The sequence below is a fragment of the Camelus bactrianus genome, chromosome 2, assembly GCF_048773025.1.
Source record: "Camelus bactrianus isolate YW-2024 breed Bactrian camel chromosome 2, ASM4877302v1, whole genome shotgun sequence".
NCBI lineage: Eukaryota > Metazoa > Chordata > Mammalia > Artiodactyla > Camelidae > Camelus > Camelus bactrianus.
The window spans coordinates 97487878-97559966 of NC_133540.1; the positions used below are offsets into that span (position 1 = coordinate 97487878).

The 72089-nt window shown below is 43.0% G+C and overlaps 1 protein-coding gene and 1 long non-coding RNA gene across 7 annotated transcripts; one reads left to right on the forward strand and one right to left on the reverse strand.

Moving 5' to 3' along the window:
- Positions 1-23105: 23105 nt before the first annotated feature.
- On the reverse strand, positions 23106-41170 carry LOC141574055 (uncharacterized). 2 transcript variants are annotated; one of them, XR_012500649.1, is made up of 4 exons: positions 41033-41170; positions 28482-28584; positions 25513-25629; positions 23106-24055 (listed from the first exon to the last, which is right to left on the reverse strand). It is a non-coding gene; the product is annotated as an uncharacterized LOC141574055 (long non-coding RNA). The 2 variants fall into 2 exon arrangements; XR_012500648.1 differs by having other exon boundaries at positions 23106-25213.
- On the forward strand, positions 31707-58810 carry LOC123619999 (homeodomain-only protein). Of its 5 annotated transcripts, none has more exons than XM_074347327.1 (4): positions 31707-32278; positions 42122-42189; positions 51798-51951; positions 54197-57110. In XM_074347327.1, the coding sequence occupies exons 3-4, from the start codon at positions 51808-51810 to the stop codon at positions 54347-54349; spliced, it is 297 nt and encodes a 98-aa protein (XP_074203428.1). In that variant the 5' UTR covers positions 31707-32278; positions 42122-42189; positions 51798-51807; the 3' UTR covers positions 54350-57110. The 5 variants fall into 5 exon arrangements, with proteins under 5 accessions (XP_074203428.1, XP_074203424.1, XP_074203417.1 ...); XM_074347316.1 differs by having other exon boundaries at positions 31729-32278; positions 51795-51951; XM_074347329.1 differs by lacking the exon at positions 54197-57110 and adding an exon at positions 58007-58810 and having other exon boundaries at positions 31891-32278; positions 51795-51951.
- Positions 58811-72089: the final 13279 nt, after the last annotated feature.

Sequence of the window (72089 nt, forward strand, 5' to 3'; positions counted from 1 at the left end):
ACTCACGTAGAATAGGGGAGCACTAACTGTTCTCAGACGCAGTCTGTGGGGCTTTATCTGTCAGCTTAAGGTAAGAAAAGGTTTGGAGTTGCAAGAACCTATTGGAAAACTCCACAAAAAAAAAAAAAAAAAAGTTTCAGGGGGTTTGCAGAGCCCTTGGGAGAGGCAATGGTATCGGAACATCTTTGCCTTGCTCCTTTGTGGCTCCATCTTGGATTTTACTCCAAGTCATTTCCGATTCCCATTTGTTACCTTAATGGCTTATGTTAGAGCAGAGTTTTGCTGAGAGGGTTGTCTAGGGCTTAATTCCTTTGTGTAAATGGCAGCGGCTTGCTGTAATTCTGTTGCTTCTCTTTTCTGATGAGATGATGTGATTGTGGCTTTAATTTTTACATAAAATTATGCCCTCATTTCAGCCCCTGTGGCCAACTCTGGTTGACACATGTAAGTTGAATAATTATTAGGTTCTAACTTTGCTGAGGCATGCCTCCAAGGTAATTTAGGTCCCATAAGTATCTGATTGGGCCTAGATATTTCTGGGCTTTAGTGAGTACATTTGTATATTTAGACCCAACCAAATCAGTGATGGTCAAATAGGGGTTTCAGAGTTTCTTTGATTAAAAAACACACAGACTGTGCTTTTACTCAGTGCCAGTCCCGGTCACCATTGCTAATCCCTACAACACTCTGGCAAGGTGGTAGTCACAATCTCCCCTTTACAGCTGAAAAAGCAGGGAACTCAGAGAACCACAGTGACATCATAGGCTCAAAGTCATACAACAAGTGCATTGGCATAGCCGAGGTTTAAATATAGATCCAGCTGATGCCAGATTTCTAGCTCCTCCCTCTGTATGTCACACTGGTAAATATCTACATAGGAGAGTGTAGGGAATGAGAAAGGGAAGGAGAATTCTGCAAATGAATCAGAGAGTCTCCTATTTGGAAGGAAACTTAGAGGCCATCTCATCTACACCCATGGACAGGACACATAAGTCTCTCTTGCAGAGGTGAGACCAGGTCAAAGATCAGGGGAAGGGGCCTGGCCAGGGTTTGGGGCCGGGCCTATGTCCTGGGCAGGTGGTGGTGAGGTGGGGGAGTAATTGTGCAATAAAAGAACACACTGTGTCTCCTTTCCTTGCTTTTTTCACAGCCTTGAGTCGTGTGTGTATATGTGTGTGTGTGTGTGTGTCTATAAAATTCACATAGCATAAAACTCACCATTTCAACCATTTTAAAGTTTACAATTCAGTGGCATTTGGTACATTCACAATGTTGTACAACCATCACTACAATCTAGTCCCAGAACATTTCCATCATCCCTAAAGGAAACCTTATACCCATTAAAAATCTATTGTGCAGCCTCCCTTCCCCCAACCCTAGCAACCACTGCTTTCTCTCTATGGACATTTCATAGAAGTGGACTCATACCATATGTAACCTTTCTTGCCTGGCTCTTTTCACTTGGACTAATATTTTCAAGATTCACCAATATAGTATGTATCAGTAGTTCATTTCTTTTTATGTCCACAGCCTTGTCTTTATATTGGTTTCTTGAACACACTTTCATTATAGCCTTAGAATATTAACTACTCGCCATTTGAAAGACCTCTCTTTCTGAGAATGTAATCAAAGGGCACAATTACTTTCCTGAGACCATGTAGCCACCCTTCTCCTAGATATAGGGTCATCTAGTCCAGGCTCCCTGACAGAAGGAAGATTTCTGTTTCATTACAAAAGTATATACAAAGAAAACTATAAAACTTTATTGAGAGTTGTGAAGGACTTAGAAATGATAAAACAAAAAAAATTTTCCTAGATCAAAATATTAAATAAAGATGTTAATTCTTCTTAAATAAATTTGTAAGTTTAAAGCACTTCCAATCAACATCAAAATAAGAAGTTTTTTGTGCAGGGAGGGGTAATATAGGGGTAGGGGATTTTAAATGAGGGTTATTTTATTATGGGATTATATGAAATCATGGTGTGGAACTTTTGAAAATTGTAAAACACTAAAGAATTTAAAGAATCTTTTGTTCAATAAAAAGAAGATTTAAAAAAAGAATTTTTGACACCCCAATGTTCATAGCAGCACTATTTACAATAGCCAAGACATGGGAACAGCCTAAATGTCCAGATGACTGGATAAAGAAGATGTGGTATATTTATACAATGGAATACTATTCAGCCATAAAAACCGACAACATAACACCATTTGCAGCAACTTGGATGTTCCTGGAGGATGTCATTCTAAGTGAAGTAAGCCAGAAAGAGAAAGAAAAATACCATATGAGAGTGCTTATATGTGGAATCTAAAAAACAAAATAAAATAAAACATAAATACAAAACAGAAACAGACCCATAGACATAGAATACAAATTTGTGGTTGCCAAAGGGGTGGGGGGTGGGAAGGGACAGACTGGGATTTCAAAATGTAGAATAGATAAACAAGATTATACTGTATAGCACAGGGAAATATACACAAGATCTTGTGGTAGCTCACAGCGAAAAAAAAGTGACAATACATACATGTATGTTCATGTATAATTGAAAAATTGTGCTCTACACTGGAATTTGACACAACATTGTAAAATGACTATAACTCAATAAAAAATGTTAAAAAAAAAAAAGAAGAATTTTTGTAACTTGACATTATTTTAAAATTAACTGGAAGAGTAAACATTTTAGAATGTCAAAGAGGATGACATGATACTATATATAGAAACCCCTAAAGAAGCAACCAGAAAACTATGAGAGTTCATCAATGAATCTGGTAAAGTTGCAGGATACAAAACTAATATAGAAAAATCAGTTGCATATCTATACACTAACAACAAAATAGCAGAAAAAGAAATTAAGAAAACAAATACATTTACCATCACATCAAAAAGAATAAAATACCAAGGAATAAATCTACCCAAGGAGGCAAAACACCTGTACTCCAAAACCTGTAAGACACTGATGAAATAAATTGAAGATGACATAAACAAATGGAAAGATATACCATGTTCTTGGATTGGAAGAATCAATATTGTTAAAATGGCCACACTACCCAAGGCAATATATAGATTCAATGTAATTGCTATCAAATTACAGATGACATTTTTCACAGAGCTGAAACAAAAAATGTTAAAATTTGTATGAAAACACAAAAAACCCCAAATAGCAAAAACAGTCTTGAAAAAGGAGAACAGAGCTAGAGGAATCATGCTCCCTGACTTCAGACTATACTACAAAACTACAGTAATCAAGACAGTATGGTACTGACACAAGAACAGACACATAGACCAATGGAACAGGATAGAAAGTCCAGAAATAAACCTACATACTTATGGCCAATTAATCTATGACAAAGGAGGCGAGAATATACAATGGAGAAAAGACAGTCTCTTCAATTAGTGGTGCTGGGAAAACTGGACAGTTTCCTGTAAAAGACTGAAATTAAAACATTCTATAACACCATGTATAAAAATAAACTCAAAATAGATTAAAGACCTAAATGTAAGACCAGATACTATAAAACTCCTAGAGGAAAACATAGGCAGAACACTCTGACATAAATCACAGGAATGTTTTTTTTTTTCGAACCAGCTCCTAAAGTAATGGAAATAAAGGCAAAAATAGAATTTCAAAGAAAGTTCTGGAAAAAGAATCCTGAAGAGGCTAGGCATTTTAAAGGGTTAAACTATTTTATCATTACAGTGATGAAAACAGTACATTAATAATTCTGGAATAAACAGGTAGTTCAGTGGAACCATCTAGAGAAGAAACTGTCAAACTCAATGTCCATTTTCTCAGCACAATCTCCTCTCCTTCCATCTGTCTCCTTTAGTTTTCCTTGTGGACCTGTTTCTTCAACCTTACCAAAACCTTGAATCCCTGAACCCTCTGCTTCTTCCTGTCTTTCCCCATTTATTCATCTCTTGTCTCTTTGCTTCCTTCCCTCTTCTCTGATAGAGACTCCATGTTTCATCATCTCAACAATTCTTTGCTCATACTTTCAACTTCCTTTCTCCATTTCCCTTCCATTATACCCTGTGGCAAAACCCCAAAACAAACAAACAAACAAACTTGCATCTAGTGACTGGAAAGAGACACAAACTGGGTAAACTAGGTTGAATAGTGTACTCCTCAAATTTATGCTCACCCAGCACCTCAAAATTTCCCTTGTTTGAAAATAGGGTCTTTGAATATGTAATTAGTTAAAATAATTTCATACTGGATGAGGGTGGGTCCTAAATCCAACAAGTGGTGTCATTACAAGAAGGCTATGTGAAGACAGAGAGACACAGAAATGCAGGCAAACACAGAGGGAAGAAGACCGTGAGAAATGGAGGCAGAAATTGGGGTTTTGCAGCTACAAGCCAAAGAGCCGCAGGGATTGCTGCTAGGAAAAGGCAAGGTGCCCCTTAGAGCAGACACCTTGATTTCAGTTCTAGCCTCCAAACTGCAAGAGGGTAGGTTTCTATTGTTTTAAGCCACTCGGCTGCTTGTTTTAGCAGTTCTAGGAAACTAATATAGGGAGTTCTAGGGTGCTGGGTATGCAAGTGCCTTCTCTGTGAGTTCATTAAGCTATATATGATGTATTCAATCAGTAGTTTAAAAACAATTACAAAGAAAACAAAATAAAGCATTACTTTTCCTTACCTGAGCCCACACCTGCGCCGTTCAGGGCTGCTGGAGAAAACCTCCCAACCTCAGGGAGTGGTGCCCGTCTCTGCTCTAGTGGTGCCCATCCATCTCCCCATATGTCCCTGGAGAGGGCTTTCCCTTGCTCTCCATGGGGCCACTGCAGAGTTCTCTTCTCAAAGTTCATTCCACTTGAGCATTTCCTCTTTCACGCTCATCAAATGACTTTGCTTCCAACTTGTCAGTGAAAAAGACACCACTTGAAGGCAACTCGAGTGTCCTGCTATTCCTCCTCCACACCGCCCACTTTTCCTCTCCCCTTCCTTCCTCCTGCCAAGAATCATTCTGTTCTCTGAATCCTATCTCTTCTAGCCTCTGAAAAGATCCCACTCTTTTGCAATGTTCTCATATTTATAAATAAATCCACACTCCCTTTGGCTAAATAGAAAGATTTCACTAATCCCTTCTCACCCCACTCCCTGGAGATTGTGAAACATTTTCCCTAGCAAGGTGTGCTCTGGTGCCCTTTGAGAGTCCCTCCATCTTCTCTGTCCTCATCAGGCAAGAAGAGCCTGTGGAGCATCACTCTGGATCGTTCACATCGTGTAAATGTTAGGTACACGTTGTATATTATTTTCTGAATGTGCCGGGGTCATATATTGTCCCAGCATTTCCTGTTTAGCCTTTCCCTGCCCCACATTTAGGCAGCTGGGCATTTTGTTTTGTCGTCTCGGGGAAGGGGTGACACAGCAGAATGTGGATAACAAAAGAGGCTCATTTTTGGCTTTGGAGTGGCAAAGTCCCAGGCCTCAGGGCAAACACAGTGAGTTAGGGAAAATATAAAAAAGCCAGGCTATCCCCACAGATTAGATAATGCTGAGTGAAGAGTTCGAGCAACCAAAGGCAAAAAGAAAGCTCAAAGGCCAGTTGGCCATGGTTGGGGATGCTGTGGAAGCTGCCCACATCCCACTTTGGGACTGAAACTCACCCCCCTGCCCAGCTTCTGGGAGGGCTGACTGCTGACGGCTCTCACTTGGGGCCCTCCCCGGGAATTACAGAAGGCTGCCTCCCGCAAGCTGATGCCCCCTCTCTAGGGACAACCAGTAATAACAATTCTTCCATGCGGAAGAACAGAGGTCCAGGCCCCTTATTTCAACTCAGAATAACTCAGAGAGGCCATCCCGTGTCAGAGCTTCCTGAGGAATTGGCGGGGGCTCCTGCTATCCCTGCACCCCAGTTCCATCTCTCCCTCTTCCTGAACACAGCTGCTGTTCTTGAAAGTCTCCCCACTCCCACCCCTACTCGCTTCCTGCATGTGAATATTTATCTACCAAAAATAGTTGCTCCGATGGGTCCTGCCACGTCTAGGAAGACACAGCTGAAAATTGAGGAATGGAAGTCACTTGGAGAGGCCCCCAGAGCTCCAGAAGCTCAGCCTAGTGCAGGAGAGGAGAAGGGACGTGACCTGTGTCTTATGTGTGTTAAGAAGGCCCCAGTCAGTCTCGGCATTTCCCACAGACCCGAGCTTCTGCAAGACCAGTGTAGGATCACTGACCCAGTTAAGAGGGTCCCAGATGTGGCACTGGCAGACGACAGACCTGAAAAGGCCTCAGGGTTGGGACCTGCATGGACCCACAACTCATGACCAGATGGGAATTAGGGCACCTCAGAAGGTGCCGCCATGATGAGCAGTGATACTGAATACCACATCCTGGTCCTACTCCTCAAAGTCTTGATGCTATCCACACCCCTGAACTTCCACAAGAAAAGGAACTCAGGCCAGAAATAGGCAAAAATCTATTTTACATAGGCTATGAAATCATGTTTATCCAACCTCCATGTGACCTCCAAGCCAAAAGTCAAAACAAAAAGTCAACAATAGATTGGGGAAAATATTCAGCAAATATGAAGACAAAAGCTTACCATTTTAAATATGAGGAGTCCTTACAGATGGACAGGAAAAACACAAAGAACCCAAGTGGGGAGAGGGAGAGGAGAAACAGGTATCAGACTGTTGTAGCTGAATACTTTGGATTGTGCAGGTGAAATATTGGGAGATTTTCACATTTCTGTAGTGTTCAAGTTATTACAAACTGTAAAAATCCAGTAATAATAAGAGCCAGTATTTTATTGTTTGCCGCCAGACATTATACTCAGTTATTTGCATGCATTTCCTCATTCAGCCATCTCAATCATCTTTTTAAGCAAGTTCTGACATTTTCCCTGCCTGAGGAAATGAGGCACAGGAGAAGATGAGCATCACCCAGTGGTGGAGTTAGGATTCAAACCCAGAGCCTGACTCTGTAGCCACAGTCCTGATCAGCAGGTTGTGTGTGTTTGTGTGTGTGTGTGTGTGTGTGTGTGTGTATTTGCAGTTGAAATATTTATGAAGACAATTACAAGCATTAAAAATGCCAATGAGACAATGTTACCTGAAAGGTGACCTCTACAAAATAGGTGTACACTGTGATTTATGATTTTCCATGTACATTAACATGTATCTCTGAAGAGGCTGCAGTCATGGTATGCATGATAGAGATCTTTTTACTTGTCAAAGTGCAAAAAAGTAAGTATCAAATACAAGCTGAAAGTTGAACTTATTCTTACACAGCTCAGGTGTGTAGGCTGGACCAACTCTTTCTCCTTCCTACTCCATCATGCTGACTCATCGATCATTGTCAGCATCATTGTTTGCCTCCCCAAACACCACTAAGAATTCAGGAGGGAACTGGGGATCAGAGAGGTGAAGTGTTTTTGCCAAGGCTGTATAGCTGGGAAGAAGCCAAGTATGGACTTGAACCCAAGGTTCTCCACATTTGACTTTAGTTTTTTCTGACTTCTATCATAGTTGCTATTTCAATTTCATCCTTCTACTTCCTTCTCTATTTAGGAATTGAAGACTATTTTTAAAATATACTTTTTATTTTGGAATAAATTTAGACCTAAGGAAAAATTGCAAAGATAGTACAGAGTTGTGTATGCTCTTCACCAGTTTGCCCTAATGTTAACTTCTTTCATAACTGTGGTACACTTGTTAAAATTAAGAAATTGGTATTACGGGTATTATTAACCAAACTCCAGACTTTATTCAGATTTTACCAGTTTTCTTACCAATCTCCTTTTTCTGTTCCAGGATCCAAGACACTACATTTAGTTGAAATTCATTTTTCTTTCATACACTAAAAACATCAAAACCTACTCTTTAATTCCAGTGGAAAAAACTGCACGGTTCTGGCTGTGGTTTTCCAAGTCTGCACAAACAACTTCTTTGTTTTTTCAATGACCATCTTCAGGACTATACAGGCCAGTCAGCTTTTTTGAATGCAAGGAACAGAGAGCTCCCCAAACTAACTTAAGTAAGGCCAAGGAGCGAGTCTGTGGGAACTCTCGGACAGGAAGCAAGGAATCAAGGACAGGAACGGGAAGAGCTGTCAGGAATGGATGTTCTTCTCTCCAGCTTATCTGAGTTCCTCTCCTGCCTTTGCTCACCTTGCACTTCTCTTTTCTCTCCTCTGATCTGGTTTCCCTGTTTACTTGTCCCACACATGCCCACATTGGCCACTAATATTAGCCCACAATCCACATAGTTTAGTGTGTGCCACCAACTACAAGTTCATTCTGCTTAAAACCCACCTCATGTATTTAGCGAACCCCTAAATCATACAGGTGTTAGTCAATGGATGGTGGTAAAAATTGTGTCTATTATGGTTACTGGGGGTAAAGGGGGTGGGAAGGTATCAATTTGGGAGTTCAAGATTTGCAAATATTAACTACTATGTATAAAAATAAATTAAAGAACAAATTTATTCTGTATAGCACAGAGAACTATATTCAATATCTTGTAATAACCTTTAATGAAAAAGAATATGAAAATGAAAATATGTATGTATATGCATGACTGGGACATTATGCTGTACACCAGGGACTGACACATTGTAACTGACTATAGTTCAATTAAAAAAAAATTGGGTCTATTTTCCCAATCCAACTTGAAATACATATTTATATATATATAATTTATTATCTAGACAATCTTTTGTTATTGTGGCAGAAAAATCAATTTATCTATGATGCAAGTTATCAAAGACTTTATGACAATAGCATTATTAGAATCCACTCATAAGAAATTGGAGGAAAGAGATCACTAAAACTGAATTTTTAGTTGAGGGGGAAGTAGAAGTGAATAAAATCTCTAGGGATTATTAAACACAGGACTGCAGGGACTGTGTATCAAAGATTTTCAGACAAATAGTATGGGCTTCAAACAGAATTTTGAATTTCCCAGAATTTCAGCTAATGCCCTAGGAAAGTACACAGCTAATCCAAATCTGCTAATTAATCTAATAGAACACGTTGGCTCTTTTTGGCTTTCTCCTTTGGGAGAGGAAAAAAATAACCCTGCTTATAAACTGATGGTTCTTAAAACAGACATTAAAACTTATTGCAGTTCTTCAGGGATTTTAGGCTTCAATAAACCAATGGGAAATGTTGGGCCAACTGACGTCCTTCAGAGTCCGATGACCCCCATTTCTGGGCTCTCAGATGTCTGGCTGTGATCTCTCAACAGATGAAGTACATTGTTTACTGGGCGTGTTTCCCCTAACAATCTAATAGCCCTAGGCCATGCCTAATCTCCCAATAGCTCAGGCTGGCTTGTTTCAGCCCACCTTACCAGAGTCATAAATCCCACCACCCTTCACAGACCCTAAACCTCTTACCTCACCTACAACCAATCAGAGACTTGTGCCGATCAGGCACCTTGTGACCTGAGCTTATAAAACACCCCAACAACCGGCCTCAGTGCTCATGCAGGCACCCCTCGCCTGTGCAGCCTGCTATTGTCTGACAGCATACCCTAATAAACTCGTCTGTTCTTATACTCAATCTCTGGTAAATTCTTCTACCAACCCACGTTGTCATTGGCTCACTGAATGGCCACCTCATTGTGCCCACAACAGGAAAGTACTTTCTTGAATGCATACACACACCTTGTTCCCCCATTAACATTTTCTACCCTTCCCCTCTCTCTCCCTCCTCCCCCTCCCTCCCTTCCCTCATTCCTACTACAAATACCTATGGAACACCTACCGCGTGCCGCATACAGTTAGGCCGCAGTGAAACAGCAGTGAACAATAGGGAAGGGGTTTAGAGCACGCCACCCCAAAATATGCCACTTTGGCATGCTGCTTCTTTCCAGCTAAAGGCACTTGAAAAACAGGTGTGAAAGGCACTCTGACCTCCCTTTTTCTTCCTGAAAACAGAGGATGAATCTCCCAAGTGAAAGACGCCCTCCTTATACCAGGAGGAAAAGAGACGGAGAGTCCCGGCTGAGAGACACCAATACAGACAGACCTTGTTAAACTAACTCTTATCTTTCTTACATTTTAGTTACTTTTCCATATATTTTAGTTGCCTTTCCACAACTGTCACTCTTTGTTAAACTCAGTCTATAAGCACTTAGGCCTACACATTTCTTTGGGGCTTCATTTTCCTGTGAGGACTCCCATATAAAATGTCAAATTTTATTACAATAAAAGTTTTATGTTTTTCTCCTGTTAATCTCTTAAGACAGTCCCAGGTGGAAACCCTAAGAGGGTAGAGGAGAAATTTTACCTCCCTTACAATAGTAAAAAAAATAAAATAGAATGTTAGGTGTGTAATATGCTTTAGGGGAAATAGAAAGCAAAGGAGGGGTCAGAGGGAGCTGGTGAGGGGCGCCACGATTTTAAATAAAGTCTCAGGGAAGCCTTATTATGAAGCTAATATTTGAGCAAAGGCCAAAGCAGGTGCAGGAGGGAGCTTTGCAGATATGTGGGACAAAAGCAAATGGAAAAGTGCTGCTGATGGAGAGAGCTGGAAGTTTGAGAGCAATAAGGATCAGGGCTGGGGACTGGGGGGAGGCGAGGTGTGCAAATGCAGGGGTGGATCCTGTCTTTCTTCCAAATATTTATATTTTGTGTATCATGGATTTTTTTTTTTGCATTACTTTTGATATTACATTAAAAACATTATTTCTCTTGATTACTGAGGGTTTTGGCATCTCAAGGCTAGTGCCTCACAAACTTCACTCCAGTCCAGGCCCTGGAGTTGATGGAGGGGGTGAAGGGGTGACAGAGAGGAGGAGGAAATGATGCCAGAGAGAAGGGGCGGTGGGGAGTCTGTGGAGTTTGGCTTTTACTCGGAAGTCACCGAGGCCTGTATTTGTTTTCTATTGCTGTGGTAACAAATTACCGCAAACCGAGTGGCTTAAGCAACACAAATTTGTACCTTACAGTTCTATCGATCAGAACTCCGACACAGGTCTTGCCAGGCTGAAATCTAGCTGATGGCTGGGCAGCATTTTTCACTGGAAGCTCTAGGGGAGAATCCTTTTTCTTGCTCGTTTGGTTTGTTGGCAGAATTCAGTTCCATGCAGATGTAGGACTGAGGACTTTCCCCCCCGTTCTTTCTTTTTTTTCTACTGTGGGCTGCGGCCCCTTCCTCCACTTTCAAAGCCAGCAGTAGAGGGCCAAGTCCATCTCACTGCAGATCTCTCTGATTTCACTCTTCTGCCTCCCTCTTCCACTTTTAAGAACTCCTGTGATTAGACAGGGCCCACCTGGTAATCCAGAGTCCTCTCTCTAACCCAAGGTCCATGCCCTAAGCACATCCTCATTGCCTTGTGAGATAACATATTCACAGGTTCTGGGGATTAGGACATGACATCTTTGGGAAACCTTGATTCCACCCACAATGAGGGCTTTGAGCCATGGGGTAATGATCACTCTAGCTGCTCTGTTGAGAACAGTTGTGGGGAGGGGCAGGGAAGACAAGAGAAGAAACAGGGAAACAGGTGAGGAGGCTAAAGCAGTAATTCAGGGTAGAAGTGATGGTGGTCTGAATCAAGGGAGGGGCTGCGGAGGAGAGAGCTGAGGTTGAATAAGTGATGGTAGGTTTTATGGGTCAGCTTGGCTAGGCTACAGTCCCCAGTTATTCAATCAAATGCTCATTTGGGGGTTGCTGTGAAGATACTTTGCAGATGTCAATAAAGTCTCTAATCAGTTGACTTTAAGTAAGGGAAATTATCCTAGGTTCAGGGGGGCCTGATTCAACCAGCTGAAAGGCCTTATGAGCAGAGCTGAGGTTCCTTGATGAAGAAGAAGACGTACCTGTGGACAGCAGCTTCAGCTCGTGCCTGCAAGTTCCCTCCTGTCTTTCCTGATGGCCACCCTGTAGACTGCAGACTCACCTAACCAGCCTCCGCAATTATGAAAGCTGATTCCTTGAAATACATCTCCTTCTGGTTCTGTTTCTGTTGTTGAACCATATGTAGGGACAGATACTGAATACATGTTGTGATGTAGATGGTTATAGACGTAGAGACTGACTGATACATTTTGATACTGAATGCATTTTGAATGCGGAGCCAACACCATATGCTGGTGGCTAGAAGTGGGATTGAGGAAGAAAGGAGTCAAGGATGATTCCAAATTTCTCACCCTGAGCAGCTGGAAAAGTGGCTCACTTGTCTCCTTCTAAGGTAGGAATCACTCTACCATGAAAGCCACCCGAAAGAGCCCATTCAAGTGACATGAAGGAAGATGCCCCATTTCCCCCCACGGAAGCCCCTCTCAGAGGGAAGTCACCACAGGCAGGGATGGGCAGATGAGCCCGGCCAGCCCTGAGGTGGGCAGGCTCCAATCCAAGGGGGAAAATTGGGAATAAAGTTACCCCTGTGTTCCCTGCCTCTCATCCAGAAAGTGTGGTTTTTCACTGTATTCTGGAAGAGCAGATATTTTCACAGTTCTCTAGCGTGAACCCCACCTCCCCTGCTGGTCTGCACTCTGTGGGAACCCGCTAGCTGCACCCTGAGCCAAAAACGAGCAAGGAGCGCTGAATAGAGACTTTATGAGTAAATGGTGCTCTGCGGGCTTCTTTTTAACTTGTGAAGGAACAGGGTGTGCTCGAAAGTAGCAAGTGACCTGGGTTTTTGCTTTTGTTGTTTTAAAAAATCTTCCTGGAAGGCAAAGAAGAAAAAGCAAAAAAAAAAAGAAAGCCCAGCATTTGTTTGTCACTCGTATCACTCTGGTTAACACAGTGTTTGGGCCGCTGACCCCTCTCTAGGCCTCCCAACCTGGCACTGAATAAAACAGAAGAAATCAAAGGGACCTTTCCAGGAGTCTGGCAGCTCAGACAGATGCTGAGGTGGCAGAGCTGCGAGGTACCGGCCCACACATGGAGGCCTCCGTTTCCAGAATGCACCAAGCACAGCTCCACAGACCTGCAGGCCCATCCAGGCAAACCTCAAGTGCACATCAGCCCTTCCCAGAGAACTGCAGGGCCGGGGCGGGCTACTCAGTCCCTAGCCTCGTCGCTGCCAGTAGAAGCATTTGAAGGGCTTTCTGGTAAATAAATCAATAGAGCATTTTTAATCTGCAGGGGCCAGATACTGTGCGTCTTCATTCTCACACAAACGGCCAAAGATTTCATACCAGGAAGCTCTTCGTTAAACCAGCTAGTTTCCAGAGCCTTCTCCCCACCCTGCCCCATTCTGCATCGGGTCTCCAGGGAGAGCTCAGATCCTTCGACCCAGAGAAGTATCAGGTTTTTCCTTCAAAAACCAAGTCCTGAGATTTCAGGTGATTTCTGCAGGGTCTTTGCTTTCTCTCCACCTGCAAGACTCATGGCTGAGGTAAAATTGGACGAGATCCTAATCACCTCAGGTCTCTGTTGCAAAGAAAGTGAAATATTTTTGTCCCCCCTCCCTCTGCCCTTGGTCTCTACAGGAAATGGGAAAAGCCCTGAGGGGTCTGGTGCAGAATAAGAACACGCACCCTACAAGATTTTTGTGAGGATTAAACAACTTGGGCCAAAGTATTTTGGAAGCTGCCAGGGGCTGTCCAGATGAGATATATAGAAATGTTGGCTGAAGGCTGACCTAGATTGACAAGCATGATGCAGACGTAAGAAGCTGAAACGGCCTCTGCAGTTCTAGGGGGCGGCAGCCAGACAAGGATGGGAAAAGGAGTCTCCCACGAGAAGACACGAATTCTTGGCTCCACAGAAAAAAGCTGAAGAGGGGGAGAAATGGCAGGTAGCAAAGTGAAAAACGCTAGTGATGTAAGAGAGCTTGTGGGGTTTTCCCGCTTCTAGTCCCTAGGGCCATAGACGTATGAGGGACGCACTCAGTGCCAAGGGCCCACCCCAGGGGCCTGTGGGAAACCAACCCTGGGAGTCCTTGCCACCCCTGTCTCAGTGCAGGGGTGAAGGACAACCAGAGCGTGGGATCTGGGGAGCGTAGGGAATTTTGGCTTCTATATGGTGTTTCCAGACAACATATTTGCTACTTTCTGTTAGTGAAGCTTCTTTGCTGATAATCTGGCGGTATGCATGCTAGCAAGAGGGCTGAGCTGGCCACGTCTGTCCCACATTTCAGCTGTTCCCAGAAGGGCTTGGCAAAGGAAAACGTGGGTGGGAAGTGTGACATCAAAATGCCTCGGAAACGTGCAGAAGGGCACACTGATGGGAGATGAAAACAGGCTCGTGTAAACTAGTTGATGACTTGCTATGGGCCAGGCGCTCTTTTAAGTTCTGTGCATGGATTTGCTCATTCGATCCTCAGTGCAATCCTATGAGGCAGGATGATTTTTTTTTCTAGGTTAGATTAGCTTTATTCTTTTTTATTTTCCTATTTTTAAATTGAAGTATGGTCAGTTTACAATGTTGTGTTAATTTCTGGTATACAGGATAGTGATTCAGTTATACATATATATATATTCCTTTTCATATTCTTTTTCATTATAGGCTATTAAAAGGTATTGAATGCAGTTCCCTGTGCTACATAGCAGTAGGACCTTGCTATTTATCTATTTTATATACAATAGTGTGTATCTGCAAATCCCAAACTCCCAATTTATCCCTCACTCCCCCCACCTTCCCCTGACCCCAGTAATAACAATTTAGTTTTCTTTGTCTGTGAGTCTGTTTCTGCTTTGTAAATAAGTTCATTTATATCATTTAAAAAATATTCCACTTATAAGTGATATCATATGGTATTTTTCTTTCTCTTTCTGGCTTACTTCAATTAGTATGACGATCTTCAGGTCCATTCATGTTGCTGCAAATGATATTATTATATTCTTTTTATGGCTGAGTATAAATTCCATTGTATAAATATACCACAACTTCTTTATCCAGTCATCTATTGATGGACATTTAGGTGAGGCAGGATTATTATTGTCCCCATTTAATGGATAAGGAAACTGAGGCATAGAGAAGTCAAACAGGCGAAGCCAGATTTTGAACACAGCTTACTAACTGCATAATATTTCATTAAGTGGATATAGCATGTTTCTCTAAGCTGTCTCCAATCAGAAAATAGGGAAATAATATGTCAGCAAGGGCAAGACATAGGGTGGACTATAAAGATACAGCATTACAGCTTACAATGTTAAAATATTTTTGGACACTGCATCACTAAGGATGATTTTGGCTACAAGTAGCAGAATGTCTAACTGAAAGTAATTATACAATAGAGATATTTATTCTTTCACATAGTAGTAAATCTGGATTCAGTCCAACTTTAAAAGATTAAATCAATGATGTCTTCAAAGATCCATATATTTTCCATCTCCTGGCTCTGCCTTTCGTGGTATCTCAACCATGTCTTCTCCTACTAACGAGATGGCTACAGCAGTTCCAGGCACCCCATGTTAACAAGATCGTACCCAGTGAAGAAGGAGTTTCCCATAAGACCCTCAGTAGACTTCACAGGTCACCTGGAGTAAACTGGGTCTCATGTCTGCAGCCTCGCTGTAAGGGAATCTGAGGATGTGTGTAGCTAGAGTTCACAGCTCTACTGAAAGGACAAGGTCCTCCAGCAGGTAAGAAGGGGGTGGGATGAGAGGTGTCGTGCCCCTGATTTGACCACCCACTTAGTGTTTTTAGGTTTAACTTTTATCTTAAGGTGTAGATACACAAAGGACAGATCAAGGTCATGACTTAATGCAAATTGCTAAACCATAACCCATAGCCAGCTCTAGACATGTTTCTGACCTGAAGCTGGGCTCAAAATCTGCACAGCTTGAAACACCCACTTCTGATGCTGCTACATGGTTCTCTGAAGAGACTGTGCCAACCATGAAACTCTACCTGCCCCAGTGTCCCAGGGTGTCATGGGCAGGGGCAGCCTAGAGCCCCCAAGTTTAGTCCTGTTCTGCCTCCTCCCACCTATTTAGAAAGAATCTATATCTGTTTCTCTCTCTCTTTAGTCTTCAATCTCATATCTTCCTGCTCACTTGAAAGAGAGGGCTGAACAATGTGGGAGAGATTTAAACTGGGTCATTCTCTTTTAACAGAATTTCTGCAAAATACTAGAAATGAAGTTCCTAATGGCCACCAGACAGAAGTGCCGCCACATCCGGCACCAGAGTGACAGGAATCGTGCCTGTTAGAATCAAGTTCAGCTGCAACAGGGACATTAAACATGGCTTAAATATGACTGGGGTGATGCACTTATGGTTGATTAATCTACGACAAAGCAGGCAAGAATATACAATGGAGAAAAGACAGTCTTTTCAATAAGTGGTGCTAGGAAAACTGGACAGCTACATGTAACAGAATGAAACTAGAACATTCTCTAATACCATACACAAAAATAAACTCTAAAAACCTAAATGTAAGACCAGATACTCTAAAACTCCTAGAAGAAAACAGGCAGAACACTCTTCGGCATAAGTCACAGCAATATTTTTTTCAACCAGCTCCTAGAGTGATGGAAATAAAAGCAGAAATAAATGAATGTGACCTAACTAAACTTAAAAGCTTTTGCACAGCAAAGGAAATCATAAACAAAATAAAAAGAACAACCTACAGAATGGGAGAAAATATTTGCAATGATGAGTCCAACAAGGGACTAATTTCCAAAATATACAAACAGCTCATACAGCTTAATATCCAAAAAAAAAAAAAAAAAAAAAAAAAAGCAACTCAACCAAAAAATGGGCAAAAAACCAAAATAGACATTTCTTCAAAGAAGACATCCAGACGGCCATTAAGCACATGAAAAGATGCTCAATTTCACTAATTATTAGGAATTGCAAATCAAAACTACAATAAGGTATCATCTCACACCAGTCAGAATGGCCATCATTAAAAAGTCCACAAATAATAAATGCTGGATAGAGTGTTGAGAAAAAGGAACCCTCCTACACTGTTGGTGGGAATGTAAACTGATGCAGCCGCTATGGAGGACAGTATGGAGGTTCCTTAAAAAGCTAAAAATAGACTTACCTTATGATCCAGCAATCCCAATCCTGGGCACATAGCTGGAGAAAACTATAATTTGAAAAAACACATGCACCCCAATGTTCATAGCAGCACTATTTACAATAGCCAAGACATGGAAACAACCTAAATGTCTGTTGACAGATGACTGGATAAAGAAAATGTGGTATATATTATATAATAGAATATTACTCAGCCATAAAAAAGAATGAAATAATGCCATTTGCAGCAACATAGATGGACCAAGAGATCATTGTATTAAGTGAAATAAGTCAGAAAAAAACAAATATCACATGATGTCACTTACATGCAGAATCTAAAATTTTAAAAAATACAAACTGTATTTACAAACCAGAAAAAGACTCACAGACATAGAAAACAAACTGTGGTTACCAGGGGGGAAAGTGGGGAGGGACAGATTAGGACTTTGGGATTAACAGATATACATTACCATATACAAAATAGATAAACAACAAAGACCTACTGTATAGCACAGGGAACTATATTCAATTTCTTGTAATCAGCCATAATGGAAAAGGAACTGAAAAATATATATGTATGTATGTATGTATGTATATGTAAAACTGAATTGCTTTGCTGTACACCTGAAATTAACATTGTAATTCTACTACACTTCAGTAAAAAATAAGAATTAGAAAATATGATGGGGTAAGCCAGAAAGAGATAGAAAAATGCCATATGATATCGCTTATATGTGGAATCTAAAAACAAGAACACAAATGAACTTATCTATAAAACAGAAATAGACTCACAGACATAGAGAACAAACGTATGGTTACTATAGGGTAAAGGGGGTGGGAAGGGATAAATTAGGAATTTGAAAATTGCGCCTCTTGGGGAGTGATGGAAATGTTCACTATCTTGATTGTGGTAGTGGTTTCATTGGTGTTACATCTATCAAAATTCATTAAATTGTACATTTGAAATATACGTAGTTCACTGTACAGGAATCATACCACAATAAAGATGTTAAAAAATATGATGGGGATGTATGTCTGTCTTATGTAAAAGTCCTGATTTAGTAGCTCAGGGCTGGTCAGAGGGCTCCACAGCCAGGGCATGATCCTCTTACCTCACAGAATTGTCATTCAGATTAAATAAGGTCATTTATACAGTGTCTAGTGCATCACAAACCCTCTCTTGTTTGATCATGAAAGTAATAATAACTCATGTTAATTGAACTTTACCTATGAGTCAAGCCCTGGGTAAGGGCTCTCTATATATTAATTCCTTTAATCCTCGCAGTAGCCCTATGAAGAAGGGACGGTCATTATCCTCCTTTTACATATGGGGACACTGAGAGATTAGGAGTCTTAATAAGATTGCCTCGTTAGTTAGTTAGTGCAGAGCTGTGATTCAAACCCAGCTTATCTGATTTCTGAGCCCAAGAGCCCAACCATCAGCCTGCACCACTCCCTCCCCATGTCAGAGCCCTCCCACCATCCCCCTCCTTCCTCCTCTGGCTGTAAGACAGTCACAGTGTAACTGGGGAAATGGAGCAGATGGGAATGAAAAGCTACTCTGTAATATAAGGCAGTGGGGGCTAAGTGTTGAAGGAGCAGTCTGATTTCGATAAGGCAGAGGCTCCGTTCCCTGCAGTGAGCAGGGAAGGTGTCACAGCGGGAAGGGGCTGAGTTGGGCTGTGATGGATGTACAGGATTTAGAAGATGGCGGAGGGTGTGCCAGGCATGGGGAATGATGTGGGTCAAGATTTGGAGGTAGGGAAGGAAATAGCATGGTTAAGGAATAACAAGGAAACAATCCTAGCTAAATCATAGGATTCTTATAGAGGAGTCCTGAGGGAACAGTTTGGAAATGAAGACTGGCATCAGGTTAAGAAACTTGAATGTCATTCTAGAGAGCTGAACTGTATTCCGTAGACACTGGAGGGTGTTGAAATCACATGATGGAAGCGGTATCTTTAGGAATAATGCGATGGCTGTGGGAGAGGTGACTTAGAGACAAGGAGGCTGGGAGACTAGCTAAGAGGCTCTTGAAATGATCTAGACATGAGGTAATGAGAACTTGAAATGGAGTGTTAGCAAAAGGCATGAATGGAATGGAAGTGATGTGAGAGGCATCACTTGTGCAGAATGGAGGGGACTGGTGACAGTTGCTGGGAGCGAGGGAACAGGAGGGGTCGGGGATGACTGCCAGGTGTTAAGCCTGGGAGATGGGCGAATCCTGTTGTAAACAGAAGCTCTGACTCTCCTAGACAGAGAGCAACTCTGTTTGCCTCTATCTTCTGTGAGGTCTCTGTATCCACTGAGCATTTTCACATACTAAGCATTCACCAAAGGTACCTGCACCAGTTGGTTGTCTTCTCTTTCTTCTTTGCTGCAAAGGACCACATCCTCCAGAAAAGAATCTAGGGCGCAGGGGAAAACATGGACTTTGGGTCAAACAGATAGGAATTTAAATCGTCTCTGTCTGTCACCAGCACAGTAACGTTGGGCATACTCAGAGACGAAGAAACGAGGCCTAGAGAAGCCACAGAACTCACTAAGGTCCCAGGGACAACGTGAGGCTGAACCAGGGCTTGAACCCTGAGCAGTCCAGCTTCAGAGTCTGTATTCTTCATCACTACCTTGTCCTTATGTTAATAAGCAAAGCTATCATTTGCACTAAAAGGAGGAAAGAATAGCAAAAAAAAGATTCCCTTTAAGGGGGATATTAAAATACATAACCAGAATGGCTAGGCCACCTGTCTGAGAGGACGGTTACTGGTCATAGCTCAGAGCTGGTCGTTTAGGGCCTCTTTGGTTGCTGGGTCCTAGAGAAGGTGCAAGAGGGAGTGGTCCCTGGGGAGGGGCAGATTTAAGTGGCTGTGGCAGGTCCTTGAGAGGCTCCGGGCAGTGACTTAGCACAATTCACACAGAGCAATGTCAACACCTTCACCTTCCAGTATGGAGGGATAGGTGTGTTCCAGCAAAATATCAAAACTGGTTATCCCTTACCAGTGTTCACTCCTCAACCTGTGGACAAGACAAATAATGACTTTTCAAGGACATTTTCAGGGTTGAACATCATACTGGTTTTTGAAGTGTATTTTATTTATTATTAATACCATACTTAAATTATTAAGAAAAAAGATTTGAAATACCTTGTAGTAAAAACAACTCTTTGAAAATAAAATCATTAAGGTTGGATAATAAACAAACACTGTGGAAATAATGATTTTTATACCTGAAAACCTAAACTAAGAATATGTAATGAAACTGAGCACTAAATTTGGCTCTGAGACTCCCAGCAGCCAATGTGAAATGGAAGTAGGATGAATTTCCTAGTATTGATTGATTATGAAAATAGACCTAAAAACTTAGATCCCTGTGTTTAGAGCTTAGGGGTGCAGGACCATCAAAGATGGCACTTCGATATGAAAATGAGAAACCTCAATTTATATTCTTGTTCATAAAGAAGTCCACGTCATGTGCTACTACTCCACATGAGAATCATATAATCAAAGTGAAACTTACCTTGGTAGCTTCTGCCCAGAATAAGTCAGTCACAGCTTCAAAGTAAACGACTAAAGATAAACGCAGGGAAAAGTTAAGTTTGGTACCTCAGGAGAGGAGAATGTGATTTGGACTGGCCTTTCCTTCAATGATCTGTCTAAGGGGAAAATGCTGGTCTGGGAGGCATCTTGACTTATCTTAAACAAGATAATTTTCATGCTGTTGATTTCCCTCCACTCAAGTACAGGACGTGCCAATTACATGCAATCTTTCCTCACCAGAGAAATAACTGAGAACTTTGCAAAGACTAGAGGGCATTAAGGTGCCTACTCCTTTTTTTCCTGGGGAGGCAGCCACATAAGACATTTGGGATTCTTTCCTGCAGCACTGATCCTTGAATTAAGGAGAAAGGTTTCTGTTATTGTTTATTGGCTTAAGACTAGACCAAAGTATTTTAGGGGACTTGTTTCTAATAGAGCCTATGATCAAGAAAAATTAGTTTCCTAGGACTAAAAGGAATACTTTTCGTATCTTTTCCTTTATTATCACATGACCTGAATTTCCCAGATCTTACCACCCAGTAAGTACAAAAGAGATTGCAATGGGATGCCCACCTGCTGACTCAAGGCTTTATATTCCAAAGCTTCCCCTTAAGACTTCTGTGACTCTCCAGGGGGTGTTTTACAAACACTAATAACAAGCCTGCTCCCAGAAGGTATCTGCTAGGCACCTCCTTGTTTGCTGGCCATCTGCTAACTCCTGCCTTTCCTGCTGCCCCTCCAATGACAGCAGAGCAAATGGGAAAGTGGGCGTTTGGCTTCTGGGAAGAGAAGAGAAGGATGTGGTCATGAAGGTTTGCACAGGACTTTCTGAAATGGCAGACACCTGGATCTACACCTGATTTGTTATCTCACCTTGCACAGGTCACCTTGGTGATTTTGGCTTCGATTTCCTCTACTAAAAATGACAGGAATTCCCACATCTTACACAGATGTAGTGGGAATTGGCTATTTAATGATTGGACCATATTTTGAAAACATCAAATGCAAGGCAAGCGCTAGGTCAGGAAAGCCAAAGGTTTGTGGTTTCCCTAATGAGGCAGCGGATGTGCCTGTCTTTTTCCTTTTTGCTTTAGACATCCAAAAGAAATAAATGTTTAAACATCTGCATAATATTGAGAGAGAACAATCTTGAATCTCCAAAGTCAATAAATTGCTCCTTAAGTCTCCTTAAATGAACTAAGTTGCTGTATAGGTGAGGCCCAGGCTACAAGTCTTGAAGCATCCTATGCAGTATGAAGTTACACAACTAGGGCATTAAGACGATAGAAAATTTGGGAGGGAATGAGTCCCCATAACCAACATTTGATAATTACATTTTAACAAAAGCAACATTTAATCTTATAATACTCTAATGGCTTAATGAAAACCTCTACTTAAAATTTAAGGAAGGTGTTTAGGAGAGAAGGGAGAATGGCAAGGGTCATGGAAAGGAGAAGATAGATATAAAATTTGAAAACTTTACCTGAGATTGGGCCCTGCTCTCCCCTTTACACTCTCAGAAACCACGTCAAAAACAGCTCCTTCTTTCAAAAAATAAGAGACATGTTATAGGTTGAATTGTGTCCCCCTAAATAGGGTCACGTAAATAGGGTCATTGCAGATATAATTAGTTAAGAGGAAACCTTACTGGAGCAGGGTGGGCCCCTAATCCAGTATGACTGGTATTCTTATAAAAAGGGGAAATTTGGACAAGATACATGCATGTGGGAGAACGCCGTGTGAAGATGAAGGCAGAGGTTGGAGTGACGCCTCTACAAGACCAGGAAGACCAAAGATGACTGGCAACTCACCAGAAGCTAGGGGAGAGGCAGGGCCCAATTTTTCTGTTGTTGCCCTTAGGAGGAATCAACCTCACTGACACCTTAATCTCAGACTTTCAGCCTCGAGAACTGTGAGACAATAAATTCCTATTTGTTTAAGTCACCCAGTTTGTGGTATTTTGTTATGGCAGCCCTAGCAAACTAATACAGCACATCACACCCAACTGTTCTACCCTCAAGAATCAGAGATGATGTAGTGAAGAAGAGACTGAAGACAGTTAAGAAGAGAATGAAGGTTCTTCAATACTTATGCTACTAATACAGAGATTTCATTGGGTTAACATTACTTTCTTAAAATACAAAAATTTCTTTTCAAGGTTATGGTTGTCAGTTATTTTTACCTTCTGGATATTGTACTTTCCAAAGATAGCCACCATGTCTCCCAGCCCACATTGCTTTTCAAGAACCTTGCCGTTTCTCCATTAAGCAGTAAGTCTAATTCCTCCTTGAATCTAGGTGGGCTTGTCATTGACTTGCAAGCACTGGAATGTGGTAGAAGTGATGCCAATGACTTCTGAGGCCATGTTGTAAAAGTTGATGCAGCTGCTGCCCAGGGAGCAAAAATACTTGCACTGAAGCCCTGAACTGCCCTGGGGCTGCCATGTTGTGAGGAAGCGCAAACCAGCTCTTTTGGGGAGACCACATGGAGAGGCCCCAAGACTGCATGAAAAGAGAGCGAGACACCCAGCCAGACAGTAGCTCCCCCAGTCCCTCTGCTGTTTTAGCTCCAGCCGCTGACTGACTGCAACCACATAAGCGACCCCAGGACAGAATCTCCACTGAGCCCTCCCTGAATTCCCGAGCACAAAAACTGGGGGAGGTAATAAAATGACAATAGAATCGCTGATTTCAGTCACTGAGCTTTAGGGTGATTTATTATGCAGCAGTGGTTCATGGGCATGCCTGAGTGCATTACTCTGATAATCAAATTTCTTGACTTTTAAAGTAACTGCTTCAGAATTTAATTTTCTTTGGAAAAGGGTGAGAAGCACAGGGGAAAAGATGATTTGGAAAGCCAAAAACATCTACTTTGCAGATTTCTCCAGAGTCTGGGCAGTTTTGTGTGCCCCTAAAGCCAACAGAGTTGCTCTCCTTGGCACTCTGCCCAGCCGTTACTTTAACACGGAAATGTGAAGGAGGTGCCATAGGATTTGAAATCTCAGATCACGTTAATGATTAAGTCAATCAGTAAATTCCTGATTGGAGGGTCCTTTTATTCTCTCTACTCCCAAAGGTGTCCTAAAGATGCAGAATTGCCACTGGTGCCAGAGTCTTGCATGTTGAATTTTCCAACTTTCGAAGACTTCTCTTTTCAGTCAGAACCTGGCATTAATCCTAATGATTCTTACTTCATTTATGATGGGGCTGGGAGGGCCAGAATGGTGAAGATGTTTGCACTTTGCATAATCCCAGCCCCCGGCATCTTCCTCATAAGAGCCCCCTCCTGTCCTTAGCGCCCTCGATGGAGCTCTGCTCAATTAATGCAGGACCGTTTACCCTAGTCATTCCCTTCAATTCAGAAAAAGCTTGGATCCCTTTGACACCTTGATGTTCCAAATACTCCCTATCAGCCTGTGGCTTGTTTTCTATAGTGTCTTTGATTAAGGCCTTTTTTCCATCACCACATTTGAATAATCTCCCCCGCCTCTCTTCTGTTATCCGAGTTCTTGCTCGCTGCTTCTGGTCTCCAAGACAGCCCTCAGCCTTCACTGCCAGAGCTTAAGATGCCTGTGAAATCCACACTGGTGCTGCAAATGCCTTGCAACGGATTCCTTTGAGAACATTGACTTCTTTTCCTTTCTCAATCCTGAAACAGTAGTTACCGGGAAATAGTCATCCAGAACGTGGCTAATAGTTAAGAAACTCTGCAGACAATAGCCGAGGGGCAACAGAGAAGATGGAAAGAAAAGGCTTCGTAATCTCTTGTTTGTGACTCCCAAGTGGTAGCTGCTAAAAGTGACTTCTGCGAGCAGGCAGCTGCTTCTGCTGTTTACACTTAATCAGATAATCACGGGGCTGCGAGAGCCCGTAACCCACCCTTCTGCATTAGCCAGGGCCTGCCAAGGCTTTCTGAAGACTGTTCCAGAAACTTCCAGTGTTGTCCTCACACATACACTTGGGAAAGTAAAAACACTTGGAGAGAGGAGACGTCTATTCCTTCTTGGAAAAGAGGCTGAAAGACGTTGTTTTTGTCCCCCAAGCCTCTCTTCTTCCTGCACAATCTTTGTATGGACATCACCCCTAGCCCTCAAATACCATGTAAGGTTGTTATCATTATCCTCATTTCACAGATGGGAAACTACAGTTCAAAGAGGTTAGATTACTGGCTCTGGAGTGGGAGAACTAGGGTAGGTGAGCAACCATCCCAGTTTGCATAGGACGGGGGTTTTCTGGGACAGATGGGGCATCTACTGGCAGCACCAGGAAGGATGCAGAGTTCAGAGAACAAAGTTGGGGTGTCAGCTTTGGGGGTTCAACTCAGGACACCAGGCCCTCTTGCAGGCTATTCAGAACCACTGAAAATATGGGTCCAAGAGCTGACTCTCCAGAGAGGTGAAAGCCAGGTGCAGGAGTGCACACCATCGTTTGTGCAGTTGGCCACATCAGAGGACACTTTACCAGTGACCTCAAATCCTTGCCCACTGCACTGCTCGGCCTCATGACAGAATCTCAGAGAGGCCACAGAGGAGTCAGGTTTTTGCTGAAATGCACAGAGCAGAATTGTACTGAACTAGTTAACAAAATCAGACCACATCATATTTTGACCAAAAGCAGAAATTAAGACCTTCAAACATTCTTTCAGGGATGATCCACAGTCCCTTCTTTCCTTTCTTCTTTCCTCTGACCCCCACCACTGGGGTTTTCTCTTTCAAGATGTCTCCCTAGCTGAGGGAGGGTGTAGCTCAAGTGCTAGAGCACGTGCTCAGCATGCACAAGGTCCTGGGTTCAGTCCCCAGCACCTCCTCTAAAATAAACAGATAAACCTGATTACCTCCCCACTCAATAAAAGATATTTTTAAAATTTGTTAAAAGATGTCTCCCTGGACTGCAGGGGGAAGCCAGGCATGGACTACACTTGTAGTGGAAGTGTTGTCACTGGAGCAGAGTCCTGGTTGGTCCTCCCACCACACACACACACACACACACACACACACACACACACACACACACACTGTGCTGGGTGTTACCCTCTAGTTGTTGGCTCCTAGGAGGTCTGGGGAGGCCTGGGTTGTTGAGGGAGAGCCTCAGGGGGTGGCTACTTACCAGTGATAAAGGAGTGGGGTGGGGGTTTCAATGTCATAACAGGTGGCGAAGTTGTACCTGGGCATTGGGTTTTTCCCTCAGCCCTAAGTGGAGGGAACCATCCTCCCGCTATAGCTCCTGTGAACAAAACATATTGCCGGCCATATCAGTAAACAAAGAATGCTGTGGCCATCGAGTCATCAGCTGTTACCCTGCCAGTGAGCAGAAGAAACACAGGATGCAGAGAGCAGGCAACCTGGCCTCTGCAGCCACCCCCAGAAGTGTACCTGGAGGGGACTCAGGACGGGAAGCACCGAAGACTGGCCCCAGGTAGTTAAGGTGCACATCAGAGGAATGGTTTCAAGGAGCCCAGACCTTTGCACCTTCACATACATAGAAAAGTGCTAAATTCCTTAACTTGAGATATCTGGTTTTCTTTAATTAACAGTAATCTTTTGATGTTCTGACTACCTGATCTTTGCTGTAAAAACTCCTATATATCCTGGTTCCTCCCCTACCTCTTCCAAGCATTTCCTCAGAGCTATCTGACAGGCTGTCTTCCTGGGCTTAAGTCCTCAGAATTGTCCACCGAATAAAACATAACTCTTAACTTTAAGGTTGTGCATTTATTTCAGTCAACACTCCTCTCCATTCACCCACCTCTGACTCTGTCCCCTTGGAGGACAGATTAAAACAAAAGGGCTTCAGAGAGATCATCTCGTTTGATTCCCTCCTTACCCAGATGGGGGCTGAGGCTGGAGAGGAGATGAGAGCTTGCAAAGTCCCGTTGGGTGCCTCCAGGGTGGAGACGAGGAGGCAGGAAGAAAAAGGTCTGCAGCTTCTAATCAAAACTTTTCTCTCCCTTCAGCTGATCCAGAATTTTAGCCCAAATTATTTTCAACTCTTTCTCCACTGTGTCAAACATGCCAAACTTGTCTTGTTTTGTCATCAAACTTGGTATTTTTGTCAGTTCAGTCCTCCTTTCTGCTCCCTGACTGTTTCCAAGTGAAATCATTCACAACGCCTTAACTAGATGGCGCACAGACTTGGGGGGACCCTGGGGAGGAGGAGATGGGGCCTGCTCTTCCTCTCCTGCCAGGGGCTCCGTGAGTCACGGTCAGGGGCGGCCGTCAGGTCAGGAGTGCCACACGCAGTGGTCAGGAGCAGGGACCAGGCCTGGGTTGGACGCTCAGTCAACAAGTTTTTACCAAAGGATTTTGTTTTTCTTTACTCCAGCTCCCCACCCCTTGCTTTCTAAAAGCACAGGGCCCATCCCTGAAATTTCAACAGTGGGTGTGGGGCCTCCTTTTCTCACCTAGTGTGTTAGGGGATTATAGCCAAGCAGAGGTGGCCCCGACCTGCACCATCTTCCCATTATTCACGGAAGGGGCAGTCTCTCAGGTGAGGCTCCACCCCCACCCCTCTTGAGAATGTCACCATGCCGCTTCTCTTGCAGCTCCCGCCAGCAGCGGTAAGTCCTAGCGCTGAGGGAGTCAAGGTGAAGCAAGGCATTTGTGGGTGAAGAAAGATGCCCCCCTCCACCTTCCTTCCACAGCCAGAGTGATGGTCCCTTTGACCAGGGGCCTTCTCCTCCTTGGACCATTAGCGTGAATGGGATTTCGAAGGAATGCTCATGCCCTCCCATTTCATTAGACTCTGGATGAAACTAAACAGAATGAGAAGAAAAGGCAGCATGGGCCACGCCGGATGCAACAGGCTTACCCAGGCCCCTTGTGAACAGGCACTGCTTGTAGGCTGCAGCATCTTAACCCCCAGTCATCAAGTGACTCAGGACTCCAGAAGGACCACAGATGGGCCAGGTGAGATGATGGAATCCACACTTACACCAAAATGCACACAGTTCACCGAAAGGATGACCTAACCATGACTAGGTATACAATGAACTATGAAGAGCACAGTGTGACTGTGTCATAACCTCCAGTCCCTCTTCACCAGGGAGCTTGTGAAACTCTCTGCCAGGAGCAGCCAAGGGAAGCGCCTCCAACCCAGGCCTGCTGGTCCTCTTCTGCTTCCCACACTGTTCCGTGGCCCCGTCAGGCTGGGCCGGGAAGGGCACTCTGGGAGTCAGAACTTCCAGACCGTCTGCAGAGAATTCTCGGTCTCTCTGTCTGCAAGTTCATACTTTGGGGGCCGCACTTTCAGGAAGTATCCCTCGATCTTCTGGTGACCCTTTTCCCCATTTGCTTCTGTACAAGTGAGATTTGGCCCTTGGGAGGTTTATAGCCTTCACAGTGGATTTTCTTCTATGCCTTTGGTAGTTTTCTGTCCCCAAGGCATGGCTTTTCTCTCTGCACTATTATTGCTCCTTTCCATATGCTCCCCAATCATAAGGCCACTTTCCGCTCTTTGGTGAGCTCTAGCTTTGGGCAGGAAGAGAGCAGTTACCCTCACTGTCAATATATCACTGCCTTCGATGTGGCTCTACTAAACACCTCTGTTTGCTGTAGCACTTGGGGGTCTTAGGTTTAAATACTTTGTGCCCACCATGTGTGGGCTCCACAAGGAAGACTGAGGAAAATCTGGTGTCCTGTTTTAAGTATTAGCAGTAGCAACTATTTATTGATCATATACTATGTTCTAGGCATTATCTAAGCACTTTGCCTGTAATATCTCTAGTCCTTAAAAGCAAACCTCTTAGATAAGCATCATTAGTCCCATTTTATAGATGAGAAAACTGAGTCCAAGGGAAGTTACATAACTTTCCCTGGATCACATGGATGGTAAGTGGCAATCCAAGTCTGCAGGATTCATAAGTCTATACTCTTTCCTTTCCACCATTCTTCCAGTCACCGAGCAAAAACTTATTGAGCAATTACCAACCTCCAGACCTTGTCTTTCCTTGTGGAGTGTCACGTCTAGCTCACCTCATCCTTTATCCTACTTCTCTTGATCTGTGACAATAGAGAAGAGAATTCCTGAAACCCATCACAAGGTCTAGAACAGCGAAGAGAAGGGAAATAATTACCTACCTGCAGGTGTTAATTTGAAGTCTGTTAACCACCAGAAGAAAAAGAACTGTGTGAGAATTACTGTATCCACCATTAGTTCTAGGTCACACATCCCAGGCAGTAGCTGGAAATTTCAAGCAGAGACAGATGCAAACGTGAGAGATTACGGAATCCACTGAATAACAGGAAAGAGAAGCAGGAAAATGAGCCTTAAATCCCTACAGCCTGCCCTGCAATCCTCTTTATAATTAGTAGCAGTATTGGACTTAATGTTTCTAAGAAATCAACAGCATCATCAATCCACGTGACACAGGAGAATATGAGAGCCTGATTGATTGTGTGCTATTCCTTGGAAGTGTGGTAAATCAGTGGTGATATAAAGACCTAGGATCTAAACCTATAGAAAAAAATCACTGTGGCCAGCTACTTCCCTTATTTGTGGGTTGTTGAAAGAGTTTTAATTTTGCTGAGAGCCAAAGCAAGATTTTCTCATTAAAAAAAAAAAAAGCAAACAGAAATTGAGAATTGATATTGTAAAACCCAATTTTCGTGGACTGGACATGTGCCCAAGCACTAAAGCAGTTTAGATTATCATACTAAGGACTTATTGGATTGACAGAACTGTTGGTAGCACTTTTCTACTATCTCACTAGTAACTGAACTCTGATTTTGTTTAGATATCAGGGAAATTTTTCTAGGGAACATAGGTCCTTCCCTTGGGCCCTTGAGATGAACCATGATCAGTGTGATTCATTTCCTCTTTGCAGACAAGGGAATGTGGTGGTCATCTGATCCACTTCTCAGCAAGGAGACATAACTGGAAGTCTGCTAATGGCTTCTGTATGGAAGTTCCTCTCTAACAAAGAGAGATACTAAAAAGAAAGCCCAAGTCCTTCCTACTGTCTTTGAATGTTTTAGTATTTAGTTTAAGTATCAGAGTTAACAAACTACTAAACAACCTTGCCACCATGAGGGGAAGCAACACTATCACTCTGAGGGCTACAAAATGAAAGACAGAAAAAGCCTGGGCTCAAGATGTGGAAACAACCTAAACGTCCACTCATAGATCATCAGATAAAGAAGTTGCCGTATATATACACAATGGAATAGTACTCAGCCATAAAAAAGAATAAAATAATGCCATTTGCAACAACAGAGATGGACCTGGAGATTATCATACTAAATGTAGTAAGTCAGACAGAGAAAGACAAATATATGACATCACTTATATATGGAATCTAAAGAAATGACACAAATGAACTTGTTTACAAAACAGAAACATTCACAGACATAGAAAACAAACTTATGGTTACCAGGGGAGAAAGGGCATGGAGAGGGATAAACTGGGAGTTCAGGATTTGTAGATACAAACTACTACATACGAAATAGATAAAGGTCCTACTGTATAGCACAGGAAACTATAATCAATATCTTGTAATAACCTATAATGAAAAAGAATATGAAAAGGAATATATATATGTATAACTGAATTGCTATGCTGTACACCAGAAACTGACACAACATTGTAAATCAACTATATTTCAATAGGAGAAAAAGAAACAGAAAAGAAAAAGAAAAAGTCTAGGCTCTTGGTGACCTCGTTGCACCACTGGACAATGTGAAACCACACACCTGTAGAGTTCTTAATTGATGTAAAACTGCTCTATGGTTTCAGCCACGTTTCATTTCATCTCCATGATACAATGGATAAAGAGAAATAGCTTGGAGTCAATATATTATTCAAGGGCAGAAGAAATGTGTCTGCAGCCAGATGAGACTGCTGATGTCAGACTCACAGCCTTCAGAGGAATTTAGAAACTGAGCAAACAGCACATATTTACTGACCAAGCACCTACTATGTGCCCTACACTGTGCTGGGTGCTGGGGTTACAAGAGTGGATAAGCAGGCAAGGTCATTAGGGTCATGGAAATCACATTCTGGAAGATGGATGAAAACTGCACAAAGAAATAAGAACAGGTGAAAATATTCTTAGGCAACTTTTAAAATATTGTTTCAAATCAGTCCTGAGAAGGGGGGAGGGTACAGCTCAGTGGTAGAGTCATACTTAGCATGCATGAGGTCCTGGGTTTAATTCCCAGTACCTCCATTAAAATATGTAAATAAATAAACCCAATTACCCACTCCCTACCCACCCCCCAAAAAAAGTTGGTCCTGAGTATAAATCCAGACTCTGGAACCAGATAGATGTGAACTCAAAGTCTACCTCTATCTCTTGCTGTGACGTTGGGGAAGTCGTTTTGTCTTTCTTACTTATCCGTTTCCCCATCTATAAAATGATGATAATAAAAAACTAATGCATAGAGTTGTGAGGATTAAATAAATTCTCTGTAAAGTATTTTACAGAGATCCTGGCACATAGTCAGTTTCTCTAGATTCTAGATGATGAATCAACATCATCATCGTCATCGTCATCCCCACTGTCATTGTCATAATAATTTGTGCCAGACACTGTGGGTGTCAAAAGATGAGCAAGACACACACCCTGCATTCGGGTAATCTGGGAGGCAAGAATCCAGATTCAGCCATAGAACCGTCAAGAGTTAGGCAATGAATTAGGCAGAAACAAAAGAATTCCTCTGGTAACCAGGGTTGGGGACAGCTAGGCCCCCTGTCTCTACCTTTCTCCCACACATTTTATAGCCACTCTCCCCTTTTCCAAGAGGGAAAGAGATATTCTGAATGATTGCTGCTCTTCTTTCACATACAGCCACTGTTCCCAAGAGAATCAAATGGGCCTTTTCTTTCTCCAGTGGAGTGAAAAATACAGGACGTGTCTATCTGGGTGGCATTTACCAGTGTGTGCCACATACCAGCAAACACGCACAGATACTCCGGTAAATGATCGAACCAAGCCCCATCTCCATTCCTTCATCCTCTCAAAATCGTATCCACTTAATGGGTTTAGTGTTCTGCAATTGACTATTAACGGCTGTATCTAGCTGTGAAATCCAGATAAACATCAATTAGCCGGGTCCCCACACCCACACACATACCCTCACCCTTAAGAACATTTCCTCTGATGATCACACAAACTCGCACTCGGGTGCATCTTCCCACAGCCTTGCTCACACACTAGCTTTTTATTTGAGCTCTCCCATGGGGAAGCCTGTAACCCTCAGATAGGAATTTCATTAACAAAGGAAGGGGAGGGGCCATCAAGAGGAAAGTCCAGATGCAGAGGGAAAGAAATTAAAATAGCTTTTCAAGGGGACCTAAAATTGTATCATCCTAGCCTCATCCTCCCTTATAACTGTATTTGTACATTCCGTGCCTGGGGGAAAAAAAAAAAATCCCACAAGTTTTCATTGATTGGGCGGTTGTCCAGGCTCTTAGTTTGGCGTCCAGCCCACAGAGCTGCAAAATCAACCTCAGCAAGTCTCTGCTTTGAAACACAGTGGCATCTAACTGGAAGCTTAGGCAAAATAAGGAGCTCAGCGCAGGGGTCCAGGGTCCTGTGCTTCTTCCTTCTTCTCTCAGCCGCACCCCTCTTATCCGATCTTGGTGAAGAGTCTTCCTTGGCTCAAAAAGAGGTCAGGGACAAGAAAGTAGTGCCAAGAAAGTTCCACGAGACTCTCAGAAGTCACCGCCTGAACACCAAACCTGAATAACCGGGAGAGATGGAACTCTTAGGTGTTATGCCCACGCTGCAGGTTTTTCAGGTCCCTGCTTGAGTGTGCACTCACAGGCGTAAATAAACGTGCTCTCCACCGCCTGCGTCAGCCAACCCAGCTATTTAAGCAGGCTGGCATCACCCGACTCAGCTTCCAAATCCAGGGCTTGCCTTTGCCACTTTCACGTAAGTAACTTTCAGAGGTTTGCTTTTCATGCAGAGGAATGAACTTGTGTGGAAACTGGACTGAAATGCTCTAGTTACCACGTTTGCTAGCCTGATGGGAGGAGGGAGACGTGAACAGGAGAATGAAAGTTAAGAGCTGGCGCCAAGCAGGGAGCCTGAGAATGCTTGCAAATGTGTGTGCGGTCAATGTGGATTTGGAGCAGGGGGCAGTCGGGTTGGTCTTTTGGTGGGCAGATGAGATGTTTTTCTTGCTCACTTCTATCTCGGAAAGACACAGTGAAATCAGAGTTTGTATGACTGTGCCAGATGCATGTGAATTCTGTCACTTAGAAGGTGATATTGTTAGTCTACATCTTACTTGAAAGTCAGACATAATATCACTCTAAAATATTTTTTGACCCAACGGGAGTCAAACCTCCCAAAAGGGGGGGTGTCTGTGGATTGAGTAGTGGTGTTTCCATGCTGACTTTGCAGTGCTATTCACTGTTATTTCATAATGCTTATCAGTTAGAACAATGAAAACATTGATCTCGTTTAAGATGAAAAGGAATCTCGCGCTCTGGGGTTTTGAGAAAATGTAAGTTTGTGATATGTGAACACCAGGTATCCAGGTAAACTGTTAAGTAAAGTGGAATCAGAATCGTTAAATTAAAAGGCACAACATACCGCATAACTTAGGTGAGAAGGTCTTAAAGAGAAGAGGAATGCAGAAAGTCCCCATGAGGGAACACGGTCACAGACAGGGCCCTGGAGTGGGTTTGGGTAAATAGGGTTAAATATAACCCGAGCCCAAACAAAGGGACCTGGGACTGGGGAAGGAAGGAGCTGGGGAAGCAGATAGTAGAGGATTATAATTAGATATCATATTTATAAAATGCATGTAGGAATATTATAAGGAATAAAGCATGGCATTGATTCCATAGTTCCTCCCTTTGGGTCAAGAATCTGGCAATTAAGAATCTGGGGAAAGCCAAGAGCTTTTCCCAGGTGGTCCCCCCACCCCTGGCCCCCAACACATATCTTGATGGTCATTTTCTGGACCCCTAGAAATCCATGACTCTAAATGAAGACTCCTGGTTTAAACAAATGCATTATTTTTCAACCGAGCTGAAGCTGCTGACTAGGAACCTACAGAGAAATGGCAGGGTTGGGGGCGGTCGAAACCATTAATATGGCAGGCACTTCTTGGCCACCAAACTGGAGCTCAGTTGTAGGGTCATGAAGGTTTGATTTCCATCGAGCAGGTTTAAGGGGTTTCTCTGAGCAAAGATAAGTTGAGGGCCGGGAAGAAGAGAAAAGAAGTAAAAGGTGGCTCCTGTTCTTAAAGAGCTTGAAATCTGAAGGACAAGGACGTAAGTAATGAGAAGTCAGGCAAGAAACAGTACACACCATATGGTATGAAATGATAGGACGTGCAAACGAATCTACAGTGACAGAAAGCAGTCACTGGTTACCAGGGGAAGGAGGGCAGGAGAAGAGGGTGGATGCAACATACTGAAGATGAAAATTGAGTACTTTTGGAAAAAAAAAATTCAATAAATAAAGTGGAAGACCAGCCCCTCAGGACTGTGGACTTTCATAGAATTGGGAGGGTCCCAGAGATCATCAAAGTCAGTGGTTGAACACCTGGAGAACTGTTCTTGAAAATACCCTGGGCTGAGCCTCACCTCCGCCAATTAAATCAGAATCCCTGGGTGGGTGGCCCTGGTGCTGTTGTATAAAGCTCCTCAGGTGATTCTAAGGTGCTGCAGCCAGGGATGAGAACCAGTGAAACCCAAAGCCCTCACTTGACACCTGAGGATAGGGAGGCTCAGAGAGAGGGCAGGGTCTGCCCTTGACCACATGACCCCCGAGCACCGTGTTCACGGGCCCAGGGAGGACAGCAACAGGACCTCAGGGGACAAGGGACCTCCAAGACCGTTGCTTCTGGGTCCTCAACACCACACTTCCAACTCTAGCTGGGATAGGGTATCTGGCGCATTTCAAGCAAATTCTTGGAACCCAGACATGCCCCGGGCAGCAAGCAGGAGGAATTAGTCAGAGCCTCAAAGGTGCATTATTTAAGGATTGTGCTAACGTGTGAGAAGGGATGTTTCAAAACTAAAGCTTCCTTTTGTTCCCCACATAATATCTGGCCTAAGCCAGAGGATTATAATTATTGAAAAGAGTCGCGGCCGACACACCAGGCACTCTGCTCTTGGGGGACAGCCAAGTCGTGCTTTCAGGCGCTAGCCCGAGTTCTCTGCATTGGGATGAGTCTGCTTGGCACCACAAGGTCTTTTCGTTGTGATTTCCAGCTCAGGCCCGGGCAGCAGTGTGAGTGGAGTGAAGTTTGTCTTTGCGGCTTCTGCTCCTCCTGTCTGTCCCTCACCGTGGCACCTGTGCCCGTGCAGGGGTGGGCGTAGGGCTGTCCACGGGGCCGCCACACCTCACCTGTGCTGCCTGGGCCAGTGGGCCACGTTTCAGGTGGTTTCCCATCTCTCGTCCAAGCCCAAAAATTTCAGGGTCCCATCCCCTTAGGGCTTTGCTTACCCAGCTCTGGAACACTAATTAAAGTTATCATGTTAATAGACAATAATTGTTTAATGAGTTATGTCCCTCCCTGGTATATTAAATAGGATCCAACAAGATCACATATCTGGGAATTCTTTAAAATGTTATATAAATGTAATTACCACTTGAGGTAATCAGGGGAATCAAAGCTTTTAGCAAAATGTATATTCCCTACTAGTCAGAATTTCAAGCAACTTGCTGGGGGAAAATATACCAAGATTGGGAGTTTTCAGTAGAAGTCTCCAAGTCACATCCCATAGGAAGCTCCCCACAGACTGTGGGCCCTGAGAGATGTCTTTTATTGAATCAGTCTACTATTTGTTAAATGTATTTGTCTTCATTGGAGATGGCTGCATTTCATTTATCTTTCTGAAAAATGGAGAGTCACCTTAAGGTCATTACAGTAGAGATAGAAAGTCAATACATTCTGTTCACAGGGCCTTATAAATATTACCTGCTTCCTTCACCAGAGCAGAAGGCTGGCACTGTCCCAGCCTTAGTGACAAAGGGTCTCCTTCCTGGGGACCTAGTCCTGCAGCCCGGAGCAAGAGGCCCCTAAGTTCCCGTGACCCTCACAGCCCCTTCTTCCATTTGGAAAGCTGAGATCACTGCAGCTCATGCTGGCAAGTGGCAGCTGCACTTGGTTGGTCCAGCCTCTGCATAGGGGTGTGGTCAGGGTGAACTCAGCCTCCCTCTGGGGATGCGGAGTCTGCAGGCTGCAGGGAGCCAACAGCACAGAATCTTCACTGGTGAGAACAGCAGCGAGGACAGGAGGGGAGGGTGAGTGCTGTCCTGAGCCCCAAGGGACCAGGAGACAGGGGACCCAAGATCCCAAGATCTGGGGGGAAGGATTAGGCTGCTGGCATCAGGGCAGTACCCAACACTGAAAATGCTGCTGTTTGGAGGCTGAATGTTTCTTCTTCTGGACATTGAGAGTTCCACAAAAAAGAAAAAAATTTTTTTCATAAGTGATAGGTTCACACAGCTGATGAAATAGGTTTGTTTTACAGTGACAGAGTTTCTGCCTTCTCTGGATGACTTTTCTTTGAACATTTCCCCCTCATCTTTGCTTCCAAATTCTCTCAATGTGGAATGGCTTAGTTCACTTGGACATTTTTAAGGCTATGTCATGACCTAACCCAGATTAATTTTTAGAAGTTGATGGCTTCCTCCCACTTTAAAAAAGCCAGGTGAATGGGGATGGTGAACAGGGCTATGCAATGATGAAATTATTGGCAGAAGGGTGGCCTGTGGCCTGGAGTGATTTATGAAGTACCAGCCTGCCCATTAAAAACCAACACCTGAGGATCCCAAGACAGCCCTTGGACCACACCCAGCCTGTCCACAGGCCTTGGGCCAGTGGAGAACACGTCTGAGGCTGCAAATAAAAGACACTGTCCTGACACAGGGGGTGCATGCATCTGCTCTCTTGCTGGCCCCTGACCTTCAATGACCTTGATGTGGATTTGGAGTTCCAGTGTTGTTAATTCTGAACACAGGTAGGGTTTGGGTTGTGTGAGTGCCTGACCAAGCAGATGCAGGTCAGGCTGTCCTTTTTTCTTTGGCTGGGAAAGTGCCTTCATTGATCTTTGGGTGATATGGTGAACACTCTTCCACAGAACTCCAGTGTAGACTGGTCCTGACAGAAGACAGCCTAGCCCAGGGAGCAGAGTACAAGTTTTGGTGGTCAGGAACCCTGGTTATTTTCAGCTCTAATTCAGCTGTAATGGAATTCTAAAGCAAGAGGGAAAAGCCTGAATGTCAAGTGTCCCAGTGGATTATTAATAGTGTCCCCTTTCATTCTCAAACATACCTGGCCTTGAGCAATAAACTATATAGTCACCTATGAACACAGTATATGAAGGTACAAGAGAATAAAGTGAGCTGCTCTGTGTCTTAAAATTAGTTGGTGCTGAGCTGATTCTGGAACCCAGGCCTCCCCACGCCTTCCCTCTGGCCTCTCTGCCAAGTCACTCACTCCCCCTGTGACTCAGGTTCCCTGTGGGAAGCATTGTATCCATCCTGCCCAGACGGAGAGCTGGTATGTTTATATTGGCTCACCAAAAAGAAGTTTGATGTGAATGCTGAGGGTTCAAGGAATTGTTCATCACAAGGTCAGGTTACTCTGGCATTGCTTCAGGCTCTTGTTAGCTTACGGCCCTGTTTGAGTAGTGATGGAAGCTCTTTTGAAAGGAGAGAAGTTAATTTTTACCCATCCTCATGTAATTTCTTGTAATTTACTTTCAATGGTTTTGATAAAATGTGACCAGATCTTTCCCGAATGAACTGTTTCTATCTTTACATGTTAAAGAAAAAACCAAAACAAAATCATAAACATCGTAAGGCATTGATGAGCTCTAATCTCTTAGTGTACACGGAGCAGGAAACGAATGGTACTCATTCCAGCCATTAGATCTGGATGGATCACGATGGAAGTTTCCTGTAATTCTTACAGGCATGACATAGTCTAGTCTTTGTTGCTGTATTTCCACTTCCTTCCTGTGTGGTTTCTCCCTGAGGAAATTTACATAAATAATCCTCTCTCCCTAGGGCTTATAGTCCCTCCCTCCTTTCCAAACTTCTAGTCTACTGGTGCAGGCGCAAAATCTGTTTCATAAAAAACTTTAATTCAATAATTTATGCCAAGAAATGTCTATCACTCTGTTATATATTCTTTACACTCTTTGTGGATAGTAAAATAGCGTCCTTTGGAGATGACTAGAACTGAGGTTTACAGAGCAGGAGTGAAGAAAGGGGGAGGCCATGACTCTCCCGCTTTCATTAGCATGGTACCCGATTCAGGGTTCCACAATTTAAAAGGCGGGAGAGTCCTTTGAACTAGCTCAAAAGAGCTCCTAGATGACTAAATAATAAAAAAGATCAAGTCAGTAAAGAGTGGCAAAAGGACCAGATGTTATTTAAATTGGATAAGAGAAGGCCAGAAAGCCATTTGATGCTGGTGTTGAAAAGCATGGAGCATGGTCAGGGAGGTCAATGACCGGCTAGTCACCTTGATCTTTGGGGGAAAAAACCAAGCCCAAGGACCCCAAGGATTGGAATAGGCTGGAGCATGAAGGGGATGAGGTGAGGCATGAAGTATTCCCTCATTATGCAAAAAATACATTAGACAGAATTATACAGGCAAGCTCTGAAAGGCAGGGCAGTCCAACAATCTTTTAATTTTTAAAGTTTTTTTTTCTTTAGGCTCACATTAACATATTACTGAATTCGTAGTACACACAAGACCCTTCCTACGTTTTACATCTCATTCTATTTCTTCTACTGTCCTGCTCTCCCTCTTTCTTGCTCTGTCTTTGAACTCAACACCATATTTTTATGATCTGCCTATGTGACTGATTATACTTCTAATATTTCCAATGCATTACTTCTAACTCCTTTTAATTTATTTTATTTTATTTTACTTCTTTTTTAAAAATATTTTTTATTGATTTATATTCTAACTCCTTTTTAATAGTCTGCTATTTATACACACTATTGGCTTATCTAATCCTCTAGTTTTTTTTTTTTTTTTTGGAGGGGGGTAGGTAATGAAGTTTATTTTTTAATGGAGGTATTGGGGATTTTACCCATAATCCTGTAATGTTGACCATTTCTTCTGCCTCCAGTTCTCACAAATGATGCCATAATGAATATCCTAATATGTATGTATACTCAACCACCCTGTAGATCTCGTTGGTGGGAGACAGGGGTAGGGAGAGGGGTAGGCTAGATGGCTTATGTTTTCCTTAAGCAATGTGGAATATTAAATCGTCTGTAAGAAATGGAGACACATGATATCACAAGTTCTAGTCTAGTATTTCAAACATTTAGAAGCTTCTCTGAGTTCCTTAGGACTTTACTAAGCCTTTAATAAGTAACTGAAATAATTTTCTGGAACTTAAAGAGTATAATTTTCAGCAATTTCCCCCTCTCAATATCATTTTCTTAAACTTGGGCTAGTCAGTTCTAGAACTACTTCATTTCTCTGTATTAGTGGTTTATTACTGGACAAAGCAAATGAAATGTTTTAAGAAATCTTGTTAGGCATAAGGTTGAGTGAAGTTTCTACAATGTTTTGCTGCTTTAATGATTGCAAAACCTGATATCATTCAGTTGCTCAACATTATACCCTGAATCACTGGGAAAGCTGGATTAGAACCTTAATAATGGTATCTTGTATCTCTATAGTGTTTATAATTTATAGTGCTATTCATAAACTTAATCCATCTCATTGAATCCTACAACAGCCGTGTGAGACAGGTGGGGTAGGACTGTAGCTTCAATTATAGATGAAGAAACAAAGGTTCAAAGCAATTAAGTGAGTTGTCCAAAGTCACTTGGAGATTTAAGTGGTTCTGGTGGAAGGAGAGTGCAGATCTTCTGAGCCTCCCCATCCAGCCTCTTTCTGCAATATGACGTCTGATGCTCAGAGGAATGATCTACTGTAGGTTCAGAGCTAGCTTTCTGGTGTATCTGTCCTTTTCAATTATTTCATGATGGCAATGAGTAGGCTAGAACTGCACGTCCTCTGTTTATCCCATTAGCTGAACACCTGTTCATAAAAACCACTCAGTTGGGGAAGGGAGGAAATAAGGCCCATGTAACTGAGTATCATGGCAACAAGCAGCATGCATGGTTGGACTTTGACATAATTTGGAGCTCTACAAAGAACCAGGTGTGTGTCATTTTATCCACTACCAAAAGTACAGTCATAAAATCAGAATGGTAGTTGGACCATAAAAAATAATGATTGATTCAAGTATATTTGTGCAAAGAGATAATTCCATTCTATCAAAGAGTCTTTTTGGCAAACGCACAAACAACCTGAGGAAGTTATGCGTTTTATTAGGCAGGTTTCAACGGACTGTGAACGGGCAGCCTAAACATCTATGGGTCACGCATGTGCAACCCATGAAGGTCCCTAACTACCATTCCTTACTAGGCAGTTAGGGCTTAGGCAGCAACATCGTAGAACCCGGAATACATTTTCGAAAACAATAAATCATGATGACATGTTCTCAGAATTACAAATGAACAGCCCTTTTCAGACTCAAGCCCTGGGAATGAAAACATTTTCAGAAAGAAACTCTAATCTTTTAACATTCTAAAGTGACCAAATGGTTTATTGCTACTAGATTTTTAAAATACCAGACGGATTTCCATCAACAGCATTATCAACATTTAAGTTTTTGACCATTCCTCCTTTTCTTATTTTTTACTGAAATATAGTTGATTTGCAATGTTGTATTAGTTTCAGGTATACAGCAAAGTGATTCAGTTATATATATATATATGTATATACATTCTTTTTCATTACAGCTCATTAGAAGATATTGAATATAGTTTCCTGTGCTATACAGTAGGACTTTGTTCTTTATCTATTTTACATATAGTAGTTTGTATCTGTTAATCCTAAACTCCTAATTTATCCCTCTCCCCTTTCCCTTTTGATAACCATAAGTTTGTTTTCCATATCTGTGAGTCTGTTTCTGTTTTGTAAATAAGTTCATTTGTATAGCATTTCTCCTTTTCTATGCAAAAAACACACACATCTCACTACTGACTTAATTAATCTAATTAATGTTCTCCTAAATAAAACATAATTAGGAAGCTAAATGGGTGACAAAAATTAATAACATACTCTAAAACATAAAAAGAATATTTGTCTGCCATTTTGACTTATTTGTGCCGTTTTTCCTCGCCATAAACTATTTAGTAAGTTGATCTCTTTGTTACTTGCTTCTAAGCTTAATGGTGCAAATTTCTCTTTATGTTTAATGGTTTTCTTTAGAAATATTGAGACCCTCCCCATAACAGAACTCTACTTGTCTAATTTCTTGGCATATTAGGGCATCAGACATTTTTAAAGATGAGATTTGATGATCCAACTTAATTCACAAGTCTCACGCCTCCTGTATTATCTGGTTGGAAAAGCCCTGGGCACGTGGCTGTGCTCCGTGGAAATCTCTAGTACAAGCCATTTTTGTTCTTTTGTTTATATTTGATCACAGGACCAAATTCTGTTTGAGATGTAATGGATAGTCACAATTACTAAGCATTGACACCACTATACTAACAATACCCAAAGCAGGCAGAGGTCCAAGGGCTATTCACCCTCCTAGATACACCTCTTTTATACGTATTCAAACTGCAATAGAAGTGAAAGATCAGCAAATTTGAAGTTATAGTATATCCTCTTACCTTTAACCACAGAGCTGCAGCAGTATGCTTTCTTAAGAGCAAGAAGCAGCCTCCTGTTCAACACTTCGGTTAGGTTTCTATCCTCTAAGGTCCAAACAGACCTGCATTTTACTAATCCATAACAGCAGCTCAGATGCCTAAGTTCAACAGGACTTTACTATCCCGCACCCAAGTGAGAAATTCAACATTTTACATATAAAAAGGGGATCAGATGTCTAGGTCTGCCTGAGACATTTCTGATACAAGCCGGTTGTTCTGATGTAATTATTCATAGCGCATACTTTACACTGGTGTTCCAGATTGGATGACAAATTATATGGTCATGATAATCTAACAGATAGGCTGAATATTAAACAGCACCGTGGTTCCAAATGTTTCATGAGCTTCGCAGTTGTCCTCTGAAGTAGAAACTAGGCACCAAGTGTTCAGCAAATCAGGGGTGCAGCCTAGAACAGGCCACTGTACTCCCCTTTCTCAGGTCAACGACATCAGTGAACTGTTGACGAGGACTAACGTGATAAAGTGAAACCCAGGCCATTCTGATCATAGCGATTTTAGAAGGGAAATGATCTCAGAGGTTTGGGCTCAGTAGCTTCACTTTTCTGGATGAAGAAATAATCATAACACTCCCAGAAATGTGTACGTTATTTTACAGTTTTCCAAGTTGTTTCACAAGCATAATAATCTCACTGATTGCAACTGAAGTAAATAGGCAAGGAAGGGTGTTTTTAGTCATATTTTACATAGAAGAGAACTAAGTTTCAAATAAGTTAATAAACAAACAAACAAACAAACAAACAAACAAACAAACAAACCAAACAACCAACCAACCAACCAACCTCAGCCAAGGTCATATGACTTTAAGCAGAGGAGTGAAAGCTGAAATCCAGGTCTGACCCCTTGCCCAGTCCCAGTGCTCTTTTCATTATTCCACACCACTCTAGTATTTTCACTTATTAATGAGGATCTAACATGTATCCCCTACATATAATTTATCTATTAAAGATGCACAGATGTTCCCTCTGTAACTCATGCTAGCTACTGAAAAGAACTTTATTTCTGCTTCTCTTTCTCTTCCCATCTACAAAGAGCTCCGGCAGCAATGAAACTGTTCTTGCCTGACAGCGCCACTTAGAGGCTGACTCAGGAAACACGAGGTACAAAATCTTGCCTATCCCCTTCTTCCTTGTCCCCTGGGTAGAAGGTGAGGAGGAGAGGGCCATGCAAAGTAACTCCTGGTTTTTTCTTTATCGTTCACCATTCATATCATTAATCATCTCTCAGATGACCTACTTTTCACATCAACACTTCTCAACATGCCTTTCTTTTCTTCCTCTTTCCCCCTCCTTATTTCATCTATGACAAATGCAGCTTTAATTATTATGCCTTTATAGCAAGATAAAGAAAAGTCATCCTTCTTGAAATGAAAATAGAGTTCAATCAACATACATTCAACAAGTACTCACTGCACACCTAACAATGTGTCAGGACTGTTCTAAATACTTGGAATACATCAGAGTTGTGCTACAAACCTCTAATAGCCTCAAAAGTTCCCTGAAAACCCCTTTAGTATCTGCACCAAAACCTCATCTCATTAAGCCAAATTTTAATTAAAACAACTTTTTTTAAGCATTTGCTTTCAAAATGAATAAATTATTTCTTATTATATTTCACAAGGATATTTCCACAGAATTATTTTCTATATTTTTTCCAATTAGAAACATATAACAATTCAGTTAACCCTCCCTTTTGTGAGTTAGCCTGGGCTTTGATGCACAATTTATAGTGTTTTTACTGGAGAAAATATTTTCTGAATTCATAACAATCACTGTGGAGATAGACCTTTGGAAAAGTAAGCTGTTTACAAAATGGAGATCTCCCCTAAGGAGATTATGGAAATGGGATTGCCCTCTTTCATTTGCCCATGTATTTTAAGGAGGTAGACTAAATGCTCCACTTACTCACAGAAGAAGCCTAAGGTTTCATTGTTGTCTTTCACCGTTTTTCCATGTTTTCACATACCAATCTTTGGATTAGAACATGATAAGCTGGGCTATCAGCGAAAAGGACTCAATGTGCATACAAAGAGTTGTAGGTCCAGGGTTAATTAATGATTAATTCACTGCTGGAAGTCATTCACAGACACCCTCCCTTCCAATAGCTCTTTTCATAATATCTTGCTAGTTTCCCTAAGTGGCTGTAGAAAGGCTGGACCGCGGAGGGACTTGTTCCAACAATAGTTTCAGGAGGTTCCTTAATCAAGTCAACAAAACTCTGTACATGTAGAGATTAAGGAGCAGCACTAGTCATAAGATCTAGCTGGTCTGGTTGAAGCCAATCTTTCTATTCCATTCTATCTGATGCTGTAACTTCTCCTCATTTGTATACAGTATTACTCACATAATGTCATCTTTCAATTTTGTCTGTACCAATGAAAGAAAAGTATGTGGGAAAAGAAAGCTAACCTGGCTGGTGGTGCTGGTGGTATTAACTGAAATCACTAGCTAATCCATTTAGCTAGGTCAGAGCTATGTCTGGTCACCAAGGTTGAGAAATGTGTCCCAGGGAGGGAAGCACTGCTCCCAGGCTAGCCCCGCCTCCCCAGGACACCAGAGCGGATGGAGGACACCACCTCAGGCCTGTCCCAGGTGCACCACTCAGCTTTACTGCCCCTCTTTCCACAACCACCTACCAAGGCACTTCTTTCTTCATAGCTACTCAGTACACAGAGGAAATGCAGTGTAGTGGTTAAAAACATGGATACAGAAGATGGACTTTCTAGGTTTTGATCCCTGCTCTGCCACTCCCTTGATCTGTGATTTGGGAAAGGTTTCCATCGATATCAGTTTACATGTGTGTAAAATGGAGACAGTATGAGTACCTATCACATAGTGTTACTATTCCTTTAAGGATTAAATGAGTTAATACATCTAAGACATTTAGGGCTGTGCCTGGCACAAAGCAATTACTAAAGAAATATGTTGCTGTTGTTGTTAGAACAGGTGAGATTTCTGTACCCAATTCAAAAATACGGATCAACTCTGTGTTTTGGCGGCAGTGAAGACCAACAGATATTAGGAGGCTAGAACGTTATTTTTTCCAATGTTCTGTTTTGGTTTTGAACATGGCAGGTCCTGGTTGTTGAAAACACAGAGCACTGTCTTCCTAACTTATGTCCTAAATCAAGTCATGCCAGATGCAACTGGTTGAGTTCAGTTCAACATACATACAATGAGCACCGGTTAAGTGTCAGACACTCCTAATGAAGGCTAGAGATACATAAATGTATGAGAAATGACATATCTGCCATAGGAGAGCATATAACTTGCTGGGGAAGACAAGCCATAAACAGGTTATTTGAAAACAACTTCAGTTTGGTCATTATTCTCACAAACCAAGAGAGCCTGAAAAAAATCTACTCAACAATTCATAGAGTATTTGTTCCTGCTTGTTAGTGACTTCCTCACTGCTCATCTTCTGTCCTATTAATGCTTCCACATTAATAGATGAAAGAAAAGTAGACGTTGAGGAGTGGTGATGAGGAATGAGCAAAGAAACTAGTATTTTGGTGAAAATACCAACAATTAAGTTCAAATCAATGTACAATGCATAGAGGGGCTAATGAAAAAACCAGCCCACCCCCACCCTGTTAGTCTTGAGACGCTCCAGCCAGTGATACATTTTACAATGAAGCAACATATACAGCATTTGATTTTTTTTTTAAAGGTTCTGATTTCAACCATAGTGCTTTACCATTTCAGAAAGATTTTAAAAAGGGATTAAAGCCCAGAAAAAGTGACACTTATAAGTGATTCTTACTAGTTTCCCACCCGGAAGACACCCTACTGAACACCTTGCTCACAGTCATATAAAGAACAATAGTAGCTTCCATAAGCAAGCACTTCACACTTTAGAAACAGGTCTTCTCCAATGATGTCATATGAGCCTTACAGCAGAGCTGCGAGCTCGACTCGGGGGTGTATTATTATATCCTCTTTCCACATGAAAGAAATGGAGGCTCAGCAAAGTGATGTTTCAAATGATTAGAACTCGGGATTTCTATTTGATCTTTTTACTACATTAACTCAAATTTCATTTTGCTCTTAATTCTGCTGGGTTTCCTGAAACAGAGGAGCTTCTAAGGCAAGAGGAAAGCAAATCAAAAGAGGAGGACCTGGAAATTACTAAGCTGAATTAGCAGCTACACAGAGCACAGAGACAAGTACGCATCCGATATGCAGCACCTAGAAGAAGGCACTTCATATTTTTAAGCCTTGGCTTAACTACTAAAAGATATGCCATCCAAGAGCAGGGCTGAAATATTGAAAACCAAACCTTGATAACATCTTTGCCTGACAAATCTTGGGGAATAAGAGGTACTTGGGATGGGATGGTCACTGGCGACCAGCTGGAATGTCATGAATTCAAGCACTGGTTGGCATCTCCGTCTTCCTGTCCCACAGAGTTAAGTGCAGCGTGTTCTATGAGAACAGCGTGCTTGTCGTTGTGAACTGGCTGGTGGCTCTGCATGTGCCTGTGGCTGTGACACTGGGTCAAAAGTTAAGAGCGCAGATCTTACTTGACAAACGTGAATAAATCTTCCTAGTTCATCTGTACCTCAAAATGTGGGCTCAGAACAAATTTGAAAGGGGCGTTTCCATTCTCTCTGTTGCCTTGGTGTCAAGTAGACCCTAGGACTTTCCCAGGAGATTGAGGAGGTCTTCAGGAGGGCTGCAGCAGGCGCTAAGGGAAGGAGGCTGGAGAGACCACAGTGGGTCAGCAATGGCCTGGCTGCCCCAGTCCCATTTCTTCACTAAAATTAGAGCTCAAAGGTCCAAATGGGCAACTCGGTGATCCCTTAGAATTTCTGACATCAATAGAGCATAGAGGAAGACAGTTTGGAAGTATACATCAATCTTAATGCTCATGACATTACGAACTGCCTTGACTGCTGTGGCCAGAATAAACGGTAGAATTCTGAGCCTACTTCTGATGCTGTAGACCAGTTAGCCTTTCTCGACTACAAAACAGGACTAATTCCATTCTGATTTCTAAGAGAGGATTGTGAGAGAAACTAAAAGAGCTAACACCAACCTGCCTTTGAACAGGAGCTGGGCACCCCATGATCACGGTATTGCGGTCGAGATACTGAGCACATTATTTGATTTCACATGTTTATATACTGTTTTGAGCCCACAGTCTAATAGTCTCTCTCTTTTACACTTCCTGTCTATCCCTACATCCTTTTTTCTTCCTTATTCAGTCATTTTACACACACCTTGGTAGTTTTCAATTGGAGACTTTGATATTTGCTTTGGGGGAGGGAGGAATAAATTGATATGGTTAACATATTTTTTAAAATGTAGAGTCAAGTCCTGACTCCCAGGAGCGCTGTAGAAGGGATGATAGTAACATTTTTAGCATTATACAGACAAAAGGTCTACTGTAATTAGTTTTCCATACATCTGTCATATTGTTCCTGGTAACCAGTGGAAATAACAAGCGAGATTTGAGATAGTCTAAACTCTCCAAAAATACCTCAAATCTCCTCTGAGCTGGAACAGGAAATACTTTTACCCAGTAAATAGTAAACATATGGAACCTTTTAGCCTCAAGAAGTTGAGTAGGCTGGAAACATAAATAGCTTCAAGAAGGTTTAGATATTATTCATGGAAAAAAGAATATATAACAATTTGGGGGAAAGTTTAGAAGTTTGACAAGTGTTGATGAGGATATAGAGCAAAGGAAACGCTATATACTGCTGGTGGGAGTATGATTTGTTCAAAACTTTGGAAAAGAAGTTGGTATTACATTGTAAAGCTACTAGTCACATTCCTTATGACCAGTTCCACTTCTAAAGAAACCATCTGAGATGTGCTTCAGAGGACATATACAAAAATGTTCAGAGACGCAACACTTATCATAGGAAAACACTGGAAACAACCCAAATATCCACCGACAGGCAAAGACCTAAACAAATGGTAGTATATTCACTACATGGAAGCAGCACTAAATATCAATGAATTTCTCTACACGCAGAAATATGGATGAATCTTGGAAATGTGTTGATGAACAAAGCAATTCACAGAAGAATTATATTTAGAATGATACCATTTTATCTCAAAAATATAAAACCCCCCAAAAAAGTTCTCATAGGGATCCATACATATGTGATAGAACTAATTTTAAAAAGCAAAGGAATAATTTTTAAGAAAAAAATTAAATTTTCTAATTTCAAGGTAATAAATGTGAAAAAACAGAAAAATATCAAGAAAAAAATTTAGGTCATCTGTAGTCCCACAATATAGATATAAACACTGTTAATATTTTGTTGTATTTTCCTCCAGTTTTTGTAATATGTAAAACTGGAATCAATATAGCATTTTAAAAATGTATTTTCCTGTTTAGATTTGGAATCTTATTTCCCTGAAGACAGCAGTGATGCTAGGTGTATATGGTACATTCATAATCTAATGTTCAGTTTTAAGTTGTATTATGTAAATCTATAAGAATGATAACTTAAACTTTAGCATTTCCCTCCCTGAAGCTGAAGAATTTAGAGAAGGACAATCACTTGTCACGGTTGCCAGATGTCTTCCACTGTAATCTTTGGCTTCCAAATCAACGATGGAAATTTGTATGATGAGGTGAAAGGAATTTTCCCTCTGATGGCCTGCTTGCTTAAACTATGATCTCAACACAAAGGGATCTGTATTATTTCTGAATTTTTGAAAGCATGAGGAAGTTTCTCTTAGTAGTTCATAATTTTAAAGACTGTTTCCACTTTCCTGGCCATATATACAAAAGGTAAACAGCATAATATCTAAATTTCCTCTCCAATGTGTATTTTTAAAAGCCTATTCTTTTAAAAGTACCTCAAACTACTGTCTACTCCAGTGTTGAGATGATATAGAGAATCAGTTAGAAGGTATTTTAAAGCATTTTCATGGTATAAGGTATAAGAAGTTCTAAACACTTATTGTTGATTTTAATGATTAAGTTGCAAAATCTTGTGAGAGCTGAAATACTATTTGTGTCTCCCCATGCTGGATTCCTACAATGTGGTTCAGGAGGTCTGCAGTAGGTCTGGACATTTCTACAGGTGATTCTGAGGCCCAGCCAGGCATGAGAACCACTGTTCTAAGCTTAAGGACATTAACCACCAGGTTCATATTTTAAAAACAAATAAAAACAGAAACAAAAACTCCTTTCTTTTAAACCCAGCCTTGTGTTAGCCTGGGGAAGCAGATCCGTATTCCACTTCTATTTGTCGCTTTCTGGGAGACGCTGACATCTTGGGAGATTCCCTCCTTGCACTCCATCCAGAGTAGTTCAGTAAGTGACAAGTGAGGAAATGCTGTCCCCTTCCAAAGACCCACCACTTCTCTTGGGGAAATGGTAGCACTTTATTTTTCTCTCTTAAGAAAATACAGAATGCTTTAAGAGCCCTTTGTTTCCAGAAAGTCCGTGAACATAAAGGAGATTCAGGCTAAAGGAAAGTGGGAGACAGCCCTACAGAATGATCCCTCTGCTTTCTTTACTTTTGGCCAGCTCACCACGGAGCTGCTGCTGAAGACCATCTACCATTGATAACCTTTTCTGCTATCAGTGGCATTACAGAGAGGTCAGAAAGGCTGGGAGAGGGAGGAGAAGATGGAAAATGTGAGCCCAAAGTGATTTCTGCAGGTTCCAGTTTGTGGCACTCTTCATGAGCTGGTTCGTGTAGGTCGATACTTTAAACGTCTACAGGATTAGGGGACAAAGGTAAGGCTGTCAGATCTGAACAACTGTCTACCCAGGCATCAGAATTTAGAAAACAGCCAGCAGTTTTCATTTAACATTTTGAAAAGGTTTGTGCATGTTCTTTCCCCAACCACAAAAGAAAACACAACCACAGGGCAGATTACTCTTTGAATGTTTCATAAGGTATTAATAACCACAGCAACAGTAGAACTTGTGCTCAAAGTTTAAGAAGCTTTAAAATATCTTTAGTTCTTTTCATCTGACATTGTTTAGACTACCTTCAGAGATAGTTTTCAACAGTTTCCTTACTGGAAAGAGTTGAGAAGTTTTATAAGGCCAGGGTTTACTAGGGTGACTTGATTTATAAGTTTCCTTTGAAAGAACGAGAGGGAGAGAAGAAATGGAGCAGTAGTAGCAAACACTCATCCCAACCAAAGAGAGCTGAAATAGCAGACTGCGTTTTATGGAGAAATAACAGGTAGATCTGACCACCATAGTTAGACCTTTCATGTTCATTTCTAGAAATCAAGTTTGTTTGTTTGTTTGGTGTACCTTAGAGAAGTAGGTACTTTCAAATGGTCCTCCCACAAGTCTCCTTGGCAGCCAGCCAAGTCCACTGGACCTCAACCAGCTACCCTAAGGAGTACTTTAAAGTCAAGTGAAACCTATCCACGAAGCCTCATACAAAGTCCTGTAACAGGAAGCCACAAAAATATAGTAAGAGAAAATGCACCTGATTAAGTGTAATAAATGTAAGCATATGAGTCACACTTGAATTATATAATAGCAATGAAAAAAACAGAAAGAGGGGAAGAAGTACATTTAGAACAGTCCTTGAATCTGAGTCCAGTTTAGAAAAACGCATGTTTGATGAAGATTTCTGAAGGAGTGGGGAGTTTACAAAGAAGCAGCAAAAATGTTCACAGAAGAGCCAGCAGATCTGTGTCACTGGAATTAGATGGAAACTTTCAAGGGCAAGGAATAAAATCAGAAGCAGCCGTTTCCCTCTCCTGTGTTCTTTCAGGCAAAATGAGCAGTGGTGGGTAGTTCCAGTGGGCAGCTTTGGCTGGAATTGGTATCTTACAAGGACAGTCAGTGCCCATTCAAAATAGTGACAAGCCCCTGCCTGCATTTAATTTAGACTGTTGCACTCCTGAATTTTTTTTTTTAACAAACTAAAGAGAATGACCTGCTGAGAAGGGTTTAGCAAAGCACAGGCCTGAAACTGAAACTAAGGCTTTCCATTCTACGGTGCTGGTCACTAAGTTCTTTTCAGCTCTGAAGTTCTCTGTCAAAGAAAGGGGGAGATAGGTGCTAACAGTAGAAGAGGTATTTACAGCCTGGCTTGATCCCATCCTGCTTCGGCACTGACAGGAATCACTGGGACAGACTTTTAAGTGGGGGAACACAGAACTCTCTAAAAACACAAGGAGATTTCACCATGACCTGACAACTGGCTCGAGCCCAAGAATTTCTCACAGTAGAATGGCTTCTTGTCTTACCTGGAAAGCCTCTTCAGGTGACCAAGAGGAGAGGGAAAGACATTTATTTAGGGAGGACAGGATGCAGGTCACAGTAGAATAGGTCTTAACAGCATCAGGGACGTTATGCAGACAGGTTGGTGAAGTGTGGCTCATCTCCAGGCACAAACCACATCAAAACCTATTCAGGACTGTGCTGGATGATTTTGCAATTGTTTGTTAAAACAACAAACCAACCTGATTCCCACACTTGTGCTTGTCTTTTACTGTCAGAAATGGCAGGTCCTGACCTGCCTGTGCCAAGTCCTCAGCCAAGAACCTGAAGACTTTTCCTATACTTCAGTACAACTTAAATTTGTGGGGGGAGATGGGGGGGGTCCACATCTGTCATTGTTTTTGCCCCAGTCCAGGGTTCAGAGAGATGCAGCAGGAAGTCATGTTGCCCAAAATCTGCCAGAGAAATGTTTGGCTGTAAAGTAAGGAAATACAAGTGACCTTGATGCTGGAAATGGACCCATTCTCTTGACTTTACAGTTAATTTTAATATAATCACAAAGGATGTCTGATTTAAAAGACAACTGCTGTAGACCCTCCTCGGCTGGAAGTCCTCATCTAGGGAGGCACATACTGTACCCTGTGCAACAACGTCCAGGCCACGGTGGGCAGTGAACAGCCGGTTGACTGGAGGCGTCCGACTCACTGACTTAGTTAGAAAAACTGGAGGTGGAGAGACGGAGGAGGAGGCTGCAAACTGCAGAGTGACTCACACAAGCCCTCAGGTGGAAATTTCTCCTGATGCTCAGTTCTCGGCCCGAGGAACTGCAGGGGGTAAATAGCGTCTCTGGGGACCTATCTCCACCTCTAAAGGGGAGAGAATAACCAGCCTGATTCCCACACTTGTGCTTGTCTTTTACAAGCACAAGAATAAAAGCGCCGCCCCCATTTTCCCAATTTTGTGAAGTAACTTCTGTCCTGTGGGTCATTTCTTGGAAGAAGGTGTGGGGTGTGCAGGCCTCCCTGGCGAGGGCGGCAAAGTGCTAAACTGTTTTAGAGGCAGCACGGTGCGTATGGGCGGGGCGTCCCCGCCGCGGATCGCGGGAGCCCAGCCACGCCATCTGTCAGGACTGTCCCCAGGGCAGCTCCCTCTCCCCCAGGGAAGCCTTGAAGGCGGTTTTTCAAAATCATCGCCGCGCTTCCTCCGCTCCTTCCTTGGAGCCTCACGGCCGAGAGGGCTCGCGCCGTCATCTTCCTCCTGGCACCCCAGACCAGGGGCCCTCGGGGAAAGTTGCAGTAAAAATTCGGAGCAGGACGGAGGCCCGAGGACGCGCAGCTCAGCGGTGGGACCCCTAGGTGCGCCCCCGGAAGGCGCCTGGGCGGGCTCCCGCCCCAGCCTGCAGCCGCGGACCCGCGCGCGGTGCGACCGCGAGCAGGGACAGCCCCGCGGGCTGAGGGAGCCTGGCCGCGCCCGGGATCGCAGTCCCTCCAGCGTCCCGCCCGCCCGCCCTCCTCACTCACCACCGCCGCTTCTTCTCCCGCAGCAGTGCCGGGACCATGTCGGCGGAGACCGCGAGCGGCCCCACTGAGGACCAGGTGGAGATCCTGGAGTACAACTTCAACAAGGTCAACAAGCACCCGGACCCCACCACGCTGTGCCTGATCGCGGCCGAGGCCGGCCTTTCGGAGGAGGAGACCCAGGTGAGCCCCTGCACGCGCCCTGCCCGCCCCGACCCCTGCCTGCCCGCACCGCCGCGCCCGCCCTCGCCTGGGCCATCTCGAGAAACTGCCCTTGCCTCCGTCTCCTGCTTGGCCTCCCTCCCCGTGATCTTTCATTGATTCTGCCCGCACCCTGGGAGCCCGGACCTGCATCGCTCCCACCGCAGCATCCCAGCTTCCCGGCTCCACGGGCGCAGGATCTGCCCCTCTACCCCAGCCCGGTGGCTCCCGCAGGAGCTGCTTAGAAATCTCACGCCCACCCCGGCTTCACCTTGCTTTTCCACTCTCCCCTACAGCCCAGGATACACGCTTTCTCCTCCCTCCGGCTTGGGAGCAGCGTGCCTTGGCCCACTTGTCTCGCTTTTCCGGGGTTCTGTTTCTCCTCTGGGCTGTGAGCGAAACCTCTGGGAGAGGTGCCGTGTGCGCCCTCTGAGCCCAGTGCCCTCAAATCTATTATCGGCGGGAATGTCAGAACTGGAAGGAATCTCAGCGATCAGCTGTAAATTCAGTCCTCAGGTTTGGTAAACGAGGAAAAGGAGGTTCAGAGAGAGGGACTTGCCAACGGGTCGTTGGGCATGCTCTTTCCACTACATCACGCTGCAGCTTCCGCTGAGCTGCGGAGCTAAAATTGCACGGAGCCAGGGAGATTTGGTCCCGATTTTTTTAAATTCCACAGCCCTAAGCTTTACGGTCTTTTTCTGGAGTTTTCTGAGAAGGCAGACATCCGATTTTACAGCTGGAGGGCATGGAAGCAGATGTCACCTAAGTGCATTGATTGATTGATTTTTTAACTCCTATCCTGAAAATTGTTTAGGGTAGTGAATGCAACACTGCCCGTGATTTTTAACCACCAGGTGCAGTGTTCGCTCCTTCCACTGATTTTTTTTTTTTAATCCTGCCTAAATTCTGACTTCTGTCTTCCCTTTGGTCATGGAAAGGCAATTCGTTATGCATGATACTACTACTTGGAACTCCTCTAGCATCTCTCCCATGGGAGCCCAAAGCACTTCACACCTCTAGTCTCAAGTCTAAACAGAGACTTTTTAAATCACTTTTTATAGACCAGAGAAAGCATCAGACATTTTGTCCTCTCCTCACCACGAATCATAGTTGAGGCTTAAAAGCTTGTAATGGGTGCTCCTATAGATCCCGAAACCAAGACCCCAAGATCCATTTTAGATCTCAAGTCCCAAATGATTTCTACTAATCAAGCCTTTGGAGAACTTGCCCATAGAAAACCCTCCCACTCCTAGGTCAAACAGAAAGTCAAATGTATTTGTTTTTAGCAAAGGGAACAGCTGTCTGGCTCACCAGAACCAGAACTTAATGGAAGGTGATTTACTGTAATACAAGTCTAACAGCTCGTGTTTCTTAGAACCCTCTCTCCCCTGCAGGAGGCAGCCTGCTGACCTTTTGTCATTTAAAATCCCATGCTATATTTAGAAAAGAGGAGTGATCACAGAGACAATAATTCATCTTTTTAAAAAGAAGACTATGGGTTTACTGTGGGTCAGTATCAGCCTCGAATTCTCCCTTGGCAAGATTCTGTCATTTCTTTACCTGTAAAGCAGAATAATTATGGATGATACTTGCCACCTATTAAATGACCTGTTGTTCCAGGTACTCTCCAAGTGGTCAACCATTTATTCATACCAAAAGGTTAAGTAACTTGCCCACAACCACAACTGGGAAGTAGCAGAGATGGGATCTGAACCCTGGCAGTTTGGCTCCACAATCCAGACTCTTAACCACCAGGCTGTTTTGTCTCCACAAAAAAAAAAGAATGGAAACAACTAGGTAGGGATGGGAAGGAAGGACTGAAAATTCAATGTATTTTCTATTTCTTCCTGGAAAAAAAAAAACCCATTCAGTAAATGACAGTCATCCCAGACTATATGCGATCTTTCCTCAAGATTCACCTTATATGATAGAACTGAACTGAAATCAGGTCAGGGACAGGAAGAAAGGGCACCTTTCTGTAACTGAGGTCAGCCCAACTCAGACCCCTACACAGCAGGGTCATCTGCCCCCCTCAGGCCACCCTTCAGCCATCTCCCCTTTTCTCCCATCCACAAATGAGCAAACAGTGGACCCAGCCCCGAAGTGAGTGTACTGGGGGATGAGTCAGCCTCACAGCAGGGCCCCTGGCTTCCTTTTCCTGCCATGAAGCCAACACCTTCTTCCTCCCTGAGACTGCCACAGCTCGTCTCTCCCCTCTGTCTTCCAGGCCTTGACCACAGGGAAGCATCTGAGACCCCAGAGCTCAGAAAGAGGCAACATTTGGCAAGTTTGGGGAAAGAGGCTTCTTTGGCAACCCTCTGTCATCTCCTACTGGGTGGGATCTCATCTTCCAACTTCCCATCTTCCCAGCCTTCCTTAACCCCTCCCTGTGTGCACTGGTGGGTGAGAATGGGTCTCTGTAGGGACCCTTTAAATAACTCACGGAGGCCAGGGGCTGCCGGGTCTCCATATAAGCAGTGTCTGGTATCAACACTTCCCCTGTTTCTTTTCTTTGTTAGTGTTACCCCTTTCCATGAGAAAAGGTCATCAAAGCTAAAATAATATTTATTTCATACACCTGATCCCTTATCCCTACCACCACCCACTTGCAGAATTGGATTCATACTCATTTCCCTAGAACAAGTAACACTAGGAGAATAAAAAGAAGCATGCAATGCTCCTGTAAGATAGTTCACTAGAGCTGATTCACATTGCTGATACTTTGGCAGGGGCAAGAGGAACCAAAAGTTCGAAACATTCTCTGACCGGAGGCTTTGACCTCTTTATACTGTTCCACAGTAGGACAGTGTTCTCTGCTTGGGGACAGGGGACACCTATGGGAACCCAGGGTGAGGTGAAGGGTGTTCTGATGGAAATAACTTTTTAAGGGGCATTTGCTAGGGCCCTAGAATGGTTTTTTTCTGATGACAGTAATTAGATATCTCCTATATTTAAATTAGATAAACTTTACAGAATCCCAACCCCTATGTCTTTCATTTTGAAGTCAGTGTGAAAAGGGGCTGGGAATGCTCTCATCATCCCCTAGGGAGGTTGGGATGATCTGCCATTTTCTATTATCACCAATTCAGTCCCAGTGTAGCTGGCATTGGTTCTTAAGAGAGGTTTCCAGGATTTTTATCTCCTCTGATGTCCTGGGTTTTACTTGTTGTTCTATCAGTGGAATAAAAAACTCTAAAGGTTTCCTCTGAAAGGAATGAAATGTTAGTTACTAGAGAAAAGGACAGGAATAATGTTATTTTGCCTCAACCCCTCCCCATCATAGTGTCTAATTATCATCTGTTCCCTCGGAGGAAATAAATCTCCATCCATGGGCATGACTAATGAGGGCATCCATTTATAAGCAAGAGAGGGGTGAATGTCTTTCCCAGGGGATGACTGAAACAAAGAAGAGGAGGAAAGCCAGAAGGAAAATTAATATTGATGTAAGTGAGATGTGGTAATTTTCAACCCTAGAGGGGAAAAAAAACAAGCAAGGTGTTTAATGGGTTTTGTTGGAGAGCAACTGTTTTGCTAAATTATCATATACACACTTGATTTCAAATATTTTATCTTCAGAAAATAGTTGAGCTTTTCTTCCCGTCCCTCAATGCTAGGGTTCAACTTGTGAAGCACTTGGATGCCAACTCACCGGTTCACAAATGTGGTCATTGCTGAAGTTATTTTCAGCTGTGCATTAATATTCTGCTTCATTACTAGTGTAAAGATGTGGGTGGCTCTTCTGAATGAAGCCAGCTCAATCATTTTGTCTTCAGTGAATCCTGATAGAAAACGAGCCTTTCCTCCTCCAAGTTTTAATTAGTCAGTCTTTAAAACTCTGCCATTTATTCAGCTCTAGTAACTGGAAATTCTGTTTAATCAGACCTTCTAGGTTCAAAACCCCTGCAGAGCTACCTCATTAATGAAACTGGAACCGTGCTACCCTCACGTCAGATTCCAGAGTTAACTAAACACATGCATGATCACAGAAGCAAACAGGCCCACGTTAAGCAGCAGAACTTTGGTTAAAGCCACCGAAGTTACGTGTGCTCTGTCTCCTCCTTAAGGTCAGAGATACCAGGGAGTGAAATATGGCACCTGGAGAACGACCTCCAAAGAGAAGGCTTCCCTAAGGGTAGTCTGCTGGCCCTGGCTTTAGATTACTTTCTCTGCTGCCACCCTGCCCTACAGAGTGTATAAGACAATGGATCTTGATGGCTGTGTAAGGCACCTGAGTGTGTAAACTCTCAGTTAGGGTGAGTTACAGGCGTGGCCCCTTGCTGTTCAGCCAGCTGAGCCCCAGTGCAGAGCCCCAGACGATCCCGTGGCCTCGCTCCCTTCTCGCTCTACAGGTGTTGAATCTAAGAAGCACTCTTTCCCCTGTGGTTCTCACCCTTTCTTCTGATCTTGGGCTTAGGCTGAACTAAATGCCTTTTGACTCCTTAGATCTCTGCAGGGACAAGGTCTTCCCCAGCATGGCCCTAGAGCCCACCATTTGTTCTGAGGCTGAAACCACATCTGGCTGTGCTAAGTCAGAGCCCACCACACCAACTCCGTCAGCATGCCCCAGGTCTGGCTGGCATCCATCCCACAGCTATGTTCTTTCTGCTACTTTTCTGTCCCCTCATCTACTGATCCCTAGAATAGGTAAATTTGAGCAACCCAGCAAAGGACAGTGGAGACCCTGTAAGCTTACCTCTTCATTTCCAGTTGAGCTGACTGGCGCTCTATTTTTAGGGACTTCCTCAAGTTCTCAGAGCCAGTTGTTTATAATAGAGCTTCTTGTTGGCAGAGCCCAGGACTGCAGGGCCCCTGGCAGTCACCTCCCCAAGCAGTGTGACATGAAAATATCATCATTCTCAAAGTGTGCCCTGATGTGTGAAAGGTTAGGAAGCACAGGAGAATAAAGCCTGGAGGTCTTGCCTTCCCACAGAGCCCTCCAACTCATCCTCTCCATGTGGATCAATGCTTGCTGCTTCTATTTCTTCACTACTTTCTCTTGTGTTGTTTTTTTTTTTTAAACTTCAGTTTCCTCCTGGCCAACCTGGATCATACCCGAGACTGCTCCCCAACAGGGGTCTCCTTATCTCTCCTTTGCAGATTTCCCCACCCCTTGGTGGTATAATAAAGGCGGATTTATGTTTCAGCCCTCACATGGTACTATGTCTAGAAGTATCCCTTCTGGGACGTTCCCTAAATCCGTGGTTACTTATGCGAGGTATGAATATTTGGGACACACAGAGCTAGAAGATTTTGAGTCAACTGGGTGTCCCATTCTATCTTTTCTCACTGCTCAGTGGTCCTGGAGCAGGAAAGATTGGGCTAGCCTATTCCATGAACCCCCAAAAAGGAGTGCCTCAAGGTTGTCCCATGCTCAGTTTTCCATTCATTTTCTTCAGGGAATTTTTACTAAGCACTGCTGATGAGCAAGGCCCTTGATGAGATCAGCACACATTGATGAGATACAGCAGCCATACAGATTTATCTGGGGGCATCAAGGAGATGTTTCCATTTATTTTATTCACTCAACAAACATTGACTAATTTCTGTTAAACCCTTGTGCTAGGGGCTAAGGATGCAATGATGATAAGATGGATACAAGTCTCTGCTCTCATGGATCTTTATTTCTAGAAGGAAATGTAGATTAAAAACAAGTGAATGTACAAATGAATTAATTACAGATATTAAAAGTTCTGTGATAGTAACAAAATACTAAAATAGAAAACAAGAAGATCGGTAGAGATTCTACTTTATATAAAGTGGTTAGGGAAGGCTTCATTGAGAAGGTTCTATTTAAGCCAAGCCCTGAGGATGAGACTGAGATCATCAGATAAATAATGAAGTCTGAGCATGGGAAATAGTATGTGCAAAGGTCCTGAGGCAGGAAAGGTAAGTATCACAGTGAGAAGAACCATCCCCATGGACACAGTTCTTGCTTTCCTCCTTTCCAGCTGGGCCGCAGAGGCGACTTTTAGAAAGGGAACAGACATTTCAGTTTTTCAGTATGTGACAGGTAATTTTGCACATTTCTCCCCTCCAGAAATGGTTCAAGCAGCGCCTGGCCCAGTGGCGGCAGTCAGAAGGCCTACCCTCAGAGTGCAGATCCGTCACGGACTAGGGAGATGGTGGGCATTGGCGGCTTCCCTCCATGAAGACCATCTGCTGTTTCTCTTGTCAGCTTAACCAAGCTATTTTGGTTTCTCAGTGTAATGTCATATGTTCCACTGTTAGCTGTCCTGCTACTTAACACAACATTGTATTTTTTTAATGTACATAACTAGAAAAGAAAATAACAATAGGAAGCTATGTGCAGCTTCTGTGGAAAGCAGTAGCTTGGCTGGAAAGTGGTGTGGCTTGCATTTTCCTTCGGGTCACGATGACAGATGGTGTGAAAACCATCTAAGTTTTCTTATGACCATCACCTCCCAGTAACAGTTTACTTTCACCATCGATTTCAGAGCAGGCAAAGCCTCTGTTAAAAAGATAACATGACCAAGAAGAAGACATTTCCTTCCAATTCTACTTCCCTAAGTCACTTTCCTTGTGTTTCATTTAATACATGGAGATTGAGTGAGAATATAGGGGGATATTTGAGTCATTCAGATTTCATAAAGCAGTTCCTTGGATTATAGCTGCATTCACTTGGAAAGCACCCAGTGAGGCTGGAAGACAGAAACTCCAACTGGCAGAAAAATCAAGTAACGAAGGGAAAAAAATCCACAAAAGTCTTGAATTTACCTTATTTAAATGCATTTGTTAAATGTATTTTGCTTAACAAAATGAACTGCTTTTTGTTTCTAAAATGATATTCTAAATAAAACCTTCACGTTTTGTTGAAAATGCATTGAGTGAGTCCTCTACAGACTTTTTTTAACTGAATAATCAGCATATCAAAGAAAAACAGAATAGCTCAACAGAGGAGCAGCCTGACAAAAGAGCTGTCATTTTCTAAATCTTTGCTCCTTACAGTGTGGTCCAGGGCTGGCATCATCAGCATTAGCTGCAAGCTTGTGAGAAGTGCAGAATCCCAGACTCCAAACCAGACCTACTGAATCAGAATCTGCATTTTTAACAAGCTTTCCAAGTGGTGGAAATGCACATGAAAGCCTGAGCAGCACTGTTCTAAAGGACTCTACAGTTGATTTGTACACATTTTCTATCACAGCACATTAAATGTCCTAGCAGCCTATCAGTTAAGATTGTTTGACTGCGTGGAACAGTAAGTTGAGTACAACAGGTTAACCAAATAGGCTTTTTGTCTGTTTGTTTAACTGATTAATTGATTGATTTTACATAAGGCATCAGCAGGCAGGTTGCTCCCTAGGGTTGCCAAGGACCTGCGGTCATTTTATCTTCCTACTTTCCTATTTTTAGCATGTGGCTCTTATGTTCATGGAGACAAGATGGATGCATTTCACGTGAAAAAGGAAAAAGCAAAGGGCAAATGCCAGCTAAGACTCTCCCCTTTAAAACAGGCTTCCTGGAGGTCCCCACCTAACAACTTCCATCTACATCTCATTGGCCAGAATTGGGTCACATGGCCACTCTTAAGTGCAAGGCAGTCTGGGAAGGTGAGCCTTTTTAATTGGGCATAGTACTGCCTTGAGCAAAACTCAGGTTCTGTTGGTAAGAAAGAAGGGGAGGATGGATATTGGAAAGGCCACAGGTAGTGTCTGCCAACCCAGCCCAGGATGATGCAGGCGTACACTTCTGAACTCTTACCTACAATGCAGGCCCAGTCTTTTCAGTTCTTTAAAATAAAGAGCCCAGAATAAGAAACATTAACAGTTATTCACAAAACAAATGTTTACAAGATCACATTAAACATCCTTGGCAAGCTTCCTCTTCCTCTACCTTAAAACATTCCTTCTTTAAACAATACACAGTGAACCAGGGGCTGAACAGAACAGCCTCATCTGTCATGCTCTTCTGCAGCCTAATTAGCAGTGGTCTGAGCATCTGTCAGCACAGGGCTGGATGCTGACATCACTTTCTGGAAAGAAAGGAGGGAGAAGGTGTGGATGAGGCAGGAATGTGTGTACATCATAAATACCTGCATGGAGAGAGCATTCTTTACCTTTCAAAGCGTGTCCATAGAAACAGGCTAACAGGGAAAAAATGTGCTGCTAAGATGACTGTGGGCAAAGCAGATCCAGACAGAGCATGGAGATTTGCCCATGCCCGGCAATGAGAGAGATGCTAAACCAGGTCTAAGCCCCAGGTCAGAGGTCTTTCCAACACACCAGAGATATGATTCAAGAACAAGCTATGCAGGACAAGAAGAGTTAACCAGCTGGGCAGAGAATGTGCCTTTAGCTTGGAGCTGAGAAGCACATTTATGACACAAGGATCACTTCCTGTGCTTATCAGGCCCAAGAGTCAAGAGTCCTTGAATGGCAGGTGCTGGGAGGGAATAAGGATTGAGTGTTTTAATTGAATGAGGATTAACTCTTTTAATTAACTAATTATATGTATTTAACTAGACCCGAGTTTTGTATTTGTTCATTTCCTACAATTGAAGTCCTCGGCCTGAGAGTCTTTGCCATAGCCCTTAGCCTCCACACAACTGCAACCGACCACTTTGCTGGGTTTTCCTCTCTGTCAGTTTTACGGAGGCAGGCCCATTCCCCTACTTTCTTGTTGTCATCAGCGTTAATGAGGTTGAAACGGTGTTCAGCAGGTGGAGCGAAATCCTGAATGTACCTGAGCCTCCGCCTCTGCACTGCGGGGCAGGGAAATAGTCAGTGCCCTTTTAAATGTGAATTTGTTATCAAATTAACCTTGAGTTTACTTTTTCAACTGTAATACAAGGACAGCAACACTCTACCAAAAAAAAAAAAGCACTTTGTAAATAGTGATGATAATTACTATTGCTAATACTGTCAAATGCCTTAACTCTAGATCAGTATCTTTTTAGAGCCCCTCTAACTCTAGGTCAGCTCTCTCTAGGGCTTGCAGTGCAGTCCAGCTTGGTAGCCACTAGCCGCCTGTGGCTGGTGAACACTTGAAATGTGGCTAGTCCAAACTGAGATGTGTTGTAAATGCAAAATACAGATATCAGAGCCTTATGAAAAAAGAAAATCTAAGATACTGCATTAATAATTTTTCTATTGATTGCATGTTGAAATCATAGTATTTTGGCTATATGGGGTAAATAAAACATATTACTGAAATTAAAAAAAAAATTACTATTGCCACAAAGTACTAATGAAGATGGGGCAAGGTTATTTTGACAGCAGAGAGAAATCTTAACGAGAACCCAGAGCTCTAAGTTATATTGTCAGGAGTCTCTTCTGGACCCCCAGGGTCACAGAGCAAAGTGTAACACCACACCAGACTGAGAACACTCTGCACGGCCCCCTCTGTTTTCACTGTGTCTTAGTTCTGCTGCGGACACTGTTGGTTGCTCAGCCTGATAATTATTCCCAACCCCTCTCTCTGTTGCCTCTCTCTACTGAGGCTGGAAAACCGAACTACTACTCCCTTTTCCATCCCCACGTCAGGCTCTGGTGGTCACGTGACACAGTCTGGCCAATGAGTTTAGGTTGAAGCAGGGGGGGTGGGGGGTGGCTCAGGGGTAGAAGACTTTGGGGAAGAGTTTTGTTTCTTGCTAAAAGGTACGGAGGCAGCAGGCTCTCTCCTTTTCTCCTTCAGTGGCACCACTTTCATTGGTTAATTGTAGAAACAGAGGTAAGCAAAAACCAACCAAACAAAACACAATAAAAACAACAAAACCCATAAAAATTAACCATGCTCCCACCATGCTGAGGTAACCCTAATATTAACCTTAATATTATTGGGGGAGGCATGTTTTCAGTGCATAAATACACACAGAATAGGCAGAAGAAACCATGTTAGCAGGTAGCTGCAGTTTGAACCATTGCTCTGAGAGGATGTGTAAGGCAAAAATTCTTATTTTTCTCTACTACCAGACTCTACTCAGAATATTTCACTTCTGACACCGGATATGCGGCATTTTTCCCACACACACAGCAATTCTGTGACACCCGTTGGGTGCCCTACAATTCAGCTCAGCTCTGACACTGTCTCCCTGGAGTCAGCATCAGATCCCACAGGTTAAGGGCTCTGTCCCATCAGATTGCCCCCTTCTGCAGATGCCCATTGCAAGCCCAGGCTGTTACCTACATTTCTGATTGATTGGCCGTAAACCGGAGGTTTCCATGACCCTCTTCTCGGGCGGGGCTGATTTGCCAGAGCAGCTCACAGAACTCGGGAAAACAGTTTACTTACCACACTACCAGTTTATTAAAAAGGATGTAACACAGGAACAGCCAGATGGAACAGATGCACGGGGCAAGGTATGGGGGAAGGATGTGGAGCTTCCACGCCCTCTCTGAGCGCACCACCCTCCCAGCACCTCCATGTGTTCACCAACCCAGAAGCTCTCTGAACCCTGTACTAAGGGGTTTTTTATGGAGGCCTCATTATGTAGGCACAGCTGATTAAACCGTTGGCCATTTACGATTAAACGCAATCCCCAGCCCCTCTCCCCTTCCTGGTGGTGGGGGGTGGAGAGGTGGGGCTAAAAGTTTCAACTTCCTAATCGCTGGTTCCCCTGGCAACCAGCCTCCATCCTGTGGTTATCTAGGGGCTTTCCAAAAACCACGGCCTCAACACAAACTCAGGTGTGATTGCTGTGAATAACAAGACACTCCCTTCACCTTTATCACTCTGGCGCTATTTCAGGAATTGGAGCTATTTGAGGACAAAAGACCAAATACTATAACAAAAGATGCTCATGTTATTCTTATCACTTAGAAAATTACAAGGGTTTTAGGAGCTGCAAGCCAGGAGCAAGATGAAGATCAAATATATATTTCTTATTATAAGTCACAATATCACAACATTCTTAGAAGGGTTCTTCCTAGGGAGAGAATTTGCTCTTTTGTTTATGAAAACACCTTGATGAATTTTCTTGGCTATGAAATGTAGGCCTAGAAGGAGAAAAAAAAGGAAGAATTCAGTGGCTGTGCATAAGAAAGTAGCAGGAATTTAGGACCATGTCTTATGGATGCCCAGGTAGGAGGCTACCTGGGCCCCTCAGGCACTGGGAGGAGAGGTGGAGGAGAATGATGTGGTGAGGGCGCTGGCTCCAGCAGCTTGTCAGCTGACCTAGAAGGCTGGTGGAGTTGCCTCAGGGAGTTTAAAATATGAAATATTCAGGAAGGAGAGTATAGCTCAGTGGTGGAGCGCCTGCTTAGCAGGCATGAGGTCCTGGGTTCAACTCCCAGTACCTCCATTTAAAAAAATAATAATAATAATGATAAAAAAAAAAAACCTTTCTGTGAAAGCCATCATGGAGTTCAGGTCTTTAAAATAAAATAGAATGTCAAATAATTAACACCTGTCTGGTGCCGGGCCTGCTGTCGCCATCCTGTCACTGCTCTTGGTTAGCCTCTGTCTTTAGGAAAGCGCTTTTGCCCAAAATGGCCTTGCACTGGCGACGCTTCGGGGCCAGGGAAGCAGCTGCTTGAGCTGTTTGTGTCACACAGTGGATGCAGCAGCGCTTGTTTCTGTCCGCTCTCTTCTTGTAGGGGGGTAACAGCACCCCTCTACATTTGGGAAACCCCTCCCACTTCACATGGTCCCAGTAGAGCAGTTAACCACAATGTCCCAGATTCCCCCTCCTACGCAGAGGACCCAGGCTGGCCAATCACTGAGCCATGTACGTTCCCACACAGGGACTGAACCAAGGTATGGGACCTTGACCTAAGCTGGGCCAATCAAAGTCCCTCACCAGAGTTTTCCCAGTTGGACCTGGAAGGGTAGTTCTCCATTATCCTTGCGCATGGAGAGTGGTGAGGATGGAGGCCTGGGGTTGCAGGCAGCCGTCCACCAGCCACATAGAGAAGGGTACTCTTCGATACGAGAGAATGAAGCCAGGCAGAGATGGAAGTTAGAAAGAGAGAGAGAGAGAGAGAGAGGGAGGCCAGGTCCATTCTTCCCTTGGGTGACCCGACCCTTCCCAGCTCTGTGAACTACTGAATTCCCTTCTTGGTGTGATCTGTCATTTACAGCAAGAGTCCTGACTAATGGCAAAGTAAAGAAAGGAAGAGAGGAGTGCATGGACAGAGGAATATTGGCCACTAGGGGAATTAAGAATCCAGGAATTAGAGTAAAAGAGCCAGGAATCCACAAGCCAACAGACCTTGAAAATAACTGGACAGAGTACCAGACATTTCTCAGTTGATGGGGACTTGAGAAAAAGATTATTTTTACATATTAAAGGGAAAGATGACCGCTGACAAGTAGATAATTTAAGGACATTAAGTACATTTTTTTTTGAATTAAGTCCAAATGTAGGGTAGATATGATTTGTTACCTTCTTGGGGACATTTTGCTACTCAACCCCGTCCATCTCCGTGTAGAAATCTTGTTCCACATAGTCCACTGCCCACTAAATGGTCATTTTCAAAACCTCACACCAACTGTTTCAAATGTATCCCTGCCCACACTCAATGCCAAAGTAACCAGCAAAAATAATGGCAGTAAGAAGAATAATTGAAAAGTTCATACTCTTTTCCCACAGTGAACATACTAAGAGGTAGAGTGACGTGCACATAAGTCAGGCAGGGATGTGGGACATTGGCCACTGCCTGGATTGACAAGGCAGGAGAAGATTTCTTGGTTTTATGAAGCCTGGTGCTTCAGTGGTGTGGTCTCTATGGACAACTGTGGGCATGAGGAAGCAGAGGTTTCTAGAGAGCTTCTCCCTTCGCCTTCATGATCAGCTGTGTTCTTACAAACATTCCCACACTGCTGCATGGGGAATGTACTTCTGTAAGCAGAAATTTCAGTGTGCCTTCTAGTAAGAGTTTACCACTTAAACTTAGAAAGCTATGAGAAACATTGGGCTTGAATCTCAGTTTATGTAACTCATCCAACTACTTAACTACGATGACAATCTGACTCATAGTTCATATGACTCATCTTTGGAGTTCCAGATTCGCCATGCAGAAGGATTTTCTTTCTTCCAGATGGAAGCTCCCTCTCTCCATTCCTTTTTTAAAAAGCGTTTTGCTTGGAAATTTGGCATTGTCTGGGGGTAGGGAAGGCAAGTTTCTGGGGAGAGTGACACTAAGGATAAGAAACCTTAGGGCATAGCCGAGGAGCCACAATCCAGAAGCAGAGTCTTTTCAGGATGCGGAATGTGTGCTCATGGATGAGAAGAAGATGCCACGTGCATGTTTATGTCCCCTTTCCCAGAGGGGAGGGCTGGGGCAGGGAACCCTGGATGTCTCCTGAGCCCTTCTCTCCTGCTTCATGTAGTTTTATCTGAGGAGAGTGGCCTCCCCGCTAAAGACTAAATTTTCTCACCTCTCATAGAGTTAAGTTTTAGCCAGCCTCCAGTGAGCTCTGCCTCCTGGCATTCACACATTTGCAGAGGCCCTTCACACCCTGAACCAGAGTCGGTCTGACCAGTAAAAAAGCAGAAATGATGATGTGTCACTTCTGAAGCTAGTTTCTAAAAGACACGGTAGCTTCTCTCTCTCTGTCTCTCTCTCTCTCTCTCTCTCTCTGTCTCTCTCTCTCTCTCTCTCTCTCTCTCTCTCTCTCTCTCTCTCTCTCTCTGGGATCAGTTGCTCTAGGGAAAGGCAGCTGCCAGGTGAAGCAGCCCTGTGTAGAGACCCACATGGCAAGGAACCAAAGTCTTCTGACAGCAGCCAGTGAGGACAGAGTTTTGCCAACAACCATGCAAGTGAGTTGGGAAGTATATCCTCCAGCCCCTGTCTAGTGTCAGATAACTGCAGCCCCTGAGCCACAACTGGTGAACTAAGCTGCTGCTGGAATGGTTTGCTAGAATAGATGTCTGTTGTTTTAATCTGCTAAGCTTTGGGATAACTTCTCGTGCAGCAATAGATAACTAAAACCCTAGACGTAGCCAGTGAAGTGATGTGTGCTACTTCCGGGTCACGCTCCTAAAAAGAGTAAGTGTGCTTTCCTGTGTCTCCTTCCCACTTCCCTGAAGCTAGAATGTGACTGTGGTAATGAGACATCACAGATCATGTAGGTGACAACAACCCCTTAGGCTCTGGAGGGCAACAAAACAGAAAGAGCCTGAGTTTCTATATTAGTCAGGAAATGTCAGGTTTAGCTGCACTAACAACCAGCGTCCAATCTCAGTGGCTTAAAAGCAATGCTTTATTTCTCACTTCCACAAATACGCTGCAGCTCTGAAAAACTTTTCAGGACGGGTGTCCATCATATCAATAGCACTTCCACAAATTTCAGTGAAAGAGAAAACGAGAGCAAGAGAGCCCTGCATTGGCAACTAAATACTTCTGCGACACATCTCACACTCATTTCACTGACCAAAGCAAATTGCAAGACCACATCTAACCCCGAAGGGGCAGAGAAACACATTTCTTCCTTATTTCCAGAGGAAGAAAACTGGAAATACTTTTTCAGCAGAACTAATACCTAACAAAGCATTCAACACCATCAAGTCATTACACCAGCCCTGGACTTCTATACAGGAAGAGAACTGACACAGAAATAAACTTCCATATTGATTAAGTCACAGTATTGGCAGGGGGCTGGGGGGGGGGGTTGTAGCTCAAGTGGTAGAGCGCATGCTTAGCATGCACGAGGTCCTGAGTTCAATCCCCAGTGCCTCCTCTAAAAATAAACAACCTACTTACCTCCCCTCATCAACACAAAATAAGTAATACAAAAATAAATAAATAAAATACTAAGAAATGTTTTAAAAAGTCACAGTATTGGGGATCTCTCATTGTAGAGCCTAGCTTGTATCCTAAGCAATCAAGACACACAGATTAAAGAATGAATCTAGGATCTACCTACTTAGCAACTGGTTCTAAAGTTATTGACAAGGAAAATGAAGGCACACAGATGGATAGTCCTATTTTCCCTTCCATATTCACTCTCCACCCTTTTCTACTCTACTTTGTGGCCAAGGAGAATGACATTACAGATACCTCAACCATGCTCCCTTGCCCTCAAAGTTCTGCTGGGGTTTAGCCAATGACAGTCACTAGCAGAAGATCAGAGGATAAGAGTAGAGAAAGGTCAGGGCATTTTTTTCTAGTTTACGTCCATCCGGAGTCATGGTTTGACATGACTATTTTCTTCTAGCCAAGGCCACAGCTTCTGTCAGGAGGCTCTTTCCACAGCTGCAAGTCTCTCCAGCTTCCAGTAACCTCTCCCTCTCCTTGACCCACTCTAATCCTAGAGGTGGGAACCATTTAGTCCCAATGTTTCACTATCTCTTGTTGGTTTCCCTTAATACTCCTCACTTCTTTGTAAAGTCCTTTCATTAAACTGTCCTAATTACCGCTGCCACCTATCTCTTGTCAGTAGCCTGACCAATATGATTTTTTTCCTCAACTTACAGCTATTAGTCAAAATAACCAATGACATAAGAAATGGGCAGAGACGAGAAGTCCCGAAAGGATGATGATAATCTTTTAGATCAACAATGTAATAATCAGAGCAAACAGGCATTAGCACCCAAATCTCACAGGGAGTGAGAAAAATATCCCCTGTACTGGCATCAAGATGGTGAGAAGCCAAGTGGCATCTTAAATATTTGCAACTTTATGCCAAATCATTCCAGCAAAAGCTATCTGACATACTCATTCCAAAATTAAAGCTTATCCCCAAATATCTCCATTATTCATTTCAAATATCACTGGCTTACTGACTTAATTCCTTTTAGCTGGAGTTCCACTGAGTTCAGCCAGGAAGCTTTGAATTAGAACATGGGGTTTGCCAGGTTTCTGGTTTGAACAAGTTTCAGGGAGCCTCCAACACTCTTACAGGTCACAAAGAGTACAGCTCACAGCCCAACGCATCTGCAGTGAAAGAAGGAAAGAAAAAGAAAGAGAGGGAGAATGAGGGTGTGAAAGAGAGAGAGAGAAAGGGAGGCAGGGAGTTGAGGGAGGCAGGGAGGAATGAACCTCCCTATGAAGTTCGTAGAAACAAAGACAATTCTTCAAATGAGAAGCTGTCTCTCCTACATTAACCCCCCCCCCCCATTTTGGAGCGCTCCCCAAGGGGCACACAGCTAGGGGGCCCAGAAGGGAATGTGACTTTGCTGCCAAACACGTCAACTTCCAGTTAGGGGATCTGCAGTAGCCAAAGGAGGAGACAGATCAAGGAAGAGGGCTTTTCCCATAAAGATGCCTGGGATATAAATTCCTCTATGATCAAATAACACAGCTGAGAAGAAAATGAAAAATATCAGATTCTTCATCCATTTACTAAAGTATTCACTTATTCTAATCCAAAATAAGCAACGCCAACAAAATTATACATATTTGCTAGGATGCTTTTGGCTACAAGTAATTGAACACCCAACTGAAATTGTCTTATCCAGGCTTTCTATTTGCTCATATGAGAAAGGTAGGTGATTCCAGGTTTGGCTAATTTGGCCACCTAACTAGGCCAGAGTGCTGGGTCATCCTCTCTGAAATTCTCTTCTTTTTCTCCTCATGGTCACAAGATTACCGCCCCAGTTCCAAGCATCACATCCCACATGACACCATCCAGATGAAGGAAGGAAAACCCGTGCTTTTTCTTCACGTAATTTTCATCTCTTTTTTTTTTAGGGAGGAAAAGCCTTTACCAGAAGCCCCCCAGCAATCTTCCCCTTACCCCTCATTGTCTATAGTTGGGCTATGTGCCTACCCCATGCTTATAACTGGCAAAGACAGCACTTTGAACAGACTGGCACAGAGGGGCACATAAAATATTTGCCAAGTGAGTGAAAGGTGAGCTATTACTACCACGGTTGCCTTAGACTAATTACAGTCCGTTTCCCAGAATCCATTTTCCTAGAACACACTGTTGCTTGATGGCTGAAGAAAACCTGCATTTTCTTATCAAAGAAGGCAGGCAGGAAAGGCTTTTGAGCAGTCAGCCACCAGTGCATGCCATGTTATGCCATTTCTTCTTAAAGCAGAGAACACGAGTAACCTAGGAAATGGCTTATTATTTTCTAATGGTTACTTTGGGGAAGAAAAAGTTTTTTGGATTTAAATAAATTGTTCATTAGGGGCCAAGTTACCATATTCTGGAAGGAAATGAACATTTTTTTCCTGTCCCAGCTTAGGCATCGGATCCTTTAGGATATTCCCTCTGCCCACACCCAGTCTGGGTTAGGTGTCCTTCTTGTCTATTATCAAGCACACTTTACCTCCCCGGACGACAGCACTTTTCACAGCAGATTACACCTCCCTGTTTACCCCTGCAGTAGACCATTTGTTCACTAAACTCTGTCCTTTCTCTTCTGTGTACTCAGCTATGTTTTCCAACTTCCTCTGTAGTTAGGTGTGGCCACATGACTCAGCCTGGTCAATGCAACGTGGGTAAAGTGAAGCCTGCCACTTCCAGGCTTGCCCTGATCGTGAGAACTGCCTGTGCAGTCTCGTATCTCTCTTTCCAATCTGCTGGCTGAATGGAAAGGGCTCTGTGGGCATAAAAGAATGAGAAGGAGTGAGGCCCCGAATGACCAGATGGAGCAGAACATCTCTCCTCTTACCAATCCAAATCAGACTGAGACGAAATCTGTGAAGAATCCATTTTTCATTGTGCTAAGCTACTGAGAATTAGATGTTTGTGTGTTTTTGTGAGAGAAGGTATCCCACCCTGACTAATACAGTTCCCCATTAGAATGAAACCCTCTTGAAAACAGAAATCTCCTCTGTCTTTTCTACCATGGTAGTCCTTGCTTTAGCATCATGCCTGTCACATAATTGGCACTAAATATATTTTTTAATGAAATAAATATAATCCCCTCAACATGCATCAAGTACCTACTATGTGCTGAAATAATTTTAACTTTGCAGTGCTGTATCAGTAATTTTTGAGATCTCCTCACTGCTTCAATATTGACACTTACAGTAAGTCCTTTTAAAAGGGGGCTAGGGTTACATATGGTGATGATCCTCCTTGGTAATGAGGGAAGGGAGGAAAGAAGCCACCTCTCACTTTTAAACCCTGTTTTACTGGGAAGAAGAACCCCAGGGGGCAAAGTGAATGGTAGAAGCTTTCTCCCAATGTTGATGTGTTTAAAAGGATACACAACGGAACATTTAAGGGTCAAAAAGGTCAGTGTCAACAAGGTGATATGATGGAAAGTGAGACAGGAATATTCGTGCTGTTAACCCCAGCACACATCATGTGAAAACCTTGCTGAAACTCTGAGCAATGTTTCAGAGCCATTTTCGTGTTTTGGTTTTTGGTTTTTATACTTTGGAGTAGTTTTTGGAACACCAATGCTCGGGTATCGCTTTGAAAATGCAGATTCTGTATTTTTAATCAGCTCTCCTGCCCAGTAAACATGAGAAACATTGCTACTTGCCTTGCTTTTTTTTTTTTGGTATTACTGTTTTCCAACAGGTTAATTAGAAACAACTTCAGTATCTCCCATTCTGTCAAATCCCTTTCCTTTTTAACTAGCTAATGTCCATGCTAGGAAACTACCCCAAAACAGCTACAGGGTTTCCTTCCTGCTGGCACTGGCTGGGGTGGGACAGTTACAGGTGCCCTCCCCAGCCTCTGTTTTTACTGTTTTTCTTTCGTCACTCAGCTGGGCAGCACTGCTAGTTCATATCCCACAGGTCCTTGCAAATTTTATGCTGCCAGGAACTTGGCCCAGGTTAAGGTATTTGCTGACTTTCTTTTCATCTCAAAACCACCACTGGAGTCCTCACTGTTAGTGAAAGTGTAAAACAATACAACAACCTCTGCAAAACTGTTTGGCAGTATCTACTGAAGTTAAAGATATACCTACCCTATGATCCAGAAATTCCAGTCCTAGGTACATCCCCAGGAAAAATGAATGCGTATGTCTATGAAAAGACATGTACCCCAATCTTCATAACAGCTTTATCTGTAATAGCCCCAAACTGTAAACAACCCAAATGTCCATCAACAGAGGAACGGATAAGCATTATGGCGTATTTATATGCTGAAATACTACTCAGCAATAATAACAGAACAAACTACTGATACACATAACAATATGGATGGATCTCAAAAACATGCCATGCAAAAAAGCTACACACAAATGCTGTATGACTCATATGAAGTTCAAGAACAGGCAAAAATAATTGACAGTGACATAAATAAGAACAGGGGCTACTTCTGAGTGAGGAAAGGCAAGAGAGAATTTTCTGGGAAGATGAAAATGTTCTTTAAATACTGATTTGGTTGGTGGTTTCAAAGGTATATATATGTAAAAATTTGTTGAGCTTATACTTAAGCCTTGTGCTTTCTACTTTGTGTAATCCTAGGAAGATAGCTGGTTTCCACTAGTCACAAGGGGCAGATACACATGCCTCTGCTTGTTACTTCCCTGTCCTTTCTTGTCAGGGCTTCCTCCATTCCACAGACCTATGAGATTTTTTGTATCCTTACTTACCTGAAGTTTTCTGCAGTTGCCAGTCTCCACTCAGTCTCTCTGCTAGAGTTTTCTCTCAGCAATGCTGTAAGTGGTGCCAGAGCTGATCCTGTGTATAGTTATTCCTTGGAGGATTGGTTCCAAGACCCCTGCAGATAACAAAATGCTTGGATGCTCAAGTTCCTCATAGAAAATAGCATCGTATTTGCATATAGTCTATGCACATCCCCCATATATTTTATATTATCTCTAGATTACTTATAATACCTAATACAATGTAAATACTGTGTAAATAGTTGCTAGAGCACTGGACAAATTCAAGTTTTGCTTTTGAGAACTTTCCAAAAATTTTTTTCCAAATATCTTTTGACCCATGATTGGTTGAATCTGCGGATACAGAACTCCCGCGTACAGAGCACCAACTGTATTTACTCCCATCACCTACCACCAGGGTGGGTTACTAGCTAGAACCTCATCGGCCCTTCTGTAGCCGAAAGGAGCTGTTGCTGATCCTTCATGGCTCTTTCTATTTTTTCACCCATTTCTACCTTTTTCACAAATTGGCTTCAGCTTCTGGGATAAATGAAAAAAAAGTTAGTACTTTGGTTGGTGGATTTAACTAGGACCACTGTGGTTTGGGACCCAAGACGACAAAGGTTTGCCAAACAGAGTGAAAGCCGCACAAAAGCAACATGGTGAGCTGCTGGCAACGTAGGACTTAGAGCAGCAGACTAAG

What these genes read in the sequence shown, in the direction of transcription:
- LOC123619999 (XM_074347327.1), top strand. Translation starts at nt 51,808, where the DNA reads ATGTCGGCGGAGACCGCGAGCGGCCCCACTGAGGACCAGGTGGAGATC. An exon ending in TTTCGGAGGAGGAGACCCAG is followed by an intron (nt 51,952 to 54,196) that starts GTGAGCCCCTGC and finishes TCTGTCTTCCAG; the next exon opens with GCCTTGACCACAGGGAAGCA.